The sequence below is a fragment of the Motacilla alba genome, chromosome 1A (genome assembly GCF_015832195.1).
Source record: "Motacilla alba alba isolate MOTALB_02 chromosome 1A, Motacilla_alba_V1.0_pri, whole genome shotgun sequence".
NCBI classification, from domain to species: domain Eukaryota; kingdom Metazoa; phylum Chordata; class Aves; order Passeriformes; family Motacillidae; genus Motacilla; species Motacilla alba.
In genome coordinates this window covers 11,246,494-11,318,582 of record NC_052031.1, presented here as the reverse complement: position 1 = coordinate 11,318,582, position 72,089 = coordinate 11,246,494, and positions in this window count along the sequence as shown.

Sequence of the window (72,089 nt, the reverse complement as noted above, 5' to 3'; positions counted from 1 at the left end):
TCACTGCCTATCTATCTGTATTAGATACAATGAAAACAGATACGAAACCTCTCTCTTGCACAAACTCTCTATACAATTCATCAGTGACCTATTACCACGGCAGCTGAAATTTCTAATAAGATTAAATTCACCATCATTGGCACTGAGAAAAGGTCATCTAAACCCTGAATATGGCTGATAAGTACTCTGACCTGTCCAGTGATATGCTTTATACTGTTGCCAGTTCCTACAACATCTGAACAAATTCCTGAGAAAATAGACTGACACTACCACAAAACCTGCAGTGGAAGTATTAAGATTCTGACTTTTTCCTTGCTGTACGTGATTAGAAAAATTAGTGCTGTTGGATTTGAGGCAATTCAAAAAGAAAAGGTAATTTCATTTTAAAGTAATTTTCCGGGGAAAAATATTGTAGAAAATTTATGAAGCATGGTCTTTTGGTTGTCAGATTCCATTTGTATCCAAGCTCTGTTAAGGTCTACTTCCCTAGCTGAAGAATGCTCCAGCATACTTCATAAGCTATTTTTCTTCAGAGACATAATGAAATAATTGTCTACTACTCAGCTCTTCATTACATAAAAATAAATTAGCAATTGGGCAACAAATGGAAAATATTAGATTTTGGAATTTTTTAGTATTTATTTTTTCAAAACACATGTGTTTAACTGAAAGCAAAACCAAGGTCTAAAGTATAAGTTTATACTGTGAAAAAGATAATAACTGGTAATTCTTTCAGTGTGACTAAAATCGAGTAGTATTTCTTCTGAATTACTTTATTTGCAAGTCAATTACAATCTTACAGGAGTCAGGGAAGATAATCTTGTTTCAAAACAGCAAAGGCTGGAGAAAAACCTGGCCCCAGAGGACCAGGTTTATAGAAACATTTCTAGATTGCAAAGAAACTTCCAATGTGTCACAGGTGGCATGGTCCTTAGCTCTCTAGTTAATCCTACTACTGAGCTGTTAAACCGTACACGAAGATGAAGTGGTAATACACTCTCAAATTTCCTTTTTCCCACTTAAATAAAACAATGCATTTGCTAGAAAAACCAGGCTGAAAAGTTTATCTCTGAACTTACAGAAGGAAGAAGATGATGGAAGGAATTTAAATAACATTTGAGGATTTACCCTGGCCATAGGCAGAAATATTGACCTTACAAAGAATAACCCCATAGAAGCTGATTATGAAAAAACCCAGCCCTGTCCAGGGGTCAGTACTCTGCTTGGCTGCATGTGCAATAAGCCAGGAATAGCAGTGAAGAATGAAACTCTCTCAGGGGGACTTAACAGCATGACACTGATAGGAGTATCTGCTTTGAAAGGTACTGAACTTTAAGCAGTGACAATATAAAGAGAAAGAAAACAACCAAAAGATATAATTAGGAGAAATGAGGGGCACTCAACCCTAGTACTTGACCTCCCTGAACAGCCAGGGCCTGTGATGGGGCTCAGCTTGAAGGAAACTCAGGACAAAGCTGAGGCTTGAGTGAAAACACAAATGCATAATGTTAAGCATATCAATAGCCCATTAAAGAAATAAGTAAAAACCTTGCAGGCTTGATTTAGTGGCACTGCTTATATATTGAAGTTACTCATGTGCTTAAATGGCTCTCCTGTACTGAGGTCTGAACCTGACAGGTCATAAGGGAGGGAAGTTTGTTAAAATCTCTTGGCAGTTTTCCGCAAGAACAAACCCTAACGGGCTCTGAGGAGACCACAGTAGTCAGGTACCCTTCGCAGAAAGTCACCAACACATTTATTCCCTTTTCACAGAGCCACAGAATGGCTGAAGTTTGAAGGGACCTCTGGAGGTCCCAATTGGAGCAGCAATCCCACTCGAGCGGGGCCATTTTATGGAAAGCCGCATCACACAAAAACCTGATCAGGAAGGTCTGTTAATGTAGAAAGGCATTTATGGGGCTATGCATGGAAAGCTGTTTATGGCTGTTTTCTTTTTTTTCAATGTAGAAAAATTTTCCTAATCTAACATTTACAATGGGCAATTCAATTAAAATAATAAAATCAGCTGCAAATAGTTAAGGCCAGTATTTATTTCCTAAATCCATTTTGTCTGTAATAAGAAGAATCATCCCTTTAGTCTTCACTACAGTTTTCCTAAGCATTTTATAAAGCAATCTGGGAAAACTCATAAGAATCCATCGTCAAACTCACATCCTCATGCATGTTTTTGCTAGTATATTTTCTATCTTGCAAGTGTTCAGAAATGTCAGTTTGCAATAAAATTTTCTTACTGGAAATTAAAATTCAGCTATGGCAGTACATTCCTAAGTCTAGAAGTGAACCAAACTGTTTTCATGGCATTGTCTCTCTGCTCAATCTTACAATTTTGGATTTTAGCACAAGAAAAAAAAAATGTATGTGACTAAGAGACCTTTGCCTGCCATTCATCTCCTACATTTTCTGAAATATTGAACTTCAAAATTGCTTTTGTTCCCTTCCCCTAGTACAATATTGTTTGAGATTCAGTCTTCTGAATACCTGATATGACCATGTTTTCTGTTTGACATTTTTTCTCTATGAATACTGGATACGACTTTTTTATTATAACGGTTTGAACTTTAGAACAACAGTGATATATAAACAAATCTTCTGATTATTTTCCAGTTTCCAGCAGCTTGAGACTTGAAATGTAGATGAATGCCTCTACCAGTTGAGAGAAGAGAATGTTTACTACTGTACATCTTAGAAGAGGCTTGAGGGAATTTGCCTCTAGGAATTAAAAAAGACAGTTCACAAATAGTAAAGCAGAACAAATGAGAGATACAAGAAAGACAAGGTTCAGGGAGATAAGAATAACAATCCAGCTAACAGTAGATAATTTGCATTTAAATATCAGTAGCTAGAGCGAGCAAATAAGAAAAATTTCTCATTCTTTCCTCCCCAAAATTGCTGTCAGGCAGTGTAAAAATAAATAATGAGATGTATTCTTAACATTGCATATAGACAAGAGAAAACACAGCAATACAAGTAAATATTTGAAAATTCCCCTAACTGCTATTGGATCATGCACTTTGACATATAGGTTATAAATGCCACTCTGGTAAAAAAAAAAAAAATCTGTTTATCTGAATTTAGCTGAGAGCCCATATTCCAATGAAATTGTATAGAGAAATAATGGACTAATGAATACACATGGAAAAACAAATACACTCCCTCAAAAATTCCCAGAGCCCAAGAAAGCTTGTTTGTGGAAGGATGAATCTTACCCTGTGTTGAAAAACTATATGGGTGAAAAACTCGCAGTGAGTCTTGTTAGACATATAATAAAACTGATAAAATTACTAGTTAAGGTATGTACATGCAACCTTTTGAATGTAATCTTCCTCTTCTTGGAATGGGATTTCCCATCCTGCTGACATGTTTACTTACACTATTTATCCTTCCATTCTTACATTTTCCATCCTTGCATCCATATGCAGAACACAGCTTTCAGTCTATGAGCTGAAATCAGTTGGGTCAGGATTTTCCACAGGTCATTTGCTCCTAAAGCACAAATTATGAGTAGCATCATTTTGCTGCTCTCTTAGAGCCTGATGCTTAAGATGGTAATACAGTTTATCTGTGGAAGTATCTATTTACCATGCTTAATCAGTCAAATAAAATATGTTAATCATTTTGCTTCTCACAGTGCAATTGGGCTGATCTCTTTGATCTCATAACAGTAACTAAGCAAGCAGCTGCTTTAAGGCTGTTTTGACTTAAAAAAAGATTTTATTTTGCCTTTTAATTCTAACCTTAAATAAGAGTTAGATTCAATGCATAATAAAATCTTTTACTGGACCTCTTATAACTGCAGCAATTATTTTTTATGCTATGCGTTAAACCAATTCCTGAATATGTATTCCACCTATGAGACTGATTACAGATGGAAACTTTTTCTGGCATATTTTAGAACAACAGACATCTTATTTTAAACAATACAATGGAATGTGGATCCTGGCCTGGATCCAACTGCACCTTTTCCTCTTTATTCACACCTATAACAAAGATTTTCCCCTTTCTTGAACATCCTTTATTTTGGTTAGTAAAAAGATTGGGGCATCCAGGCAACAAATTCCAGTACATATGGTATTAGGTGCATCCATTTATTGTGATGAACATTAGGATTTATTGGTGTTCTAGGAGAATATTGACCTTGGAGTCTTCTCAGTTAAATATTAACTCATGGGTCAACAGATCTGGATAGTCACTTATTCAGAAGGCATTATCAACTTAATTATTATTGGCAGTACATACTGTAAAAAACCTTTGGAGGCCGATAATTGTGCATTTGTTACTAGATGCTATGAAGAATATCACATTAAAAACCAGATACAGTGATGACAAAAATTATCTTTTGGTCATAAAATTTTTGTGTATAGCAACATGAGTAGTGTTTGAATGGAAAATACAAAAACCATGGACATCAGTTGTTAGTATGTGTTTGGTTCTTTCATTTCTTCTTTTTGTTTAGATCAGTAGTACCAGAAATTTTTTTTCAGTGACTAAGAATAAACCAAATTTCTAATTCTCATTAAAAATGATTACATGGTAATTAAATGAGCACATAGCCAGTATTTCAAGGGAGTACAAGCACTTCTTTGTCTGACTGCCTGGAAATCTGTTAAGCATAATCAAATTCTGAAACTTTTTGGTTTTTATCTTTGCGTGGTCCTCACATACCAAGCTCACTAAGGGCACTGATCCCCATCTGCAGATGACACAGTAAAGCATCTGATAGTGACAGTATTCACTTCTCCTTCTGGTGTAGCTTGATGCCATGGTCCCAGCCACAGAGAAAGCAGCAGGATCTCAGCTGCCAGCTCTCACTGTTCCCAGCACCAGGAGCTCCTGGCTGCTGAAGCCCCCTCCAGCTGTGCTGGATTTATGTGAGGTCTCTGTAGTGGGTCACCTGCCAGTCACACACCCAGCTGCCTTCAGCAGTGGAGGGGCACTGGGCTGTGGTACAGAGATAATTCTTCATACCCAGCATGTCATTTTCTCCCTCAAACCCAGTAATGTATTTTGTTCCTCCTCCTTGATACTGAGGTGGTTCATGAGAGTGACACAGACACCTTCATGAGTGTAAGGCCCGAGAATTCCTCATCAAGTCCCTTAGAGGGCCTTAACAGGCTTTTAATGTACTCTGAGTTAGACACAAAAGGAAACACCAACAAGATATTCTCAAGAAGGCCAAACAACAAAAACTTCACTAGCAAGCTTTAGAAAATCAGGTAACTTTGGCAAAAGTCTAAAGCAACCTTCAATCAACATGAAGCATTTCACAATGCATTAAATTAACAAAGGGAAGCCCCCTTAACTTAGCAAACTCCAACCCATCCACCTTTAAGTTACTCAAACTCTGAGAGGAAGAAATGAGAAGGAAAAAAATAAGAGATCTAGAAAAGAACAAATACATCTGCAACAGCTGCTTCCAGTGGTGCTCTAACTGACAAAAAAAAAGCCACAAGAAAGTAGGGTCAAAACATATAGTTGTGTTTCATTCTGGTTAAATCTGATTTGGCTTTCCTAGGCCTTCCCCCCAGGTGGGACTTCTGGTTTGGCGGCCACTCAGGAGCTGGGTTAGGGATGCCACAGGTGGGGTTTGGATCATGCTTACAGTCTGTCAGGGGTGTGCCACAGGTGGGATGTATTAAGCAGAGCACTACCTTGCAGGGGAAGACTTGACTTGCCCCTTTCCCCACACATGCACCTGAAATGTTTTGAGCCAGCAATCCTTCACAATGACTAATGACTTGAATAAAAGGATGTATTTTTTACTTTCCAATTTGTGGCTCATCAATAGGATTTCATTTTAAGCTCTGCTTCTTAGAAATGTCTTTCAGTCAGATTTTTTCTTAACATGCTGTAAAGACAGGCATGCCCTTGTGAGATTGCTGGAGGTTTGGGTACATTACTGTGTCCTGCAAGAACCCAGTGAGGTCTGCTTGGATCTTCTGAAGAGCCACTCTGTGCAGCAGTGACAGACTGATCTCTTTGGGAGCAGCAAGAACATATTTTGTCTTACACAGAAGCAGAGAAGGATGGCAACAAGTGCTTCTGTTTTCATTTGGGCACTCGTGTCTTGTGGCTTGACACTCCTAACTTCTTGTGTAGTCCTATGATAGACAGGAAATAAAAATGAAGAAAAAAGAATTTTTCTGGGGCTAGAATCACTCCCTTCCACTGGTCAGATACCTGCTATATTATCATATCTTAGTACCTCCTACACAGTAGAATAAATATCAATCCTGACATGGCTTTTGCATCAGCTTCATGATTAAATAGTACCCAGGATGAAGATACAAATGGTTAAACAGGTGGCAAGAGGCTTATTCAAGAAAAACAAAGATCTTTTTATATACATATATATGTATGTATATATATATATAAAAGTTAGTGTATATATATATGTGTATATATATATATATATATATATATATATATATATATATATATATATATATTAAGGCACATAAATGTCTTTATAAATAGAAATCAATTAGTGTTCCAAGATGCCTTCTGATATTTTATTCATTAGTATGATGGACTACATCATGCATATGAGTAATTATTTAAATATATTAATATGAATGCATTTAAATAATTTACTTTTGAGATTATATAACATTTCTGAATTCAAACTGGGTTGATGCCAAACCTATGACAATACTGGCCAAATCAAGCTCTGACAGCATTGGAGCCCTGATGATGGTAAATGCTGAAGTGATGTAAATGTAAGGTCTAAAAAATAAAATAGGGTATTTCAATGATCAAGCCAAAATACACAGGTAATTAAATTTCACAAACGAAAAGGTATCTAACACATCTGTGAAGATAAAGGAGCACGACCAAGAGACAAGTTTTCCTTCAGTTCTTTGTTTTAAATTTTATGGGGTTTTTTTTGGTTTTTTTTGTATTTCCATCCAGACAAGAAGGCTTAGAGTATAAAGGAAATAGTCTTTAGAATGTGTTTTTCTCCACTAAGCCTCAATTTTAAAGACATTTGATCACTCAAATCTTGCCTAAATATAGATTAAGAATCTCAAAAACTCAAAACCAATCTAGCCTATCTATTCTCCAAGAGTATTGCCCCTTAAGTGCTTATAATCATAGCATGCCCTTCTGTTCAGCCTAAATCTCTCTGGATGCCTAACTCTAGTTGTTCTGTTGCATGGAACAGTAGGAGTGAGATGGTGCTTTGTTACCATAAGGGCACCCATGTCTGGCACGATTCCTGGAGAAGCTGCCAGCATCAAAATGGGCAGTAGTGATGTTCTCCTGTTATTTTTTCAATTAGTGCTAAACAATTTAATGATGAAGAGTTGTCCAAAAAAACTTGGGGTTTGTGCCCATGCTTTATGGAACCTTGAACTTACAATACTGGCTCATTTATTTTTCATTTCTGTTGTGCAGAAAGACAGTATTCTTGTAATAACTCTGACAGCTTTCTGTGACTGCTGGGATTAACTTAATTAAAGAACGGGTGTTTACCTGGCTTTTTTTTAATAGTCAAGTAAAAGGCTCATGCAGCATGATAAAGAAAAGAAAGGTAGCTGCTTTGAAGTATGGGGAGGACAAATTTCCTTCATCAGCCTCTAAATAGTTTAACAGCTGTAGCATGTGAGGACCCAGCAGACATTTTAAGATGAGGTATAACGATTAGTGATGACTAAAATGGCATCAGGCAGCTGATGGGGTTAAAAAACCCACATAGTTATAGTTACCATGCGTGGTGACACGTGATGAAATTGCTCTTGCCCATCTGAAGCTGTGTTTCAGTGTGTTATGCAGGACACCTGTGCTGCTCTTCCTCCCTCTCCTCACACTCACCTGGCTCAGTAATGGTCCTGAGCAGAAGCCTCTCTGAGCTGGGCTGGCACAGTGTTCTTGCAGGTGGATGTAATTACATCTGCTCTTTTTGGACAGGGTTCCTAACAATGCTACAAGTATATTTGTTTAAATCTGACATTCTAACTTTACGAGAGGAAAGTGTTCTTGCACTCCAGCTGGCATTGTGATATGTCCAAGGAGTTTCTCCAGCTGGCTGACACAGGAGCTAGCACTGACAGCAGAGCAGGTCTGCCTGCAGCAGTGGAAGATCACAGTTACCTGGGAGCTGAGCAGCTCACACTGCATTAGATCTGCCAGACTTGTCATTCATGATATGAGACTTTCATACTTAGCGGGCTCAATTCTGATTTAGACTTTTATAAACAGACTTTGTAGCTTCAGAAAATGCAATCAAACAGGAAGAGTAGATACCCAGTTGCCTGGTCTCCTTCTAGACATTTAGGTTCTGGTTCTCAGCTTACAGTGGTTTGCCTTTAACAAGAGGAGAACAAAGCTTGCTGATGCACGAGACTGCCTGGAATAGTATTCAGGGTTGTGTTTTCAGGATTTCCACTTCTTGAGTATCTGCTGTAATTTCTGAACTAAAATATAAAATACACAGCACAGCAGCCCTGGCCCATTTTGTTTTCATCCTCATAAGAAGGCTGAGTAATCTGGATGACAAGTGAATGAACAACCTTGATATTTCCAAGTGATTTCTTCTACCCTGCATGGACACTTGACTGTAGGCCAGGTGACTTCCCCTCTGCAGGTTTTCAGTGGCACTGTGAGAGCACAGAAATCTCAAGCAGATATTTTAGGCATCATGGGCTGCTCCCAGAGCCAAATATTTACCTTTTTGGTGACATAATCTTGTGTTAGGAACTTCTGTGGGTGAGCGAGGTTCTGCTTGGAAGGGATGTGACCAGCAAGCATGTATGTATGTGCTTATATATGTATATGTACATCCCAGGAAACAAAGCTTTAGTCACATTTCACAGAGGACATCCCATTACAGGACCCTGGTGAGGAAACAAACCTGCAGCCACCTATTTGGATCTTGGCATTTCACTCCTCACAGCACAGAAAGCAGATGGAGCTCAGGAAATCTCCAATCCTCATAATCCCCTCCTCCTCTAAGGCCTGCAGGAGGCTTTGGGTACTGCTGGGATGTTTCTGTTTAAAACAGTGCCAATATTCTGTTCTGGTTTGTGTATGCTCACACCACTGCACTAATAAACCCTTGTGATACTGCTGTAGGCAACATGATCATCCAGAATCATGAGCAGTTCTTTTCTTTCCCCGAGGAGAAACGTTTCACGCGTCTTTGAAGATTATTTGGTAAATTATATGCATACTGTGAAATCCGTACTTGGTAAAAATGCTGAAGTGTGTTCAGATGGAAAAAAGAGTGGGGTTCCTGACAGTGCCAATGAATGGTTGTGCTGGGTCTGAGCCTGCCTCTAGATGTCCTGCCTTCCCCGGGAGCATGGGAGTGTTCCCAGCAGTAGGATGCAGTCCCTCTCAAGATTTGGGAAGTGCTAGGACTACAGAGCTCTTAGAATGCATAGATGAGTTTGCTATGCTGAGTACATTAAGAATTGCTTCAACAGGAGCAGAAAACTTTGAAGCTATTCCCAAACAAGTTTCTCTCTCTAATTTTAGGTATGGAAGATGCCCTCATTCTGGAAACAGCCTTTCACAGGGTGGTCTGTCAGGAGCTTCCTAGTGGAAGCTGAACTTTCCAGGAGCAAAAATGGTGAAATGGCAGGTTTAACTAGAGTAGAAGTGTTGCAATAACACTGCGCTTCAACACCTCTCTGTCACCACCCTGGGTACCTGGCTCGGGAAGATAACAGCTCTTACCAAGACATCTGTGAAGATCTTTGGTTGTAGTCTTCCCTATGCAGGAGTGAAAAGAGTGTGATAGTGACAGTTTTTAAATTTGTAGTGAAATATGCTCTTGTGAAAAGCACCTGATCAGCAGAGCAGAAGAAGCAGGTCTCTTTGAGGAAAACTGAACAGCTTTGTTGCTGAGGCAACAGTGGTACATGGGAAACAGACTCAATGTTTAAAACCAGGGCAGACTATCTGTGCATCCTTAGGATCCTTAGGCATTGACTCAGTAAAGCAACTTGGTTTTCCAATGATGTCGTTATAGTGCGTATTTAAAGACGTGGTCAGAAGAGGACTTTTTTTCTGTTCACATACTTTGAATATTTTATTTGTAAGATGTGTAAGATCCTTAGGACCACAACTATGTCTCACTGCATGTTTGTTCAAATTCCCAATTATCTGTGGTCAAGGTCCCCAGGTGCCAGCATAGCCCATGGTAAACACACAGAAAGCTCTTTTGAATTAATGGAAAAACCTCTTTATCATTTTATGTTTTTGTATTTTCCTTTAAAAAGCCAAATCTAATAATAAAAACTCCACTGTACATAAGTTCAAGCAAAATTTTTTGCCTAGAATGCCAGCAGATCCAATGGATCATATGCTCCTGCTGCCAGGGCTTTGCCTGTCATGGCTTGGAGTAGTCATGTGCTTGAGGGGGCTGGAAGTTGTGTTTCCATGGTTATGTAGCTCCCGACTTTCTTTTAATAACCCAGACAAGAGATTTGTTAATGTTCACTTATGATAATGGGAAATTATAGAAAAAAATCATTTCCAAGAGCTTTTTATTTTTGTTCTGCACTGTACAAAAGATGAGGTGAAAAAATAACAACAATTCTTCCATATAACTAGGGTCTATTTAAAACAAGCAAATGTGACTTTTATGCCATTGCTTGTGAGCACCTCAAAAATGAAGGCACAGTGGACCTGTTCCAACTGTAAAGGAGTCTGTCTCAGTTGAGAGTATTTGCCCTTGCTGACAAATCTCTGAAGAGCATCATGATACAGGAAAGGTTGCTCTTGCAGTCAGTGGTCCATCCTTTTCCTGTGATTGCATCACATTCCAGGAATCCTAATAGAAGTAGACACGACACTTACGAAAAATGTGTTGAGAGAGGCTTTTATTCATCTTCTGCATGAGGGTGTATCAAGACCTTTATTTGCTGTGGTCAATTGAACAGTAATTGATTCTAATGATAGAACATGAGGTTTCCAATAAGGCTCTCAGAGTTTTTAAAAGTAGTGCAGCGTGGTGAGTATTCAATGTTAATACCCATTATATTTTCTATGTTGAAAGGGCAGTTACACAAGAAATAGAATGGCTTTGTTCACACACTGAAGTTTGCAATTCGTTAGGGAAAGATGTAGTCTCAAGATTTGAATATCTATTTTAAAATAAGAAACAAAACCAAATTGATACAAATAAATTAGCAACTGTTATTGCTCAGTTCAGAAATGTTTTGATGAATATTGAAATATATTCTGAACAAAGTAACACTGAACAACTGAATACAATACCTGTCAAAATTCATGAGAACTGATGGCAAAAACAGAATTGGGAACTTCTGGATTGTACTATCAACACCATTACATACACTGGTGATCTTTGGGATGTCACTTTGGGAGTGACATCCCAAATGTTGACATTTTTCACCTTGATTTTTCAGAGGAATTGAAAAAAAGAGTAATTTTTGCTAAGGTTCTTCAGGAACTGGAGCTTCACAGGGAGCTAGAAATCATATTTGAAAATAATACTTCATGTATGTGATTTTAGATAGACACATATGATCTTATCAACTATATAGCATATTTTTTTAAAATAATAATGAACAGTGATGGAAAATAATGGATCATTTTCAAGTTTAACTTTTTTTCCCCTCTGGCTCACTTCAGGGTTTCTATACAAGGACCTACAGAATGGCAAAATAATATTTAATATTATAATTTTCAAGTTACTACCATAATATTAAAGGAATTTAAGAAATGCAGATGCAGCTATTCTTTTAGGTCTTGATTTGATTAGACACTTGAGGAAGAGCCTGATTTACAGCATATAAGCTGGATCATTAAAGTTAGTGGATTTAGTGAGAGCCTTAAGAGTTAGTGACCATCCATAGCAATTACAGGAGTCATGCAAATACTTGACTGCAGATGCACCGTATTAAATCCATATTTCAGCAGTGATATAAAAGGAACTTTATCAGAGCCTGGCTTGAAACTTGCTGAAACTGTTTTCAGTAGAAATAGAAATGTTTTCATAACCTTGAGCAGATTAAAAGAGGTAGATCTCCCAAAGTTATTTCACAGGTAGCTATTTGTGGCTCAGAACTGTGTCTGAAAACTTTTTAAAGTAAGATTATCCTTTTTCTGAAAGACAGTGATCACCTGTGATCATTGAAAATGTTTAGGAACTTTCTTAGAATAATCAGGTTTATTAGTCTTCAGCACAAAAAGAAAATTACTATTCCTATCTGTGTTGCACTGAGACCTTACACATCATGAGCAAATATTTATAATTTTAATACCTGCTACCTCCAGACCCCAATGCCATCTGATTTAGTGCAGAATTTAAATATGATGTCTCAGGTTAGAGCCTGTATTCCTTTACTGTGATCTGAGGATGTCAAATCAATAACTGTCTACTTAGGCTGTCACATTTTAATCCGTGTGTCAGCTCTGAGGTTATGAAACCTTAAATATATTATAACATTGTTTCTTCAAATTAAAAAAATGAGATTGAAAGAATTTTTAATTTTTAAAATTCAAGTTTTTCTTCATGTTTGCTGGACTTAAGAGTGCAAAAATGATCATTTAAAATGTAGAAATGGTTATGTGCCATATTACATGACAAAGATGCTACCAAGTGTCACAACATCTGAGGACAGGATGGGTCAAGAGCTAAGGAAAGGAATAAAAGCATCTCTAGGCTGCAGTTTAGGTAGATAAATAGATAAGTGTAAGGAAAAAATTTGCTTCTCAATCCAACCACTAATGTCTACTCCTTCTAGAAAACAGACAGAAATTATGTCTAGGGCAGATGCATAGCTAGATTATATATACAGAGATTCAAGAGTTATTCGAGTCTGACTCCCTGAAAAAAAGATTACCCTAAAAAGTAAAGATGGGGTTGAAGAGATGTGGGAGCTGCAGAGAAGGGTACTGCAGAGGTGATGCTTGGGCTGACCTGTGGGTCCCCCATCGAGCCTCATTAATCTGCTCATGATGAACGGAATTCCTTGATGTGATGGATTTCATCTTCGGAGAAAACTTCCTTTTCCTTGTGTCTGAAAAAGCCACATTAGAGTTGGTAAATCTCACAAATTAAAGGATATGATCTGTTAGAATTTCAACAGGTAGAGCAGGATTTGTTCCCTACCTCAGACTATTTGTTGTCTTGAATTATTTTTCTCAAAAGAGACAGAGCTTGTAGTTTTGGCTCCTCTCAGCGTGTGGGTGGATTTGTAAGTGATTCTTCTCCAATCATAAAACCCCATAACCAAAAGCCAATCTTTTTTTTCCTGTGTTCCCACTAGTTTCAGGACTCAGTGCATACATGAATGTTTTCCCAGGGCCAAGGTTTCAGGAGGAACATGTGTGTGGTGGGGGAGAAGAGTGCAACTGCCGCGTTCAGAAGGGCAAATCATGGGAGTTGCTTCCACCCTGGGTGATTTAGGAGAAGTAAGAGTTGATAGAATTGGCTGTATCAGTGCAGATCCAAGTGCCACATGGTCCAGTGCAGTATTTGCAGCAGTGGACAATTCTTAATTTCCTGGATGTGCATCAGAGCCAGGACAGTGTATGTTCACTCAAGTCCCTCCGTTTTTCATTCAGGTCTTTCACCAGCTCATGTTGACAAGGGACTGCTGGCACACGTCTGTTGGTACCACACAGAGAGTAGCTCTGGTTGGAGCTGAGTTAACTGTCCAAGTAGGGACATGAGGGTGCTCTGGGGTCATACAGGATTTAGGAGATAACCCTGTCTCCTGTGGGTCCTATAATGCTTAGGTGTCTCTTTGCTGGCACAATTCTCATTGTTGGCACCACTTTGAATTCCTTTGAGGACAAGGAGCCAAAGAACATAAACATTAGGACATTAAAGTGCTCAGCATTACGGTGTCTATTTGATTTTATTTTCCCTTGGAACAAGCTGTACCTCTAATGAAACAACTTAAACTTGGTAATAAATATCCCGTCTCCTGACACAGACATTAATTACTTCTTCAAATGAGCAGGTTTTGTCGTCCAAGTACTGAGATCTAGTTCCAAATTAAAAGATAGCACTCTTCTCTTTGAAGAGGACCAGAAGTAGACTAATCAGTGACAAGGACATAATTTACTGAGAGAAGTATATTGTTTAAGCTGCCCTGAGAGAAGAAACATTCTCCAAGGCCAGATTCACCCAAGCTTTTAAGTACTGATCAACACTGAAGAATTTTGTTTAATTAAACATTTCACATGCCTAACCTGAAAACTTTTTAATTAACTAGTTGAGCTGGAGTCAAGAACATGCTGCAATCAATAGCATAATGAAGAATTTAAAAGAAGCTTAAGAAGTATTTTCTACTGTTCAAGGAAAATCTTGAACAACAGATGCAGAAATGCATGTAAAGCCCTGAAATCCAAAGAAACAATGGTCTAAATTACAGTCAGGAAGGAATCATATGAACTTGACAAAGACATTTATTAATTTTTAATTGGGAAAAATTAATGGGTATTTCAGAACTAATAAACAGCAATTTGTAAAATAATGATTCACTCATCTCAGTCACAATAGACTTAATCAAGCTGTTCATTGAGCTCATGCAGTTCACAAAGCTTTGGTTTTTGCTCCTGAAAAAGCTGATTCTGGCATTTTTACTAAAGAAAAGATATTGAAAGAAATCAATAGTATTTAATGTGGAAAAATAATAGAAATATCCAATACAAAATTTCAAAATATACTTTTATATTGAAAAATTACAAACAAATTTCTCTAAATAATTGAAAAATTCTGATTGAATGAAAGTAAGGAAAAAATATTTAATTTAATTAATCTTTATTTTTCAAAAATATGTAAATTTAAAGTTTCTTTAAAAGCCCATGTTTTCTGTTGATGTTTTCCTGTGGAAAATGCTTTTCTTATAAAGGGAGGTTATTCAATATTAAAGCAATTTAAGCATCTTCCCCTTTCCAGATATGTAAATCTATTAATGACCTGTATATCTTTATATCATGTCCCTTTATCAGCTATACAACATTATTTATTTCACAGCACAACTATCTCTCCTTCCTACAGACCACAGGTATCCATAGCCCCCTTGGTGTTTGTTTCATAGGCAATGCAGTCAATTGAGAGCTGTCTTTAACACAGAAAAAATCTGGATAGAAATTTTAAATTAGCCATTTTTAGCTGTTTATTTGCTTAACCTTTGTGTGCTGATTTGAAAGATGTTTTTAGATGTCTCCATTATTTGTGCCTCCAGGTTTGATCTTTTTCTCTTGTTGTGTTACATATGCAAAATCTAATTGAATATTTTGGTTTGTATTATGGTTAGCCTCTCATTTAAAAAGAACAGAGATTCAAAAGGTATTATTTCACAAATAACAAAATTAAATTGCATACATCTTATCTTCAACCTTTTGCTGGAGCACTTGGAGACTGTAAGTCTTGTCACCTCTTTTCTGAAGCCAGAGCAGCCCCTTTGGCTGTTGTTCTTCTGCAATAGTGTTGATTTAAGCTATTCTGATGTCTTCTTGTTCTGTGTCTGCTCTGCCCTTTGTTATGGCAGCACAGCTTTTGTGGAGCGTGTGGTGGATGAGATCAGGAGCTGATAACCAGTAACAAAAAGACTGGTTTTGTTAGGAAGATTGCTGGATTTTCTTTCAGAGTTATTTTGACCATGGGTCCACTCCATCAGAAGGGCCACTGCCCTTTTCAAACAGCAGTTGCTGTTCCCAAACTATTAAACAAGTGCAGCTGAGGGGAAGGTGGTGTTTCAGTGTTGTTTATGGGCAAGGGGGAAGCACACTACATGTACATGAATCCAGTGCTTTAATGTCAGCATGCTGGAAATCTCAGCAGCCTGATTCAAGTATTATTATTACTCTGGACCTACTTCTGACCTTAAAAAGAAACTAATTATGCAATTAGAGTGCTTCTCTACAGAAAAGGTCTCAAAAATAGTGATGCAATTGAAATATTAGCACTCAGTTCTTGGTTTTCTATGCTTTTCTTGAAGAATGCTTACCCTTTCATTTCTCCTCTGAACTAACAGTCAGCAGATTTGTGCTGCTGGAAAGGGTAAGACCATAAGCCATCAGTCCCTGATCCTTCAGTGGGAAAGATACAGTCTTGTTCTTGCTGGTCTCTTCCCCTTACTTTGCCCATTTTTATACATTTTCTACCATACGCCTTTGCTTTTGTTCATGATTTTAAAATTCCATATTGCATCTACACTTACTCTCTCTCTCGCTTTGTGGAAGGTACTGCTGTTTTCTGCTCTTTGTTATCATCAAACTCAGCTCCTAGTCTGCAATCCTTTGCCTGCTGCTGGGTGGTTTATATCTCTGCACACCTCAGTGCCAGCCTGGGCCTACCTCTTATCATTCCAGATAGGCACTTTTCTATGCTGCATCCTGCCTCTCCACTTTCCAAGGTTTTTTGGTATTGTATTTCTCTACCTTACATTACTGTGTTAGAAGTGTAAGTGCCTCACTCTCCACAGAATGATGGCTTTTTAGAGCTATCTATATAAAACCACTGTTGTACCACATAAAGATAAGCAAAAGTAGAACAAATTAGTCATAGAGTTTCAGGCAAGTCAAGAAAAGTCGGGCAGAGCACCCTGGCAAGCCTCAGTCCCTATGGCTCTCATTTAGCAGTGGCAGTGTGGTGCTGCAGGACTTTGGGTTTGCAGTGCTGGGGAGACAATGAAAGGGCAAGTGCCTGGGTTAGGGACTGTTGAAGCCAGCTCTGTGCAAGAGAAGATTGTCATGACAGTTTGGTTTTAAATCTAAGACTATCTGTTTTAAAACCTAATAGATGGTCTGTAATAAGATATGTGCCTGTGATTTTGCATCAGCTCATACAGGCTGAATATGTTCTAATTTCTTACCAGGAAAGCATTTAACACACTTGTAAAAAGAGTGAATCCATTGGCTGATCGGACTGAAGAACTTCTTTCAAAACTCTCTCTCTCTGAGATGCACATTGCCACTCTCCCTTGTGACAGTGCCTGCGGCTGCCCAGCCAATAGATCCAGGCCCTTATCCAGCTGATCAAGGTAGGGACTAAACTGAATCAAGACCCTGGCCTTGCTTCTGCCTCAGTTACAAAAGCTCGGGTGATCACAGTCGTTTGAGTAATTCACCAGGGTCAGGGCAATGATAGGAATGCTTGTTCTAGCAGATTGTCAAAATGCTGTGGCATTCCCCCCAAAGCCTTACAGGAAGGTATTGAGGATGGCTTTTTGGGTACCACACTGTCTACCTGGAAGCTTATGGGCATTTTCAGCTGAGCTTCTTTATGCTGTATGTGTTGTAGATACTCAGCTATGTCTCCCTTGTACTGTTTCTCTACTGTTCTTTTCAGGACATGACATATTAAATTTGGCTTGAGCAACAGATCAAAATATAGTATCTAGATGAGGGAATAACTAATCTTGTCTAAAAATAGCATGTCAGTTCAAAAATGCTGAAAAAATATCTGTTGGATGCACTTTTCATTTACTAGGGATTCTCCATAGCACAAATCAAAGCCAAATGCAAATGTGGGCATTAAAAAATGCTCTGGGCTGTATTCTAAAAATAAATGATCATCTTAAGATATAGCTGTCTATGGATGCTATTTTGAACCGCACTGCAAGTGCTAGGGGAATATTACTTAAAATTCATGCTGCCATGTGGTGAATCAAATATTCTTTAAATGGCTCTAGTGGTCTAAGCAAAGGACTAACATGTGAGGAAGGCATGTCTCCAAGAAAGGTGATTCTGAGTCAGCAGCTCACTGAGTCTTCAACACTAAGAAAAATCCACTCCTGCTCTCCGTCTGTGATGACTGCTGGGTGTAATGTACAGCCTATAGGAGAGGCTGCATTTCAAAAAGAAGAATGACATTAAAACTGTCTATTATTTCTTTTAGAGACTGGAAATACTAAGTAGAGCTATTAGCAAATGAAATGTGGGTTTGTGGTTTACATGAAAACTGTTCTGTGGTAAAAGGCTTTCAGCTCTTACTCTTCATAAACAAACACACATTTCAAATCAACTGCATTAAAAAGATCTATTGTCTTAGAACCTTGGCAATGAAGGGTCAATGTACCAGTACTGTCCTGTTCTGCCAAGTATCCTGCTTTAGGAGACACATGAGATACAGTTTTTGGGGGCAAAGCTGGCTTTGAAAATTCCTGCTCCCCTCTGCCAAAGCCAGGTTTGACTATTTATCATGCTGTCCTGGCACAATCAGCTGTGTTTTCTCTTGTGCCAGTTTAACTATTTGCAGGGGTGTGCTGTACACAGGTGCATAGATACTTGGCTGTAAAAATCCAAGAAACCCTTTTTATTCCTGGAGTGCTGTCTTTGACCAGAACCCCATGTCTACTTCAGCTGGTGTTTGTGTGTGCTTATTTTATCAGTAAATTTGGAGTGGTGAAAGAGTTTTTAATATAATCAAAAGCAACAATGAAATCAAGCCAGTGGCAAAATACTTGTGGATTAAATAAGCTCAGGTTTCTACTCAGAATAGATGTCAGCTCTGTCTTATTATTATTATCATCATCATCACCATCATCTATTCTGCACTCTTGAATAATACATGCCATAAGGCTTGAATTAAATATTTTTTCATTAAAAAAAACTAAAAAAAACAAATCAACAAGCTAAAAATATACCTAACATTAATATTGTTAGGTTATCTTGGCGGTTGCTTATACCTCTTCTAAAAGTTCTCACCTTGTTTTATTTCTCAGTCTGAACTTTCCTTGCCTCAATTTTCAGTCCCTGGATCTTCTTTTATCTTTATTTATGAGGTTGATGAGCCAGCTACAATCAGATTGTTACCCAAATTAGAATTAACAACCCATAATCAAATCACTTTTTTTTTTTTTTAAGCATAATGGATTCAGGCCTCTCAAAATTTTGTTGCAGACAATGTTTTTCAGTCAGTCAATCATCCTGAATCCTCTCCATTCCTTAGTTCTTCTTCAATCCCTGTGGCAGCAATATAATATTCTAGTGTCAGTGGTTAACTGCTCCTAAACCTCTGATATAATGTCTCTCCACAAATTTGGTATTTTCTTATTATGTGTGAGAGAACCATATGAATCTTCAAGGGTTCATCCAATGCACCCTTGAAGGAGATCAGGTAGTTGGGTAACAGTGATTGCTCTCATCCAACTTGCTGTTACTTGTTGGGCCAGGAAACTGCAACATTTTCTGCCCATGCAACTGTGTCTTTAGCTTCTCTGTGAGCACGCTATCCCATCCATGAACCAGGTCTAAACTGGATAAGTCTTGAAGAGTCACCCTGCTCTACAAAAGTATTATTATCTCCAAAGCTTTCTTTCAAAGTATGACTTCTTGAAAAACAGAAAACAAGGAAGAGAAAACAGAAAAAGGGAAAAAAAAAAAAGGAAAGATTAAAGAAATAAATCAAAGCAGCTGAGCAAAACTTATTTATGAGGCACTTCATAAACCTACATGGGGAGTGTATAACTTCCCTGTACCTTCACTTTTATTCCTTTACAGACTGCAGACTGCAGCCTGACTAGTATATTCTGGGCATGATTATCTCTAGACTTCATTTCTACACTTCTTTCAACTTTTAGAAAAAACAGAACTGAACATAAATCCTTATCCTCTCATACTCTTCTCAAATGTTTCACATGGAGAAGTATTACGTGCTTGTGTTCCCCTCTACTCTTCCAGTCCAATGTGGAATAAACAGACATCAACACTGAAATGCAGACTAGAAGTAATATATTTTTAATTATCTGGAAACCCATTTCATTTCCATTCTCTACACCTAAAGCTGCTGTGTTGAAATGCTGGCAGATTGGATTGGTATGCCCTCCTGCTTTGCGGACAAGTCAGTTTTTAATGCCGTGGAGTATGACTGCGCAGCTGCTGGGATTACACAGCTTCAGCCACAGGGATAAGGCATGGGCTGTTTCATCCTGGTGCCTTCCACTGGCCCTGGGTTTGAAATAAAAGTGTCAGTCAGATATGACTGAAGAGACCATAGAAAGATTGAGTTTTTAATTGTTAAGATAGTTTTTCTTCTTTATTTGGCTATTCATGTTAGCATTATTTCATGCAGTTGTTCTGAGTTTCCAGCACAAGTTATTCCAGCCTGATCAAGGCTCTACTCATGTCAATTTCATATACTTGATATGGAACATTCACTGGAATAAAAATTAGACAAGGCCTATGAAGTCATAGTTTTCCACTTTTCCAGGTCTTGACAGAGCAGAGTATATCCTGACTCAGTGTAAGCAGCCTGGTAAGGCAAATAGAGCCTTAAAATTTGTTACAATTTTATTTCATCTACTAAAACATAAATTGTCAATGCTTATGGTAACCTGGGTGACTTGATCAGATTTCAGTGGTTTATGCAAAATATAACAGAACCATGCACCATTTCAACAGGTTGTTTTAACTTGAAGTTCAGCTCCTCCTCTCTGCCCAAATAAAGTCCAACATAGGATTTTTCTATACACAGTGTTGAAAGTTCTGATATAGGAAATGGCCATCTGCTATAGATTTCAAGAGTGTGCACCCATTAATTGAGATGCAGTGTGCTGTGATAACCTGGCATTTTTGTCTGTATGCTCTTAGAGAAAGTCATCTTCTCCCTGTTAGTATGGAGGTCACAAGCAGAGACCAGTAAGTGTGACCAATCTTTTGGTCCATCTGGTGTATTGGCATAAATTGGGCAGCAAAGAGGTCAAATTAGTCAAGACAGATATCATCCTGGAAATGAGCTGTGGCACAGCTTCATGTGCTTGGGAACTTAACAAATTAAAACCTGAAGTATTATGGAGCCTTGGCAATTGCAGAGTTAGGAGGCCTTTAAGTGCAGAAATCTCAAATCATAAATTGGAAACTGTGCTCTTAAATCATCTCTAAATATATTTTCAGCCCCTGCATCCTTTGTGGGGCCAAAACCTTGGCTGTTAAAGGCTCACAGAAAGTTACTGGATCTTTTGTATGAGTCAAATAGGATTTTAGTCCCAATGCCTAAAAGCATATATCATCACTAAACCCAGGATCTATTATTTTCTGTGACTGTTGTTTTAAAAGCAAATAATAAATTCATCACTGTATCTGTATGTGTAAATCAATATTATTTCAGAATTTCAATAACTTCCTCTAAAAAATATACAAGGAGATTAAATATCTGTCTGGCTCTTACAAAAATGAAAAATATATGCTATTAGGGCTGCAGAATTACATGCAAAATATTACTAGTGACATGCTGTATTACAATTAGGTATTAGAATTAGTACAATCCATGATCTTGTGTGCATAGAGAGGGAAGTAGTCATAAATCAGGCACAGCAGTGGATGGGAAAATTTCCACTTGCTTTAGTAGAATAAAATTTGTGCATGATTAACCCAGAAACTGGGAATTATAGAAGAAGTTAATACTAGGATTGCAGGGCTCAAGCAACAGTAAGCACTGCATAATCAGAATTCTTTTTATTGAAGAAAATTTCTTCCAAGATGTGAGGAGAGGTTTTAGAGGGGAGAATACTCTCGGTATTACACATGAACTGTGTTTTGTCAGGAAATCTTCCATAAGGTATATTTTAAGTGAGGGAAGTCAAAATATTTTGGAAGTGTTAAAAGAGATGACTGCATTAATGTATATTATAAATGAAGATGATGCAGAGCAAAGAAAGAACAAGGATAAATGAGAGAAAAAGCCCCCAGGTTGTGTTATCCTTGACAGGTGAGTACCATGTAGGATAGAGGCCTCCATCTTCTGGAGGGCTGCATGTCCCTGGCTGATCAGCCTGCAAGAAGCCATCAACATAGGCCTTGACAAACTGGATTTTATTGTACAAAAAGAAACCTGGTTATTGCTCAGTGTGGACTGAGTTCATGTCTGGAAGAGTTAGAGAACGGGCTGGTAGGAGAAGCATAGCCTTGAAGGGAGGGTTGACACCAGCATCTGTCATCTCCCCTGTAGTTTTAAGACAATGAGTGATGAATGTGCCTGTCCATTTTAGGTGGAAGGAAAGTTCTTAAGCTCAGTTGGAAGGGAAAGAATAATGTACATGGCATAGTACTGGAAAGAACTAGTACATTAAGTTTTAAAGTTGGCAGCAAGGCATTGTATTGAATCTGTCAAACTAGGGATGGTACAGCAGTGAGAACAGCATTATGGTAATGATATTTGAGAGAAGAAAAAAAATGTAATCTTGAAAACTAGATATATGTCAGTTTGACCTAAGTATAATGAAAACCTTTCGAAAAAATTTGGAAGAGAAGAATAATTAAGACATAGAGATAAATGGAAAATGGGATTAAATGCAATATCGGTTTATGAAATCAGATTAGTCCAAACTAATTTGCCATATTTCATCTAAGATGTGCCTAACTTTCTAGAAAGAGAAATATAGTGCATCTCATCTGTTAGGATTTCTGCAGAATGTTTGAAGTTTCTAGGTCAGCTAAGAAACATAATACATGCCCAGCCTCCTCTTTAAATACGTATTTCTGAGAAGAATGAAAAACAGATCAGACATGTACAGGACTATGCATAAAATTTTAAGAGTAGACCATAGGTAAAAGCCAATTTGAAATCCAATTTTGAACTGATTATTTGTTCATCTTGAACTTAGTGCTTATTTAATTACACTAAGGTACATCATGTTACATAAAGTCTGAAGCCTTTTAAAAAGAAAGCTACATAATATATTTTTCTTTTGTTCTTATCTAATAAGCTGTTTAATGACACTAGAGTGGTTTCATATTAATTTTCTTGACAAAATCATGTTGGTCGTTGTTTATCATTTAATTATCTTTTGGACATTCACAAAATGAACCTTTAATATGTTTTCCAGTGTATTTCAAGGTTTGGAACTAGGATGATTAGATCTGTATTTCATTGAGACCTCCTTTTTCCACATTAAATTGTAGATAGTGAATTTGGTAGTCCTCTTCCAGTCCTCAAGGTATTATCGGTCTCTCACAGCTTCTAAAAGATAGTGATCAGAGTTTATTTTGTCTATATCCTTAATCATCCAAGGAGGAATTACATCTGGCCATGTCTAACTGAATACATCTGTGTTAGCTAATTATTTTGTAAGTTGTTTTTCTTAATCTGCCTTGTAGTTTATTTCCTTGAAAAAATATTGTAGTTACGTTCAGTAGAAAATTACCTTTTTTTTTTTGTTAGGGTCAGAAAAGAGCAAGCATTAAAGGGTTACTCCTGTTTGAATCACCTGCATTCTTCCAATTTAATGTGTAATTCCAATGTGATGTGTGATTTTGCATGTAATTTGCCAAATATATATATATATATATATATATATATATATATATATATATATATATATATTCTCCATGATCTAGCTTTAAAAGCAACTGCTATTCTCTCCTGTGACTTTTCAGGTTTCAGTAGTCACAACAAATAATGTCCTCTGAATATTGAACTTTATATATGACTATGATTTTTTATATCCTCAAATTAGGCAGTTTGTTCTACAGTTATGCTACCTGACTGGTACTATGCAGGTATTTGCATTTTTTTGAATTTAGCAAGTATTTAATGAACATGTATTTTCCCTGTTGCAAATATGAAAAGACAGGGAGAAATTATTTGACTTATGTTAGTTTCTTTGTCAGTGCCGTACCTCCTCTGGATTGGCTTGGCAGGTAATGCAGCATTTTGAGCGCTTCAGTAGTCTCCCTCACTCTTGCATCCTCTGATGCAGCATGAACTGGCTGCTTTCTCTGTACAAATTTGAATTTCACTGTTGGAGCCAGATCCACAAGATTACTGATGCCGAGGTGAATTAGCTCAAAAGAGGTTTCCTCAATACAATTATTTCATACTAATGCCAGCTCCATTTTTTCCCCTGGGATCTATATAATGAGTTTTCCTTCTTTATTATGTGAATTTTCAAGGGCATTATTTCTGTGCATAATGCCTTTTAGAAATTAATCTTGGCTTTCAGCATCCTTGATGTTGTTTTAGCCTAGGTGACCATTGTGGACAGTTTGGAGGCACTCATGTAAAGGCCTCATGCAAAGCTTTCAGATTCTCCAGCTGGGTGGAGTTCAGTAGTTCACCATTTCCCACCATTTTACATCCTGTGGCTGTACTATGAAACTCCTTTTTTCACATGATTTGCAAATAATGATGGCAGAATAATTTGCACTGTCACTTGCAAATGTTCAAACATGCAGATGTTCTCACACCCGTGTGTCTCTCCTACCTTGATGCCTTAGCTACATCCATGACAGCTGGGGAAATTCTATTTGTACTCAGATTTCTTAAGAAAATCTTGTACCAGCAGACTAAGCAGGAAATGCTTGCAGTTTAAATTAATTGCAAATGTAAATATTCAACAGCTAACAATGGAAAAGGAATAGATTTCAACCTTTTCCAAACAAGATGTCACTGCTTGCATATAAAATCAGAGAGTATATGCAGAACGTGCACCAAGATGAGTGATTTATATCATAGTGACTTTAAGCACCATTTAAATCAACAAGGAATAATTTAAATAATGTTTATCTTTTTCTCAAAGATATTCTGCAAAATAGTCTGTTCTAATTAGCTGAAATATTTTGATAAATTTAATGAAGTTATTTGCTCAGTGAAAAATGCATGTCTGCTACATATTTGTCTGATTTGTAATAAAACTACATGCTTTTATTGTGCTACTTAGTACTTATCGTTTTATTATACTGGAAATCAATGAATGGTGAATTCATTAGTTAGTGGATAATTCGTCTTTTTAATTATTATTTCTGTGAGGGTGCATTTGAATGGAATTCAGTTTAGTTGATGCCAAATTAAAGATTAATGGTATTTTGATATTGTTTATTTGGGACTTAAAACTACAAAAAAGAATGCATTATAAAGCTCCTCAACACAAGCTTTAATGAAACTTAAGGTATTAAATGAAAATATTATTTATCACTAGTCAATGTTTGGGTTTTTTTTCCTTGCCATGTTCATCAAATTTTTAAATGGATAAATCTCACCATCTCACACCTCATCATTGATTTACAAACTGAAACTGGAAAATAAGCTTTCCTCCTTTTTCAACATGCTCTGGTTCTCTCAGCTTTGTTTCAGCTCAGCATTAAGCTAAAGTAGTGAATTAAGCTGAGGTGAAATATATTCCTGTGCATTTTCATGAAACACAAGTATTGTCGAAAATTAGCTCAACAGAACACGGTTTTAGTGTTTTAAGTGATAAATCCCAGCTCTTCATGCTCTGATTGTTTTTAAACTATGATGGAAAACCTGCTCTGCTTAATTATATATATAAGATGTTAAGGGGCTATTAAAGAGTCAGAATATAAACTGTATTTTCTTTTGAAGGTAAAAATATTAAATTTATACTGGATGATATACATCTTATAAAGCAAGTCTTTATCTCTTTACTGATCTGGTACAAAACAACAGGCATGTGCTGTGCACACATGTGTAAATACACCCTGGATATTTATGCTTCTAAGGAATAATTTGAAACTTATTCTCTTCAATAGCTACTATATTCCTTAAATAGCAGCTTCTTCTTCATTGGACTTGCCCAATCAGCTGAAAACAGTTTAGGAATTTTGCCAGAATGCCAATGATCAAAGAAAACCTGTGATGTTCATCTTACATCATTTAGCCTGCCTTTTATCACAGAAAGCACTAGTAAGGGAATGCGGGAATGCTTTAAAGAAGATGTGACTTGACTGATGGCACATGAAGGTACAGGAGCAGCCCCTAATCTGGACACGGAGAGCAAGGGAGGAGATCAGTTGTAGAAAAGGGAGGGGAAGAGAGTCACTTATCTGTGGCGACGTTGTGTCCTGGTCGCGGGAGGAGACTGGGACATGTGCCAGGAGGGGCCGTGCCCTGCCTTGGCCGCCGGCAGGCAGGGTCGTGGTTCGGCCACTGGCTGGGGTCCGAAACGGCCAGAAGTGGCCGATAAACGTGGACACAACGCCGAAGGATCGAGGCAAAGGGAAAAAGGAAGTATTCTCTGCTTGCTTCTCCGAGCTGCGTTATTTCTTCCCGTGCAGCGGTGGCAGTCTCTCCCGCTGCGGTGAGGGCCGCACAAGCGATCTCTCTCTCTCTCTCAGAGGGGGTGATGGCAGAGAGCGGGAAAAAGAATAAAACAGCGGCTTTTATGCAGAAGGGGGGTGGCCAGCTAACTGTAAACATAAACTGAAGCGGGGAAAGACACAGGCCAATGACAGAAAGGAAAAATCACAACTGACAGGGAACTCTCTAGACAAAGGGGCAGGATTTTTAGGGACTGACAGAGAAAAATCTGGAATTGTTCTTACTGCCACAGCAAGACATGGAACAAACGACCCCAGACATAGACCAAACATCTTAAAACGGCCACAAGCAGGGAGAGACCAAATATCTGCAAATCTCCACTGCCACACTGTGGGAACGTGGACAGTCATGGGGGATAGAGCTGGAGTTAGGAAAAGCACACACACAACCAAAGGGATGCAGATGATAGCAATGGGAAGGGGTAGCAATGGAACATGTATTTTGGGGGTTAGAAGAGGTGATCCTGCAGTAGGCAGTGGGCTTCATCTATCAAGTCAGTTGAGTATGGGACAGTCTTGCAAAATTATTGATATGTTTGGGTAAGAAAAATAGTTCTCCTGTTCAACATATGGATATCTCTGATATTTCACTTAAATTTGAGATGACTGGAGTGCAGCTTTCTGTATCTGAGATAATTATCTAGGCTTCTTTTATGGTCAGAGGGAGCAAACAGGAATTTTGGTTACAACTCTTTTTGTGCATGTCTAAAATGATCATCTGTTTTGCATGCTGAAAATATTTTTCTGTTGAGCACAAAAGAAGTCCAGTCAAATAACTCAGGTACAGACACAATGTAGACATCTAAAGTTAAACAAAATTAATCTCATGTCCTGTTGGTAAGACTTCCAACTAGGCAGGGATGGATTCCAAAATCTATTTGGTCAAACTGTCCAGTTCCTTATATCATTGCTTTGTTATTGATGTTGAGCATGGATGAAGACTGATTATTTTTCACTGATTGAATTATTGTTTAGCAGTCCATCCCTGTCCTTACTCTCTGTGATCAATGTGGTTTTGAAGACCTGTGTCACACCTCTCACTCGTATGTTTTTCTAACTGAAGAATGTGACATGGGTGAGTTGTGAATTTATACAGCAGGATAAAGGTATATACAGGTATATACAGGCTTTCTTTGTTAGCTATTTCTTGTCCAACATGTTCCTATCATGTGTTCAATTTAAATTTTTTTTTTAAACTGACTAGCCTAGAGCTGGTATTTTTTTAGAACCAACCATCATACCCCGGGTTCTTGCTCCCAAGCAGTAAAAGCCAGAATGAAACACTTTTTCTGAAGGTACAATTGGCTTCTCACAGGGGCATCACTTTACATTTGTCTACACTAAATTTCATCTGACATTTTATTGCCCAATCCATCTTGTCAGTTCTTCTGCAACACTCCACAGCTGGATCTCATCTTACTACCTTTAATAACTTGGAACCATCAGCAAACCTTATCATCGATTACCATCTTTTCTAGGTCATTTATGAATATATTAACCAGCAGAGGTCTCAGAACAGATCCTTATAGAAACAACTGCTGACATTCTTGATATGTAAGAACTATTTATTTGCTCCTTTTCTAGGTTTTCTATATTTCATCAAATATTTTTTACATGACAGAACCTTCTTTCTTAAGTCATTGCTCAGTTTCCTTTAAAATGTCTTTGGAAGCCAGGTTAGATTAAACCAGTCAAATAATTATTATTCCATTATTTTTTACTCTTTTAGAACCCTCCAAGACACTTATAAAGCAGAACTTTCCCTTAACGAAGCAATGTTGAATTTTTACCCTAACAGTATTTATCCACAGGTCCACTAATATATCTTTTCTGTGTAGATATACCACAGTCTTTTCCACAATTATTTTGGTTTCAAACAGATTCTCTGCAGACACCCTTGACCCTTTTCTCCTTGCTCTCAAGGAAAGATTTTCCTGTAAGAATGCCCAAATTTTTTACTGAAGTTAAGGCCTTTTGAAGAATTAATCTGCCTTCTTCAGTGGACTTGTCTGTCCTGAGTTCTCCTTTACACTTAGGGCTCTTCAGGTTTCTTTTTTAAAATATCACTGCAAATGCTGGCACTCCTCCACAATTTATTTTTAAAAAATCATCAAGCTCTCTTGATTTTAGATGCCAGGTAACCTTTTTTCCCTTAGGGTTTGCCTCTCCTCTTCAAATCACCTTTATTCACAATGAACATGGAGTATTTTTTTTTTTTTTCCAGTACAGGATCACAAAATTGTCCAAGTTGGAAAAAACCTCCAAGACCATTGAGTTGAACAGTTAAGCCAGCTCTGCCAAGTCCTCACTAAACCATGTCCCTAAGTGCAAATCCACACACCTTTTGAACACTTCTAGTGATGGTGATTTAACCACCTCCCAGGGCAGCCTATTCCAATGTCAGACCACTCTTTCAGCTAAGAAAATTTTCCCAATATCCAACCTAAACCTCTTCTTGAGCAGCTTGAGGCCATTTCCTCTCATCCTGCCACTTGACACCTGAGAGAAGAGCCCAACTTCCACCTGGCTACAACCTGTAGTAGTATTGGAGAGCAATAAGGTCCCCCCCGAGCCTCCTTTTCTCCAGGCTGAACTCCCCCAGCTCTCTCAGCCGCTTCTCATCAGACTTGTGCCCCACACCCTTCACCATCTTCGTTGCCCTTCTTTAGGCATGCAAAAAAATGTCTCAACAAGTATTTTTCTCCCCTTTTCTTTGTCTGTTATGGTTGCAATCCCTTATGATGCCTACCACATTTGTGATGAGCAAAATTCTTTATATAATCATCTTGAAGAAGCAAACATTTATCTTTTTTGCCGATGATTATGTCTTCTATCCTTACCAACATTCTCCCCTCTTCCAGTTTGAATTCCTAATTTCAGAGGAGCATCCTTAGTGCTGGAAGATACACTGATATTATCTAATGAGGAAAATGCATCACTTGTAATTTTTTTATCTCTCCCATCTTCTGTGATATTTCTGAATTTCTTAATGACCAGCTCCATCTCATTAGGTAGGACTCGTACCCCTTTCAAGATTAGATGGTTCTAGCATGTCCATGAAAGTGCTGCTGATTAATTTTTCTGTCTCTCTCAGTTGCTGTTATTCAGCCTTCCAAGTCTTATGGGCTTGAATTCTCTCTCTGAAGATTTCAGGTTGCTGATACAATTGTTCTGTGACATTTCCCCACAGAGCAGGTACTGAGCATTTGGCATGTCAGAGGGTAAACTCAGAAACTGTTTCCCTTTTGGCTGAGTTTTCCCTGTATTTCTTCTCCACCTAATGCAAAGGTGATTTCCAAAGCAGTTCTCTATGTCCACATGAGTTAACTCACCTCACCTCCCATTGTACCTCCTTAATATGAAAGCCACAAAGCATGAACAAACAATGCAACAGTAAATGATGTAGTAAATATATGAGTAAATACATGTTTATAAAGTAGCAAGAGGGAAAATAATTTCTTTATGTTTATGTACTTATATTTATTCACAGAATCCTATAAGCCCCTCTAGGAATGGAAAAAAATATAATCTTGCTTTTAGCTGAATTTTTAAATACATCTTCAAAGTCAATTTCTGGGAAAAAAAATAAAAGGGCACTTTCTCATCTCACAGAAGTTCTTAAAATTCCAAGAAAATTCAAGATCACATAAGAGGTTTCCATATGTATTCCCCAAAAAGAAAGATTAAAAAAATTCCAGTCAATCTCTGTGCAGAAAATAGAATGAGGCTGTTTTGTACGTCATTCTCTGAGACTGACATTTAACACAAATTCCTTCAGTGGTTCTTTCTTCTTGTAACAACTAACAGAATACCAAAGGAAGATCAGACTATCCTGAAAACTGCATCATCAGACTGCTATTCCTAAGACAGTGCATGGGAATATTAAAAAAATTTTACTAAAAGTACAAGATAGTGTTGTTCAATACTGAAACTGCAGCGCCTCTAGAAGGTACAAACCCAAATAATCTGTGTAAGATGGTATGAGCAGTTCTACAGCAGGGTTCTAGGACTGGAGGCTTCTATGGACTGTACGCTTGTCCTAAGGCAAGCACTAAATCCCAGAAGTGTTATTTTCTGTCTGGAAACTCAGTATTTCATGTGAGACAGAGAATCACAAGTGAGACTCAGTGCTTCTGTTTACAAAATAACTGAAATTTCAAAAGCAGAGTTGTTCAGCAAGATTTTTTTATTGGCATTCAGATCTTGTTTTTTATGTGACAGAACTTGATTTTGAAGTCTAAGCCAATCTGAAATAAGGCCAAATATCAAAAACATGGCGAAGCATATAATTTTTTAATGCTTCATATGAAGAGAGTCAATTTATTTTGTATGTATACTAGTTGGGAAGACAAAAATTCTCTTCCTTAGTGCAGTGTCAGACCTTGAAAATACTGCCCTGCTGTGTGTTGGCATTGGATGGATTTTGTTATTGAACATAATTTTTCCCTAGACTGGTTAATTTAAAAAAAAAATTGTATGATTTTCTACAAATGTATATAAGCAGACTAAAGCAGGAGTAACTCTGAAATCTACTATGTAAGAATAATCTTAAAATCAATAAAAATGAGAGCTGCTGTTATGAAGTCTGGATAGATATGTTATATTTGAAACTGTACAGTAGAAACTAGAATTTTGCTGTGAAATAGCTGCTGAAGGGAGCCATGAATAGAAAGGCTTATAGGACATTCCAATTACTTCCAATGGCAGAGATTAAATCTACAACTCAGGGTTTACCTGGATACTTGAACAAGAATCTCAAACAGCAGCAGCAGCAATATCCTTCCTTACTGCATATTTAAAGGTTGCTCCACACATTGGTTTTGCAGGGACAGGGACAAATGCATTAGTTCAATTTTCTCCTGACCAGCCTCCCAAGCAGGCTCTTTGTGGGAGTTTTCACAGAGTCACAGACTGGCTGAGGTTGGAAAGGTCCAAACCCCTGTTCACTAGGGCAGCCTAGACCCAGCTAACCAAGACCTTGTCCAGACATTTTTTCATTTTTTATCTCCACAACCACCTGTTCTACCTGAAGATTCTACCTGGGGTTTTCTACCCAGAGTTTTTGGGTTTTCTTTTTGTTTTTGTTGTGTTTTTTTTTTTTTTTTTTTTGATCATCTGAGCTTAATTTTTTTTTGTTTGTCTGTTTATTTGTAAAAAATATAATCCTTGAGATGTTAGCATGTATCCTGGGCTGCAACAGAAGCAGATCAGGAGAGGTGATTCTTTGCTTCTGCCCTGCTCTTAGGAGATCCCACCTGGAGTACTTCACCCTGCCCTTGAGTCCCCGGCACAGGAAGGACATGGACCTGTTGCAATGAGTCCATAGGAGGGCACCCAGTTAACTTGAGTACCTCCTCTATGAGAAAAGGCTAAAAAAAAATTGGATTTGTTCAGTCTGGAAAAGAGAAGGCTTCAGGACAATCTATTTTTGGTCTTCCAGTGCCTAAAGGCAGCCTCCAAGAAAAATGGAGAGGGGCTTTTTACCAGAGCATGTAGTGATAGGACAAGGGGGAATGACTTCAAACTGGAAGACAGTAGGTTTAGATCAGATATTAGAAAAAAAATCTTTATTCTGAGGATGTGGATACTCCATTCCTAGGAGTCTTCAAGGCCAGGTTAGATGGGGCTCTGAGCAACCTGGCCTAGTGGAAGGTGTCCCTGCCTGTGGGAGGTGGGTTAGAGCTAGATGATCTTTAAGGTCTATTCAAACGCAAACCACTCTATGATTTTATGATTCTGTGTCACTGCTATGATGGGAATGAACATCAAACAGAGAAGGGATCCTGGTCATTACCCTTTGGTCCTACATTGATTACATCGTTGCAGACCCTTGTACCAGATTGGCTTGAAGCAGGTGTACGACTCTGGGCATCTGCACTACTGTGCCTTTAGCTCATCATGTATGGTTTGGTACATGCAGTGGCAACTGGAAGAGAAGAGCAAGAGGTGAGCTGAGGACATCACTTAAGTGCATGGGAATTAGGCCCTGCATGACAACAGGTCCCACAGAGGCATCCATTGTAGGCTTTCTGGAATAACCTGGCATCTGCAGCAAGTGTCTGATTTTCAAACTATTCATGAACACTGTTTTACTCTCCCTTTCTTTATTAAAATGCTTTACTATAGGCCAGGCCACAGAGGACTAATAAGCAATCAGGAGGCAGCTATACAATTTTGGTCTGCTGTCCTTTGGTAACTGGCAAAGTGTTTGTCTAAGAGGTACTCTGACACAGTGACACAGACTTCCCTGCATGTGTGCTGGCAGGGGAGGTTTATACAGGAAGACCTATTTTCTAAGTGCATGCTAGTTGCCAAAGGCTCTGCTAAAAGGATGCTTCACTGAACAAATTTGGTTTAAAATGTGTGCAATTTATCAAAATTATAAACTGTGGGGGTGACTCAGCCGACTGACTCTGTGTGGGCTCTATTTGATCTAGTCACTCCTGGCTCCCTTTGCAGTCAATAAAGAGAAACAGGCACTTTTAGATCATAACTCATCTACACTTAAAGTAGATTCCATTTATGCCCTGTTACAGAAAAGACCTGTAATTAGCTGTAGGAAGAGTTGAGTCTGACTGCTCTAAGTGTAGACATGGAAAGCCAGGTGAGATGATTCCCACCCTGAGGCAACTGCTGTGCCAGCATAGCTCTTCCCACAATTCAGTCACAAACATGAGATGCACAATTCAACAGAGAAAATGTGTGATTGATACTCTTTCTATTAGTGGTGCAAAACTATAGATGTGAAGTGTGTCATTTGTTGAAGGAGATCACTCAATGACTAACCAGCAACAACTGTCAAGGACAGATCTGTAAGAGCAGAGTGAATATATAATTTGACAGAAACCATGCTGGGCAATGTGCATTATTTTTACATGACTGTCCAGTTTCACATCACTACTATAAAGCTGAATTTCCCTTACTTTGAGCTTTATTCTACTCTCACAGCTCTCTTTCACGTGTGTAGCTGCATGGTTTGCAATGAAGTTACCCCTGGTTTAGTCAGCGTACATGGCAGTGTCATTAATCTTCTATTGTAATTTGCTTCTGTTCAATCTATTTGTTCTTAGTAAAAAAAAGATTTCCTGTCAGTTCCTACAGTGCAATTTTGTGCTGTGCTTTGCACAATGATTTCAGCATTATTATCTCCAACAGAACATTGTCACTCAGACTTCATTTCATTACAGAAAATTTACATTACTCTTTTGACCTCCTAAATTTCTTCTAATAATTAAAAAGCCTATGCTTTTGCTCTTGAATCTTTATCTTCATCTATTTTCCTTCTTTGCTGTTCTCCAGGCTGTGTTCTGCAGTGACATGACTGACTCAGATGCCTTGGTGCTATGGAGACTCGGATATTATGGTAATGAGCATGATAGGTACATTAGACTCCAAGAAGGACTTCAGGGTCATCACAGATAATTACCTTAACATGAGATGCCTGCAGTGCTGTGACTAAAAGGGATAATGTGAGCTTCAGAATTACATTAAGGGGAAGCTACACCATGCAGAGGTAGGAAAATAATCTGAAGTTTGTGTGTGTGTGCGTCTTTGCCTGGAGCACTGCTTAGGGGGCACAGCTGGAAGCAGATCATCAGCACAGCTCTGTCAGTGCTCTAGTGATTTGCAGGGAATCCATGTCCTTAGATGTGCTGCAAGTGTAAAGCAATCACACTTTCATGATCAAGGTGTTTATCAGAGTTTGTAAGAACATTTTTCCTTGGCTTGGACGGGTTAGTCCCAACCTAACTAACCTGTTGTTAGGATGGTAGGTTCGATTTTTTTTTTTTTTTTTTTAATTTGGCTTTTGCAGTATGGGATAAGGAATATATGAGAAAAGTTGTATTCCACCTTCTCAGTGTCTGGACTCTAACCAGCTCTCAGACTGATGGTACGTCGCTCTTTTCTCCTCCCCTTGTTCACACTGACAAGTCTGAGGGGGACCTTAAAGGCCTAGGTGGCCTCAATGTTTCTTATCTTTTTCATTGATATGTCCATGCTGGAGGCAGGTGTCCTCTGCATCATGCCCCATAGCCTTAATCCCCACGTGGTGGTTACCAGCACTCATACTTCCTTCAGTTTTCTCTGGAAGCAAACCCTTTGGGAAGGCAGAAAGGCATCCTGTGCAGCTTGAAAGATTGCCTATACAAGCAGCCTGGGGAGAAGGGTGGTGCAGCAGGGACTCAGTTTCTAGGGAATATTTACATTTAGCTTGCTGCCCGTAGTGTGTAAACCACTTGAGCAATTCCTAGGAGAGAATCTCCAAGAGCCTGACCTTCTGTTTCTGTAAGAGTGTTACAAGAAAAATGATGTCCCCAAAAGAAAAAAATTCTTTACTCTTTGCCAGTAATGTATGTGCTCACCAAAAGGCCTAATATCATGCCTGTAATTGGGAATACAGGCAGCACCAGAAGAAGCCTTGGAGTTTAGGAAAGCATGTTTGAATTTATGGTGCAGTGTTGGACGATTCATATTCACCCAACAATATTCTAGCTAAACTTTTGTCTGAAAATAGTTTTGCACTATCGCTGTCTTTAATTAAATGCTCAGTATTTGCCCCTTTTGTACAGAGAGGATGAATAGAATGTTTTTTGCAGACCCATGTAATCAGTCAAAAACTTCCCCCCAAGTTTCCTGAGATTTCCAATCACACAGAGAAACAGAAAGAGTGCCTCTAGCCTCTGGAGTAAAAGCTTTTGGAAATTGTATGATATTTCTTTGAACCTATGTCTGAACTTCCTTAAAACTAATTTAATGACAGAGGAAAGTTTTTTATATTCAGCTTGCAAGTAAAGGCTGGAGAGAGAACCTGCCTAATGTGTGACCTCAAAGATTAACACTGTAACATTATCATGGGATCACAGGCTAGGAAAAAAACAGATAAATGTTCTAAATGGCATGTCAGACTAACACTAAGGACTTTAACAAATGAAACTTTCTTGTTAACAAACTGACATTATTGTATTTAAAGGTCAGCTGACAAAAGGCTATGACTCCCAGGCAATCTCTCTCAGGCTGTGAGCAGGACCTCCTTGGGGAGACACTGACCTTTTCCAGGGGAGGAGCAATCAAGGCTGATAAAAGTCAGTCATTTCCAAAAGAAATATAACAATAATTATGCACTGAACTAGGAGTGGACTTCTAATAGCTGCATGGTTATTCTAGGGCAGAAGAGGCACTACAGAATTCACTGGTTCCTCTCTTCTGCATATTTTCCAGGGTGACTGCATGCAGTAGGCTGATGGGTGCACTGATTTTATAAAATCAACTTGCTGCAGCTCAGATGAGAAATGGTCTTGCCATGGAAGCTGATTGAAAAGTTCTTTCCAGGTATTTTTGGAATATTTTGGATTTCTTCCATTTCAAGAGTTTTGATGACATTATCCCCATTGGTGACAATTGATTTTCTTAAAGTGTTCTTGACTTCAGTAAATTGAATTATTTCTGCATCAGCTGAGAAATGAGTCTTGTTGCTTGAAGGAATCTTAAGATGAAATTTACTATTGCAGTCTCCATTTGGGCAGGTCTGTTAATGAATGTTAGCAGAATGATTGCAGGCTCCTTGCACCAAACAAATGGTGCCACATGAAGCTGACACAGCTAAAGGCAGGATTACTGAACACCCACAGGACACTGCCTTAGATCCACCTTGCATGTTCCAACCTTCCTGTACCCAGATGCACAGTGACCACAAATTCAGAGTAACTACATCTCATAAAAGGGTAATACAGAGCAGAATGCAGAAAGAGGTTGGTCATCTACACTGTTAATTAATATAAACTTTCAGTGCAGAAGTGCATCCATGGTGCCAGTTATGTCTTGGGTCTTGTGTTTGTCAGAGTTGATATTTACACAAATTGTCAGTGCATATGTCAAGTAGCAAAGCTCAGTAACCAGGTTCAGTCTAATTAATTAAAAATAAGATATAGAAGAATGCTGAAAAATGTTTTAAAACAACGTTTTTAAAGTTTGAGGATATTTGTATTTCCTCATTGCCTTTCTAGTAAGGCAGCTGATGTAGAACATTACAGAGCATACTGCATCATCATTATGGAAAACTTCCAATCATTCTCAGGGTATGTACTCTAATTCAACTGTAAACTACTGGATTTGACACTAGAATCACTTGTGGGAAATTCTGTAACCTGAGCAATGCAGGAATGAATAAATGTTCATAATAATCTTTTGCCTTCAAATTGGTGAATCTATGTTCATTGCAGACTGTTTTTTCTCTGTCAGGGATACGTCTTTGAGTCTGTAATTCTGCAGGGGAAAGCAGCACTGCAGTGAAATTTTATGGTTTTTTCTACCTACTGAAGACCTGCTGTTAAATGAAAATAGAGCTGAAATCCACTGAGCTACCTATGAGAAAAAATAATTCCAGTGGTAGAAAAATGAGGGCTTCGTGTTTAAAAGAGCTTGTAATTTTTGACCACTTAAATTATTAATTATGATGTATACTGAGACAGAATATCTTGAGAGGAGTTCTTAATGTACAGCAACCAGAAACTTATCACCCATGTCCTTTATGCTGCACAGACTGGAAATCTTCAGTTTCCTGCATGGAACTCACAACGGGTGAGGTTCTGTTCTGTCTGATAAATGACACTGCCCATGTTTAGCGACTCTGGTTGAGATTGTTTTGGCATTTAGACTCATGGAACAACTTTGGTGATAAATGTGTGGCTGGAGGTCGCTGGATTAATCTGGAGTCTCTGAGCAGCATTAACAGTCACAGGGAAGGCAGCTGCACCCTGGTGTCCTTAACTGAGCAAGACCTATCTCTTTGTTGGGATAAGACTTCTGAAAATTTTATTCCTGTGTTATCAGCTACATGTTTAAACCCATTTCCTGCCTGAGTCTGTGGTTGTCCTGTTAGGAACACCATGGCATTATCCATGAGTGCAGTTTCCTGACACCCCCTCTGCTCATCCACCACAGAATTCATCTCATCGAGGCTCTCCTTGCTGACTCAAGCACATTCACTTCTTGATGCTCTCATGCTATGTTAGAAATAGAGGCTATATCATCTGCCTCAGAGTCATTGGCAGGGACTTTATACTTAGTTTAGGAGTCTGGTGCAAATTACTCAAAGCTCTGACCTAGCTATCAGTAAAGCCACCAAAGTCCTACCAAATTCAAGGGAACTGAAAGTGCCCAGCAGCTACTAAAAATTACAGCTCTTGATTTTTGAAGAAGGCTTACTTCCTACTTCTCTTTCTCCCCTATCTTTCCCTTTTTACTGTAATTAACTATCTCTTCTGCCCAATCCCATTTCCCTAATTGTTGAACAAGACCCTTCCTCTGTGGCATACCTACTGTATGAGATACCTCCTTGTTCTTTAATTTTATAGTCTTTTTACTTTAAGATGGCTTTTCTATTAGAGTTTGTTGCTCTTTTGTGCAGCCTCTAGAACCTTCAGGGGCTCCTGTTTGTGTCAATAGCAATATTCATCTGAAGATTATGTTGAACAGGGGGCCTACGTTTCAAGAAAAAAGATCTACTTATAAAAGCTGTCATAAGAGATTTGCTGGCTACACAGGATGCAGACATATATTGATTCACTTGCACACCTCATTCCTGGGCTCTGTGGGGTTAGGTGAGCTCTCAGCCTCTCTCTGCTAAAGAATAGAATGCTGCCTCCAGCGAGGCTGCATCTATTGTCATCATGGTTAAGCACAGAGGGTTTTATACAAAGGTATCTGCAACACCATTATTTGGTTTGCTTGCTGCATAACATTGGTTGCATGACAATTCCCAATATCCAGATGGAGTTCTCACATTCACAAGAATTCCCACCTTTCTGGTGAGCATAGAAAATCAATTTACTGTCATTCTTCCTCTTCTTGTATTCACGTAATTAGAAATAAACCCCCCTAAGATATGTTCCTGCTGCAGGTGTACCACTTCTCCGTTTCTGCAGAATATCAGTGAATCATGATTCCCTTACAAAGCTGCATGACTTCAGGTGAGGCAGACTGAGGAGAGAACTTCAGGCAAAAATAAGTGCATAGGTCTGTGCGACTAAATTGAATGCAAGATTTATGATTGGTTTCAGTAAATACAGAAAATCACTCCTAGATTCTTTTTTGAATTTTTTAGGAGAACTGACTCAGGTCTCTCCTTTTATACATTGCAGCTGTATCAGTGCTGCTTCAAATGTCACAATTAATTTAAAACAAATAATACATGTATGTTGGTCAAAAAATCTGAGTGCTTCATTTATGGTAACTGGGAGTTACTACTAATGTTGATGTCCTCATAAGCCATGGCAACCCCCTAATGTGTATATATCCTTTCCTAAGCTTACAACAGCAAAATAATTCCATCATTCATGTGCTTAAAAATTCATAACATTTGAAGTTGTTGCTATCCTTTCCCCATATATCTCTCTAAAAGTGACAGAAACCAAGAATTAAAGTTTATGCTTTTTTTGTTCTTGCTGTGGAGACAATTCTACTAAATTTCATCAGCAAGCTGTTTCTACATATTCAAAATGTTTACAGTAAGCTCAACCAATTTCCCTTAAGGGTCTAAAACTACTTCTCTTTTTGAGAAAAAATTGGGGCACAATTCCAGAAAAGGATTTTTTTGACTTATAATTGTGAGCACTTAAAAATACACATGATTCACTAAACAAGAGACCTTTCATGCTTAGCTATAATCATTGCTGTTATTTTCTTTAGAGATGTCTATTTGTTTTCTCTAGCTGTTGAAAACATAAAGATATATGTCTAGAAAAGATTTCCTTTGCATGGAAAAAGAGATCTTGTCAGCTGAGTTCCTAATTGGCTTCATTTGTGCAACCAGAATATTTTGACAAGGGCATGTGTTCTTTCTGCTCTATTCTACTCTGCCCTTTTCTCCTATAATCTACTTCCACCATCATAATTCATGAATTCCTTAATTTGGAAATGCTTAAATGCTGAAATAAGAAAGGAGTCTTTTTTTTTTTTCCCAAGTATTTCCTCTGCTAATCTGTTGAACTTGGTTAGAGAATTGAACAGATAGCTCCAAAATAACTGGGAATAGTTCAGTGGCCACAATTTAAACATTTAAAATTTAAATATAATTTCAGATATTTTGAGAATCTGGAGATCTCCCACACTGAAAACATGATTCCATCAATGTTATTGATATCAGAATGCAAATAAGTATCTTTATTGTCCATTTGTGCTGTTAGATTTGAGTGAATCTATGTGCTGAAGAATGAATCCATGTGGATGAGAATCCTGGTCTGATTCAAGTTATGTTCTTATCAGGTTCTTTGAAGTAAGGAGTTGTATCAATAACCCTCCTTCCTCTTTCTGATTAGCCACTACTACAGAGTGATAGATCTTGTCATGTTCAGTGAAAATGCCTTAGCTGTTCCCAAGCGTGAGACAGAAGTTGTCCATGAAGGTAGGGCTCATGCTCTCATCCCAAATTTGATTAAGTTGCCACAGAGCTCTTTTTTTAATAACTAAGTCTTTAATTACTTCAGTTATGAAGCTGCAGTTGAATGATTTTGCTTATTATAGCATGCAGTGGTTCCCTGCAAGGTTGTATTGGTTTTACAATTTGAGCAAGGGCAGGTGCGGGATTGCTTTAGATTACTTGAGGTTAGGAAGACACTGATTTGCATAGCTTCAGGGCTGTTGGAATCCTTTGGGAAGTGAAAGCAATTTTCTTTTATTTACTCTCATTTCTACAGTTCCTTCTGTCACTTATTCTCACTGGGTCAGCCTTTCCCTTTTCTGATGTTTATGTCAGGCTGCTGCACCAGAACTACAGAGATAGATTTCACCTGAGATTGTGGAAGGATAGCATCAATAGCTTGTGAATTCGAAATTTTGCCTCTTTTTCTGTCAGAAAACAGCCAACAAATCTTCTGTTTTGTCAGAAGAAGAAAAATTAAATTTTATTTTTATTGTATGAATTTTTTGTATTTTCTAGTGCTATTTGTACCTTCCCCTACTTACTTTTCCCTCACTGCTGCCACTGTTTTTGCATCTGTACCCATATTTAGTATTTCTGATACATTCTCAGGTAACAAGGCTGCAAAATTACATAGCATTACTATTTTTCTTAGGCAGTGTTGGTCTTATAAATCTGGGCTCCTTAAAGGTCCCCTTTATTCTGTTACCAATTATCTGAGAAGTCTTTCTGTTTCTCACATAACTTTTAAAAATCTAGCTATTCCTCATGATACTGTTACTTTTCTCAGCTTCTTGCCTTGTTATTTGTTAAACCTAATATTTTTCTCATGTCCAGCCATTTCTCATCCCCAGTTCAGTTATCTTGACCTAACCAGCCTCCCAGTCACCCACCTGTGACCCTATCACTGCCCGGCTGTCAGTGGAGATGCCCCCCTTTTATCTCCGGGCCACAAAACCCAGGCAAGTCTCCCACAGCAACCCAACATGGGCTGCACACCTCGAGGCAGGGGCCTGACTCCAAGGGGTTTGCCCTGTGCAAGGTGTGCTGGGCTGCAGGGTGGCTTTTCACCACTGCCAGCCCCAACACAACCCTTTAGAGGCCAAACAGCATGAACAGAGTGGGGCCTTTCCACTCCTCAACGCATCTGTGAGAACACCTGCCTGCTCCTCTGCTGTGGTCCTGTGGGTGGAACACACACCAGTTGGGTATTGCTCACCTTGCTTGAAAATATTCTTATTTATAGGCCCTAAACGTGGTAAATGAGGGTGATGAGATAGAAAAGGGCACTCCTGACCTGAACTAAATGCTAATGCACACACACTGGCATTGTATTAACAAATCAGCTTAATAACCATCTCTGCACCTGGTCTTTCTTGAATGGGGCAACAAGAACTACATAGAGAATTTCACTTAATGCCTTACACCATCAGGGTTTATTATTATTTTCCCCCAAGACAGTATGTATATCCCATGGGACCACTCTAGTAGTTGAAGAACAGTGTTCCCAAGACTGCTTGGACTGGCCAGACCTTCTTCAGAAATGGCCCTAATTATACAGAACTCAGCACCCACAGAAATATTCATATTAAACATGGAGAGGGGAGGTGGCACAGATGTTTGTGTTGTTCTACAAAAGGGGGCTGTACTAATAGTGATAAAATTAGCATAGCTGAGTAAGCACCAAGAGGAACTAGGAGCAACCTTACCAGTGATTAAACTGGGATGTTTAGGCTAAAGCTTATCACAACTACTGTGTAGTAATCAGAACAGATACATGTCATAAACCTTGGCTGGTGGCTAGGGCATGGGAGGGCTCTGTGTCCAAGTTGCTGCTGTGTAATATTGTGCCATATCAGGTCTCCTACATTCAGCAGGAGCCAGTAGCCCATTGGTGACTGGCTGCAGCTGGGTGTAACTCCATTCCCCACCCTCTGGACATGGCCATCTAGCCAGTTTTTCACCCATTAAAGAGTACACCCATCTAAGCCTTGATCAACCAGTTTCTCCAGGAAAATGCTGTGGGACTTGGTGTCCAAGACGATCTGCTCCATGCCCTTCCCCTCTATTCTCCTTCTGGCTGTTCTTGTAGGTGGCATTATGTTTGTTAATTTTCACTTAGCTGGGATGTCTATGGTTAACCAGGACTGCTGGAAAATGATTAAAAATGGCTTGGTGAGCTCTTTTATCAGCTGCCTTGTTACTGTCAGGTGCATCCCGTCTGGGCCCATGGACTTGTGGATGTCTAATTAGCATAGCATGTCACTAACTATTTCCTCCTGGATTGTGGGGGCTTTACTCACCTCCCCATCACTAACTTCCAGCTCTGGTAGCTGGTTACCCCCTCTGAGGAAGAGGGGGATGGGGAGACCCAGTTTTTGTCACCCACAAGGCCGGTGCTCTTTGTCCCGTTCTCTACTATTTCACACTCCAAATTTATTTTTAGTGTCTCCATGTATATTGTGCTGTATGTTGTATTTCATCCTTTTTCTGCTGTGAACAAACCATGGCTGCCTTGCTCTTTCTGGTGCTATCCCAGTCCCTCTATGCCCTGACCGTGCCCTATTTAGCAGCATAACACTACCCTTAGTGCTTAGGCCGTCAAAAACATTTTAAAAGATCAATGGTAGAGAATGGTAAACTCTATCCAGATTGGTATTTTTCCCTCCAGCATGGCCAGGTGTCATTTTCCATAAGTCATTTCCTTTTCCCATCAGGATTCCCTTACTAATTCCCACTCAGCTAGGCTTTACCAACTGTTTTCCACAAGGCACCATATTTGAAAATCAGATAGGAAAAATCCTACTATATTTAAATTTTCCTCTGAAAATAGTTTCTTATTGAGGAATCAGGCAAGCCTTTGGCAAACTGTTGTTTGGATAATGGAGATAATCCTATTTATGATTTATCTGTGTGTTTCCAATATTATTTTTTATTCCAAAATTTTTTTCTCAAGTCTTACATAATTTAGAGTATGACAAAAGTGGTTTTGTAGCTATTAATGTCTCTTTTTCTATATTTTTTTTATTTTCAATATTTTAAAAGACACATTTATAGAATTTATATTTTCTCAAAAATATTTTATGCTTTATCATGGATGTTGCCCTATTATTTTTTTTTTTTTATTGTGCAGTAGAAATTGCCCTGTCCTCCTAAAACTCTAAATAAACCTTACTGCTTTACCTCAGATGATAAATTCACCATCCTGTACTTACTTGGATTTTCAATTACTTTTTCAGTATTTATCTGACACATCTGTCCTAGTTCAATATTATTTAAAAACTCTTTCTTATGCTGTACCTTATTTCTCTTTTCTTCTGTGTCTTTATATGGATAAAAACCATTCAGGTTTTTTTATTTGTTCTTATTTCCCGGAATCCTTTCCAAGATTTCTCTCAGCATTTCCTTTGGCAAGTCTCACGTTATTGCAGTCTCACTTTATTTATAATACCTTAAATATAGACTCAAAAGGCTTAAAGGGCCCTGAGAGGGCATGCAGCTCATTTTCCTGTCCCAAACCAGGACCACTACAGCATGGTTGTCAAATGTCAAACCTGCTCTTAGACATGCCCAGGTACACAGGTTATCCTACCTACTAAAGTTCAGTATTTCACCATCATTTCTAAGAAAAAAATTCCTGCTGTTTAATTTTAATGTTTCTTACTCGAATTTAAGCTGATTACTGTTTGTCTTTTTCACTAATAACATGAATAACAGATTGTTTCCTTCCTCTCTGCAGCAACCTTCTCCAATTTTGAGTAATTATGGAGCTGCCACTCAGCTGCCTCTTCCTCTGGCCAGCCAGTCCCACTTTTTTCCTCACTGGGAGGAAAACTTGTGTTCATGACTAAGATTTGTCTCATTAATCCTCTCCAAACTCTCATTCTTGTCATGCTTGAGCCCAAGAATGTCCATCAGCTGAGTCTTCTAGGATGCTGATTCAATTACTTTGGAAATGTGTTCCTGCATGGATGACTTGGATGGTATCTGTATTTTGTTTTGCATCAGGAAAGTTTGATTGATCCAGGTTCAGTTTGTAAACCTCTCTAAGGGTTTTATACCACTGCAGAACTACTCTCTAATCTGTTGTGCCCTTCCTATGTTTTGTAGCTGATTTCTCCTGCCCTATAACCAGTATCTTGCTCTGGTTCCTGTTTCACAGACAGCCTTACGCTTCTTCAGGTGCTCTCATGAATTATCAAGATTGTTTGAATTCCAGGTGAATGTACTTGCAGTTTCATCCAGGATGATGTCACTAGCAAATGTGAGAAACATTCTGAATTCCATCACTCAAGTCATTCTTGAAAATATCAATTAGTTTCCACAGCAGACTTTTTCAGAACCCCATGCAGTAAATCCTTTCATTTTCACAATGAACCTTTGATAACTACTCTGTCAATCTTTGTTTCAATAAAAAAAAAATTCTATTTTTGTAGGTTCTATTAGATATGGAATTCTTTCCTACAGAATTCACTTAGATAGTCTTTGCACGATTGACTTCAGGCATTCCAGGCTGAATGATTAGAACACCTGGTGTCTAACATTTTTTTGTTTGTTTTGTTTTGTTTTGAAATTTATTTGAATTTGACATCAAACCCTTTTTATTTTTTTTATGGAACTACAATTTTTTATGCTGCTGCTCTGTGTTCCACTGCAGAATTAGCCAAGAGTAGTCTTTTGCACACCATCACAGAATCCATTAATTCTAATAGAGAGAAAAGTCACTCCTGGGTAACCCCAGAGACAGGGTAAACACCAGTTTAAAGACAAGAGCACACAGCAATAGAAGCAAAGCATATATACCATTCATTGCCTTACAAACTTTTTGATGTAAATTGATTATTCATATGTGTGCAAACCCATATTTGCAAAAATTTTTTGCTGTCATGTGTATCCTGTAAAATTTATTTTTTGCATTTTTAATGGTATCCAACATGATTTCTAGCAAATGTCATGATGAATGGAAAATATAATTTCTTTTACCATCAATTCTTTGAAGACCATGGTCAACTATTTATAGCCTCCTTCCTTTTGTCTTGCCTGACATATTTTGGGTGAGTGTCTTTCAGCTATAGGCTCATTAGTGTAGCAGTTTTCTTAGAGGGAAATTTAGTGACATTAAAGCACACCATGGTAGCAGAACTATCAAGGTCTCAGGTGAGCTCAAGCCAGGCCAAGTTTAGGCATTGCACTAATGTCCTTGGCTGGACTTTTGCGCTCTCTTTGTGAATCTGAGGTCTGGGTTTCACCCAGTCTTTTAAGAAGAATTTTTTCTGAAGCACTTTCCTGAATCAAGCCCCTTCATATATTAAAGGAAATTTCTGTTTGCAGCCATTCTACCAGATGCAATAAGCTTTATAGCTTTGCTTCAGTAAACAACTGCACTCCATAGAAGGGTGTTTTGATTCTTAAGGTGAATGCACTTTTTTCTCCCATTTTTTCAATTTCTTTTTACAGTGCAGAACATTTTCAGTTAATTCAGGTAATGTAAAAACTTAATATGAATTAACTCTTCTCCTCTATTACTACAGCAGGATTTGTACAGTTTCTCAAGGTTGGCCATATGACCAGTTCTGAATCAGTTTGCAGTAACACTGTATTATAATTTTACATGATACCTAATTGGAAGTATTTTTGCATGCGTATTTAGAATGGATTCTACTGCATTTCTCTTATGACACAAAAATTTATGATCTTAAGATTTATTGGTTCTTCTCTCCTCTGTCATTAATTGTCTTTTCGAACTCAGATGTATTCACAGACTGACAGTTAAATACTATATGATTTCAAACTTACCAGATTTGCCTGCTGAATTCTACCATTTATACAGTTCCAGAATATTTTCTTCACATTTTTCTCAGTATTTGAATAATTTTGTTGGTATTTTTCCAGCTGAAGTGAAAACAGAAATCAGTGCTTCTTGACTCATTTATCTTTTATGTTATTGTCATTTTTATAATAATTTTTTTTGTCAGTAATCACACTGCCATTTTGTTACGAGGGTCCTTTTGAGTCTTCCTCCATCATATATTTTCAATTTTTTCACTTTTTTCATCAAATGCTGAAAATATTGGTGTTTAACCAGTGAAGGTTAAGAGGGTTATTTATTTTTAGCCAAACACAAATAATTGTTTCTGAAGAATGAAGGAAGTAACGTTTTCCAGAAAAAAACCCCAAACATGAAAAATAGTCACTTTATGAATTTTTGCCTTTCTTTAGTCCACGTTTATTTTAATTTCTCATAGCATATTTTTGCGCTCATAGACATGTAAATTTTGAGTACAGATTACACTATAGTGACCATGTAGCCTGATTTCTTCCATAACACATGAGGCATGAAATTCCTTGTAGAAATTCTTACCAGAGGCCCAGCAGCTTGTGCTCAAAAAGCACTATTCATCCATCTGTCAAACAATTGCTTTGATCAGTACAATAGATTTTCTTCAGGGGACAAAGTGTTTAAAGGCAATTTGACCCCAATACACATCTCAGCCTTTGAAAAGATCATCCTTCTACCCTCCCAATGTATGAGATGACAGGTAACATTTCTTCAGGCTCAGTCGTAGGGAAGATGCTGGCATATGAAAGCATATATTAAAGGCATACAAAGTTTTCCCTGGAGGCTGTATATTGTTTTGTCCTTAAAGTTTGTTGGGATTTTGAATGCCATCATATAGAATGAAAAGAGTGAATTACCCTACCTGATTAAAGTAATAGATGGTGCTGGCTCAAAATAGTCAATTACACCAAATGGTAGTATAAACCCTGAAGGAAAAGTCTTTCTTTCTTTAGGATCTAATGGATTTCACTTCTATGATATCTATTAAATACAAAAATCCAGCAGAGAGTCACAAATATAATTTTAAAAATGCATCTAATTAACTTTTCTTCTCCTGTTTTAAATTTAGAATGATAGAACCACCCCCCCACCCCCCCCCCCCAAAAAAAAAATTGTTAAATAGAATTATGTCCTGTGTGGGCAGGATAAACTGACTTTTCTCTGGGCAATAGAACTGCCTTTCTTTGTCTAGGTGGATGGTATGTTTCTCCACTTGCATACTTGAGCACAAGTCCAAGCCCCAACAATGATTAATATACTTGCTGCAGCATCTTTTTCTTCCCTGGACTCTGGCTGCCTTGTAAGAGTTACTTTTGTGGAAGAAAATATCTCTGACCTGAGAGTCCTTTGCATTCAGTTTATGTCCACCTCAGAAGCTCTTTAATGCTGAATTGACTATAATATTTTAATGCACTGGTAACAGAACAGTTTTTCTGCTTTACTCTTAACTTGAATCTCTCATATTTTTCTTAATAGAGGATCCTGTGTATAATAACAGTAAATTATTATACATTATCTCTCCATTGGCCTCTCTGTTGGAAAGTGAGGGAAACTATTCCTTTGCCACAAGGAAGCCCCTGGAGGTTATTCTGGACAGAACTAATTCTGTCTAATAATGAAAATACTCCTGTCCTCTTACCCTTAATTCCGTTATTAATAAAAGCAAGTAATATTATTTTTAGGATCCAACTCTGTAAATTCAAAGAGCCTCTCTCTTCAGAATCATTTAGGAGTTTCCATTCACAGTGGAAATCCAAAGGAGCAGTGATGTACAAATCAGCTGTTTGCCAAAGCCTTCAGCTCCTGAGTGATATTACCCACAGCAACTTTGTGGTTATATTACTGCTCACCAACAGGCTGACTTTTCTAACCCACTCTGAATTTAAATATCTCCTATTTGCTTTAAGACATTAATGAGATATGGAGCAATAGACAATCATGCACAAACATGCTGGCAAGATGCAGGTACCATATTTGTAAGAAAGGGTCAGGGCTGGCCCCTGCTGTAGAGGGTAGGTTGACATGCTTGTTAAAACAATATAAGCAGTTACAGGCAAAGCTTTTAATTTGATTTCTTTCTTTTTCTTTTTTATTTTTTCTCATCACCTTGCAGGATGTGTGTGCAAGAGGCTTTTCCAGGTTTTTATTTGAGTGATGCCATGTGTTAAAGGATGAGGTAGTTCAAGCTGTGTGTGTGTCCTGGAAAGACTTGTCCTTGGCACTAGAATAAACAATGTCTAGATGTCAGATATGTAACAAATATTACGAAAGTTGCAATTATTACAATATTACATGTTACACTACTACAAAGAGTTACAAAAATTATGAGAAATCTGCATTATTGGTGATGAGGATACTGATAGACCCTTTATCTTCCATGCCAGAAGAGAAACAAAATCTTTTCTACACATGCCACTCTAATATGTCACCTGTTTTGCAGGTCAGCTGTACACCAAAACATTTTCAGATGATAAGGCCAGAAAAGGCCATGTCGAGAGAAATCTTACAAACACATGACATGAAGTTATTTTTGTAATTTAGCAGTTTTATTCTGACCATCTGGAAACACTCTACTTTTTTCCATATTTTGACATCAGATAAAATTTCATTTTCCAAGCATTATTAAAGGAAATGTGAGACAAAAATCAGTCTCACTATTACTAATGATAGCATTTGCTAAGGATAGACATTGTTATCCTAAACTATCAAACCAAACTCACAGAGGAATTAGTTCTGTTTGCTCTAAGAGAGATACAAAGGGAAAATCATAGTAATGGTATTGTGACTTGTCAAAGGTTATACTAGAAGAGAATAAGCTATTTTTTACATGGCTAAAGTAAATAGGAAAGTGAATTAACTTTTGGCATTGAATAATTTAAATGGAATATTAGGAAACACTTTCTAATCACTGTGAAAATTATCTATTTAAGCTAGATAAGATCTGTTTAAGAGAAGAAAGCTCAAAATCTATTTACAGGATCTTATAAACATATCAAAAAAGGACTCATTCATGAGCACCACAAGGTACTGGATGAGATCATCTCTAGTGGCTCCTTTTATATTTTTGGCTTAAACCTTCAGTTCAAGATTATTCCTTAGAAGATTATTTTCTTCATCTTGAGTGTAACAGTTGTGGATGGTGAGCACATTGTATGCCAGTGAATTGTTTAGGAAGTTTCCTTTCTTCTGTGTTGGCTATTAAAATTTGTATGCGCCCAGAATGCTCCCAGCTGCCAAACATGAGGGAACTGGTTGTATTATTTCTATTTTACTTTCTGTTTGAACAATTTGAAGGCCAAAAGCCTTCAGGCTGTTGCTGACAGCACATTTTTAATGAGAAGTGAGTACTACACTGTATTGTGGAGAACACTATTTGAGGGCACAGAACTCGCTGTTCACAAGCCATCAGTAAAATCTGCTATTTTAAAATCTTCCTTTCACCTTGCTTATTTGTACTCCTCTTTTTGATTCATGTAAGAATGACAGTATTTGCATACAGAAATAATTTTCTACCAACCTCTCTCTCTCACCTCTGCTTTCAAATATATGAGTTCCACAATTTCATTTTTGTTTTGATGTTTTGAGACTGAAAACTCAGGAGAATTTCAATACTAGATTTTTTTTTCTCTTCATGAAAATATGCATATATAGTTCAAAATTTGTGAGCAAGATATCCAGCAAAAGGCAAAATGAAATTGTAATCTCTCTTGATCATTCTAGCATAGTCAAGAGTTAATTAATACTGATGGAAAAAATGTCTGAAAATAGATCTATTTTTTTGTATTACTGTATGCTAATAAGCCATAATGAAAGCATGAGAATCTGAAGTATTCTTCAAAAATCAACATGATAGGAAGCATTTGCCAGGAGAGGTTTTACAAAAAGATCCAAATGATACGTAGTGATGCCTCCTAAAAGTGGTTCATATTTTAGTGTAGCAATGTACTGCACCATCACTGACAGAAAATGTCTCCCTCTAAATTCCAAAACATTAGACCATTGAATCAAGAACTATTTTATTATTTGAATACAGTTTACTGCATATGCAAGCTGCAATGAAGATAGCAGGAGGTTTTGTTGCAATTTATTTTTACAGAATTTATGTGGATTTACATTATATGGAGAGCTTAAAGACACAGATTTTCTGGGGTTTGTTTGTTTGTTTGTTTTTCCTTCTGACATTGGTTTTCTAAGATCTTAGGTTCAATTCTGGAAATTCCTGCAGTACAATTATAGATAATTCCAATCAATTATAGATAATTCCAAGAAAAAATGTATGAATGTGTATCACCTGCATGTAAGTTTTGATACTTAGGCTATAATAATTTATAATTATTTTGTGATTACATCAACTAACATGTCAATCCCCCATATTATTTTACCCAAAACTTCAGAAATAGCTGAAGTTTTACGAAGCTTTTCTGTGTGCAAAGTTGGAGGCACAGAGGAGTATTCACACTGTTGAAATGAAGACAGCCATCTAAATGCATATATACATTTATTTATTTAGAGAAATAAACCTTTTAGCAGTAAGCCCTTGAGGCTACCATGCAGTGACTGTGGAGTCATTGCACAGCATGTCAGGCTCTTGTACATTGTGGCTTGTAGCAGAGGATTAGTGAGCTAGATGTTTTCCAAAAACCACCTTTTGTTAGTAACACTACACATGAGCCCTGGACATAGGTGGATTTCCAGATACATGGTCATCCTTGATAAAATATCTGACCCCTGAACACCTCAGCCCCCGCTGATATTTATTCAGAAATGTCCTAACATTTACCAAGAATAAAGGAGGCCTGTGGCTGAAAACATGAGCCTCTAAATCCACTTGGAACTAGGAAAAGTCTGCTTAGTATCTAGGTAACTATTAGTTCTGTAATTTCTGTAATCCCATGGGATCATAGTAACTGCTGTGGTACTGAGTTAATGTTGCCTCACTACAGCCAAATTATCTGTTGAACAGCACCATCAGGGAGAGTGGGGAATGCTCCCACCCCCTTACTGCAGACCCTGGTACCCCAGTTTGAAAACAGCAGTCGAGAAGCAAATGCCTCCTGCAGGTCTATCTCGAAGGGATGCAGCTGGAGCTAAAATTTTAGAGAAATAAAATCTCTGTGGGGCCCTTGGGCTTCCAGTCCTGCTCCCAGCTGAGCTGGTGTACAGGTTTTGGCACTGATGTGACCCCGGATGTGCATAAAAGCAGAAATTTGGGTGTCTGGGGATCTTCGGGACAAGATGTCCATGTACATGTTGACTTTAGTGCTCCTATGATGGGTGGTCAATACCAATGATTTCCTTCAATCAGAGCATTTGATTTATTCATTTGCATCCTGCCCAGCTTTGAGTAATTTTTCTCATTGAGGAACTCAAGATATTGCATGATCTCTTATGTACACAGTGTGAAAATGCATATATGTTGTCAGACTGGCCTGCACAAGCAAATGCTACAATCATCTTTGCTGGTTCTGTGTAGCAATGTCCCTCACTGAGGGAGTGATTTTTTAAAGAAAAAACTTTCTGCTCATATTGTCACTTTAGAAACTGAATCCCAGGAGAACTTAATGTCAGATAAAAAGCAGAGGATTATCTCAAAAAATCCTGTACTGAAAAAAACACCCAATCTTATATTCACCTCAAATCTTCCTGTCAACTCTCTAATTTAACTTCATGTTCACTCTTGACTTTTCATTTATTTCATGTTCTGAATGACACAGTGAATATTGTCATTGTTTCTCTTCCTCTATTTTCCTTTCTCTTAGAAGTATTTTCAGCTGTTACTTATTTAGGCTATTAGAAATGTCCTGTTAGAGATTTAAAACAACCAGCTGCCAGATCAATAGTTGAGCTGTGTTCTGTGATACCAGTTTTTTTTTCCCTCTCCAGATAACTTGCCTTCTCATAAGGTATGCATCTTATGGCTAATTCAATGGGAAAAGGGTTCCAAAGCCCGAGTTGCTGAATAGTGAACCAATTAGCAGAACTTCTGCTGTTAAAATTAGAAATTAGCCAAGCTGGTGTGCAAATATGTTCAACAAATTTCTGCTGAACATTGAGCTCTAGCATTTAGCTGTGATAGTTTAGATTTAGATATATATACTCCAATGATTAGCTCTGTGCCTGATGTTATGCACATCAAGGTCATCTAAACCCCCTTTCCCAGTTGCTCCAGACAGAGATCTGCCTGGAGCTAGTGAATTTTTAGAGCAAAAGATTAACCTATGCTGTTTGTACATGGCCAGTCACTTGTTATGGAATGCACTACTGTAACCTCTTTGGGAGCAAGGGGATACAGCATGAAGGAGATGATATCTGAATGGCTTGAGTTCTCCTTCCCATTTGGAAAGCAGCAGTCTTGAGCAGTATTCACTAATGGGCACTTTCTGAAACTCTAGTTATATAAACTCTACTGACCTGTCAAATTTGGAGTTTGATTAATTTTGCCAATTTAAAAGGCATGTCACAGCTCCACCTGCTATGCTTCATTTCCTGTAATAAAATACTATTTAAATTTGATTCATCCTGTGGTTAAAAAAAAAAAAAAAAAGAAAAGAAAAAAAAAGAGTTGTATTTCATTCCAGAGCCATTTTGTTTTTAAAGGGAAAGTAAATCTTTTAGTGTTTTTGGCTGGTGGTAACTTGAAGTAATTTTGAAGCTTTAACATTAGGAGCTCAGGGCCAGATCCAAATCCTGAGGTACAAGAGGAGCACTTGATATAGATAGTGTTAAAAGTGGTAAGAAGTTGCTCTGCCCAGCTCTGAGACACAGCAGAGTCCAAAGGGTTACCAGACCCTACTGATGGCTTGCTGAACCTGAGGAACTGTTTAAATTTATTGCTTACATGGGTATACCTTCCTGTAGAAACAAACTGTTCCAGTAAAAGTGATGAATCTCAGTTTTCTATGGCTTTGTAGCCTACATTTTATATCTGCGAAAGGTCTCTAGATCCTTCCTGCCTTAATTCTTCTGCTTCCTCCAGGCCTTCTCAATAAGGACAGCTTCCTCCTCAGTTCATTACCCACAGCTTTCCTGAAATGCACCTGAGGTAAGGCTATGGCATCATGACTTACATCTGCTGGGCTAGAATAGGAAAAGAGTTTTTTGTGTGTCTTAAAATTTAGGGGGTATAACTGGCTTGCAGGTTAATAATAAGAGTTGTAAAATGCAAACAATCAAATTTAAAATTAAAATTACCATGACTAAAGGATTTCATTTGCAGAACAGGATTTTAGCTGTAATTTGGCATTTGACTCACAGTGAAGATGACAGGTTACAGACTCAAGAATAATAAAAAACTGCCTCTGGAATTAATTTTCTTTTACATCTTGTTGCAACACATTAGACACATACATTATTTATCATCACATGCATCTCATCTTAAAAAACTCCAGAGCCTTGACCCAGTCACATTCTCTACTCTGATTAGACTGCAGCAGGAGATAATTATTCCAGGAATATCTCTGTGTTGGGGTTTCACAGCTGTTGCAAATGTACAACAATTGAGATAACATAAACATTGACAATAAATAAAACCAAGGATCTTCATGTTTTACAATTTCTTGCAGGAGATACTCCACATAGCTAAGAAAAGGCATAGTCTACCTTTTTTCTGAGATTGCTTTGGTATCTTCACATAAATACAACTAAGCTGACTCTAGCGGGGAATGAGAGGAAGACTTCTCAGATCCCCTTGAGAAGAAATGCCCCCTGCTTCCAGAATTTGTCTGTGCCAGGAACAATACTGGATTCTGCTTAAGCTCATTTTACATGATTTGACCACAGCCTAGTGGGAGCAGAGCTGTTACAGGTCCTGACATAAAGTGGGCTGAATGGCCCTAAAAGGATAACACAACCAGAGTTTGCAAAAATGGCTCTGGACTGAATCCACTAATGTTGGGAGACAGTCGTGATTCTGGCACCCCTTCCCAGCTAAGCATAAAAGATAAAAAGTAAAGGTGACTTCTGCAGTTGAGACATAACTGTTCAATATTCAATTTCAGCTTCACTTGGGTTAGGGAAAGAACAAAAAGAGGAAAGAAAAATACTGCAGTCATTTTATAAACCCGAATTCTCAGTCTCAGCAGATACAAATTTCTCACAGGAAGAGAGAAGAAATGTATACCTTTTGTCAGTATGTGGATGATGAGAGGGGGTTTTCTCTTCACTTTGTTCCAACAATCTTGCTCTGTAACTCCATGGGTTCAGTGGCATCAAGCTGATGGACCAAGCCAAGAATCAGGCTTTGTGTTAATGAGTTCTCATGAGCTTGCCTGATGAGTGAATTTTTTTGGGACAAGAACATGAGGTATTTGAATTAATATAATATTCTCTCTATTCTGCTGTTCCCCTTGGAGCTGGTTCTAATGTACACAAGGGGAGAGCTAGAAAAGCTTTGTAAAGAGGCTTCAGATCATATCTGCCAGGAAAGTCAAAGGACTTATCTGGCTAAAAACTGATGATAGAATCAGAGAATAATTTGTTTTCATCTACTCAACTACTGTTACCTCTATTCCTGATAGTGCTCAAAGAATAAGCCATATTCTAAAAAAAAAAAAAAAAAAAAAAAAAAAAAAGAGGAAATAGTATGAGAATTAAGTTTTTATTTTATGTTAAAAGTAAATTTGTTGAATTACTGACAGAAACCAAGACACTATTTCTACCAAATTTCCAGGATCTTAAAGATGGAGATTTGGGTTGCTTCTAACAACTTAATCTCTTTCACAAATTCTAGGGAATCACATGTAAACAGGAATACATTACACACTAAGAAATAGGTGAGAATTGATATTTTTGTGAGAGGCAAACAACTTAGTAAAGAATGTCCTCCTCCCTTTATCCTCCTGGATCATTCAGCATGCTGTGATTGTAAGGAAGGAAAAAGACATTTAAAACTGAAGACTCTGTGAGAATAGAATAGAACAGAATGGAATAGAATAGAATAGAATATTTCAGATGGAAAGGACTTAAAATTACCATCTAATCCAACTGCCCAGCTACTTCAGGGATGACAAAAAGTTAAAGCGTAACGTTAAGGGCATTGTCCAAATGCCTCTTAAACACTGACAAGCTTGGGGCATCCACCATCTCTCTGGGATGCCTGACCCAGTTCATGACCACCCTCTCTGTAAAGAAATGCTTCCTAATGTCCAGCTGAACCTCTCCAGGGGTAGCCTGGAACCACTCCCACAAGTCCTTTCACTGAATGCCAGGATGAAGAGCTCAACACCTCCCACTCCACCTCTCAAGAAGCTGTGGAGAGCAGTGAAGCAATGATGTGCCTTGTTTCCCTGGCAGTGGCCCTCCTGGTGTGGACCATGCAGTTCTTTGCTCTGTTTCCATCACTGTGAATGCACCAGGAAAAGCATTCTGCTGCCATCCTGCTCTTGCTTCATCAGGACTCAGCCCTGCTCCTTTCAAACCAATGGCAAAAATGCACATCTCATTTCCCCTCAAAGGCTTCAGGCATGACTTTTACATTCCCAGGACTTGGATGCCCCTGACATTTGTGTACAAACATCCTCTGCAGTCACCAGCTCTGTGTTTGTATCTCAATAAAATTTCTAAGAGTCCCTCATGAAGCAGTGTATTGGTAGACAATATTTTGACACATATCTTAATTAAAGATAAGTAAATTCCCACAGATGGAAAAAAAATAAAATACTGCGCCAATAATTTAATCTAACAAGAATTTCACTGGGCTTAAGCACACAATATTTGTGGGAAAATAAGTTTCCTTTTGCAGTCTGAGTGCAAAGAAGTTTCTTTGCTATCCCAAATAGATTACAAGACAGTGGCTTGCAAAAACCCCTATTAATTGCTTTTAAAATGTTCCCTTTTACCAACTTTAATCTGGCTCTAACAAACGATTTTAATGCTTAGCTTTGTAAAATAGCCTAAAGAAACTGCTATTTTTGCTATTTTAAATAGGAGAAAAACTTGTGGTATGAAATCATTAGCTATCACAAAATTTGCTATGGGTTGTAAATATTTGGTTTTCTGGACAGGATACAAAACTGCAATGTTGATAAGCATTTTCCTACTGATTTCAACAGCTTCTGTATCTTGACATTTGTACACTCCAAGTGTCTATCTGCTGTTGCTAGTCGTGAAAATTATTTTCTGGCTCTTTTATTTCAGCGAATGCTTCTGCTCAGTGCTGAATTTTTAAAGGAGAAATAAATGAGAAACTGAATGCAACCCCAGAAAATCTTGTCTCAAATATCTGATGTACTGTGGAATGGCATCATACACAGTCCAAAGCCTAAATTTACAGTATCTTAACTTAAGCTGTGGAGTTAAATGTGGAACACTGAAAACTGTGTGTGAGCAATTATTTCAGTCCAATAATGTGTTTATTTTTGTTTGGCGTCTATTGATTCAGAATATTTAAACTAAAGTCATTTAATCCAAAACAATAATGTTCACACACAAAGGGCTCACACTCATTTAATTAAACTGATTTAACAGATCAGATTTTCTTAACAATATTATTTAACCAAAAATAATAGTAAGGATGAAAATTTCCTTAAGACTCATGGGTGATAGAAACACTGTTGTTTATGCAAGGCAGGTTGGGGTCAGACCCCAAGGGCTATCAGCACTGTCTCCAACTCAGGAAATCTTGAAATGATTGATGGTACTTTTTGCATTCCAGGAGATTAAAGATATTTTGAAAGCAATATGCATACCCCTTCTAGTCCAAGTCAGTTTTTTGAAGGCAGAGTCACTGCCCCTGGCAGGCTGTGTTCTGCTGGGAAAGGGCTGTGAACCTTTGCTGCCCTGAACATCGTCCCCTGCTAAAAACGTGTGAATGTTGACACAGAAGCATGAAACACATCCAAATGCTGTACTGCCAAGCACAAAGATGTTAATCCCCAGTCTCCAAACTTGTTCGTTTCTCTGTTCTTTTGCTAGAATCAACAGGGCCATGTAGGTGAGATTTGTGCTAGCAATATCACATCAATTACCAGGAGGAAAAATACAAAAGGATATTTTGCACCCACAATACTGCTCATCTGTAGATTGTTTTTACCTTCTTTTTTAAAATGATTTTTATTTTTATTTTCATCTTTCTTTTTCACTTTTTTCTTTATTTTAAGCAGAGCATGGAGGTGGTGGAAGGCTGGCACATGTGCTGATTTATCTCCTTCATTCTCTTAAATATAAAAGTATCACATTTATTCCAGGATACCTCTGGATTTCAAATAACAGAAAGGTTGCAAGATATTCTGGAAAAATCATTATGTGCTTACCTCTTTCCCATATGCCCAGGATATTTATTTTGACTATTGTCAGTCACAGAATGCCAGGCTGTGTGGAATTCTGTTCTTATCTTAAACCATATATGTCATTTTTTAGGACATATCCACTTGCAATTGAGTTTTTACCAAGATGTTTTGGTAAAATTTCTGCTGAAGGAAGCTAACAGGCTTTTAAAAGTTGGTTTGTGTTGCAAAAATACAATCAATCCAAATATTTCATGGATTGGAGCATCTGTGTACATTTGTAATTCATTCTCAGACTTCACTGTGATCTTCAGAGTGAAGAAAAAGTAAAGCTTGCAGTCAGGTCAAATGTATTTATGAATATTTCAGTTTTACAATGTTTAAGGGCTGTCTTCATTAAAAATCATGCACACATACACAATAGAAAAAGTATGGTTTTTTGAATTATGAAGAGTTTTTCTGAACAGTTTGACTAAATAGTAATTGAATGACTTGGAAACTTAATTTTATGAACTTCTTCCTCTGCAGCTTTCAAGCAAGTACCATGATCAAGACTTTTAAATGGTTTTCACAGAAAAGATTAGAGTAACACAAAAGAAAATTATGTTCATTGTAATTTCTTTTACTCCTTGTCATTTCATCTCAGGTATCCAGGTTCAAATGGATTTAAAGTTTTATTTTGTGTAAAACTTTCTAATGAATTTTTTGGGCTATATAACCCCCCTCTCTTTGCAATCTTAAATTCATAAATTCTGGAGTTTAAGCATATTCTGAGCTTGATCAAATGAACAGCTTTGCTGTACCATACAGGTAACTGAAGGACTTAGACAAGCAAGTGTCAGATCTGAATTCTCATTAATGAGGTGACAGCATAATATTTTAATTCAGTCCTTCATTCCAAGAATAAGGTATTGATCTAAAGTAAGAAACAAAAGGAGAAGGTTTTGTATTTTGTATGGTTTTGTTTGTTTGTTGTTTGTTTTATAAATTACAAGAATACCAGACACCAACCCTTACAAGAGTTGAATAAAATACAAGAAATACATCAGGAACAAGAAGCATAAATACATTCAGAACAAATATATATACAAGCTGAGAAAAAAAACCAAATCTGTCCATACTATATGCATGAATACAATTTTCTTCTTCTTTATAAATAGTTAAAAGCAGAAACCAAAAAATATCAAACAAAAACTCGTTCTTATGCTTTTGTCAATTTGCTGTTTCTACAGTAAACTAATTTGCTAATTTCAATCCCAGCTGGAAACTCCCACTTAGTGCCTGGAGGAGTACATGGGTTTTTGAAATGACTGAGATACATACTGGTGACAGCAAAAGACTCCCAGGACTTTGTTACTCCCCCATTTCATGAAAGTTAGAGTTGAGCTTGCTGTCATTATCACTTTCCAACAGAGAATTAAAAAACTAGGTGGTTTTCTGAAACACCAGCCACCTTGAAAATGAAGTATTTTATTGATTGTTGCAAGAACTCTCCAGGTGGGAATTTTAGACAGCCCTAAAGATTCCACTGGGCTGCTCCTGCTGTGTCAAGTCCAATTTATTTGCTTACACCTATTGATTAATGCTGTGGGTGGAGTGTCACAGAGATTCTTGCTGCAGGATCAGTCAAATCACACGTGGGCAAAAGGTGTAAGCAGCCAATAGAAAATATTCCTACAGGTGAGGAAACGGTCACGTAGGACAGCTCTTTGCTTTGCTGTTTCAAAGCTGTTTTGGATCTAGTGGAGACAATCAATAACACTTTATCACACATGAACTGAAGTGGTCATGTACACCCACAGGCAGGTAGATTGTATGAAATGAGCACAAGAGCATCTCAGGGAGTCTCACTCAATCCAGCTGAACATGCTGCTCTGAGAACCCTTGAAAATGGGACTCCTGGGTGGTCCATAAGACAGTCCAATCGTGCCCTGATCCTATGACACAATCCAAATAATTAATTTCTACACAAAGACTTCTGAGAGTCTGTGCAACACCAGCAGCCAGGTGATGTAACCTGATGACAAGAAACTATATGGATTTTCTGTAGGTGAGCATTAGAGAAAAGTTACACTCCATTAGAGCACTCTTGAGGATGTTGAGACTGAGGTTCACAAAAACAGCCCAGCACAAGATGGGGCTTTCAGAGAAGTTGCACATTGTCCTTCCATGAAGGTTTTTAGGCTGTTAAGCAGCTGCATAAAGCCCTGAGAAGCCTGATCTGACTCCAGAGCTGACCCTGATTCGAGCAGCAGATTGGACTAGAGAATGCCTGTTGTCCTCCCATCCAAAATTTCATGTGATCTTTTGATAAGAATATGACAGAAACACAAGAGGAGATTTACATCTCCATCAGAGGTGAGAGCTGCCCACAGGACTAGAATGGAGAATCCTCAGAATAAAGGTGCCCTGAATGCTGTTGCTCCGTGATAGTGCGGCAGGGAAAGAGCAGCAGATGATGTCTGAACCCTCTGGGACACATGCAGCCACCTGAATGCCCACCACAAGGCCCACCACAAGGCCACATTCTGAAAGTTGATAGCAAGAAACAGTTCAAAAATTTGAGTAGGTAAGACAATCCTTAAAAAGGAGTGGCTGAGATTGAATATTTGATTTTTAGAAAACCATTATGAAACAATTTGTCATGAGCTTGTTTATTAGAGAGCCATGGGCAGGGGTCTTTGAGGATGATTTCTTACTGCAGGAAGAAACACCATGGCTGTAAATGATGTGTGTGAATATTTGGAAATGAAAAGGAAGTAAGGGGAGTAAGTTTTTAGAGAGTCCAGAATGTTTAAGAGGCTCAGGTCACTTGGAAAGGAAGATTCTGTGTAGAAGGAAAGGAGTAAGAGAGGGGTAAAATGATGAAATGGGGGAAGAAGGAAGACAATTAGGACACATTCTAGAATACCCCTCATGAGCTTCTAGCCATCTAGTCAAGGTTAGTTCAAGGGAAGAGAGGTCTAATAGCTTTGTAGAACCTTGTAAAGGTCCTTTGACTTCATACAGAATTCTCATTCACATTAAGAAAACTTATTATATTTAGGTATTGACTTAAAATACAAAAGAGTTCTCAACAGTGCCTGGGAAAAGTTTTGGGCCTGTTTTATAGCCTTAGCTGTACTAAAGCCAAAAGAGGATATTAGAAAAGAGCTAATTATAATTATTACTCAGAGAGAAAATGATCATATCAAAGGCAGTTCAATGTTCTGCCATTTCAGAAGACCTCATAAAGTTCAGGAAAAAGTCTGATTCAGTTCATAATGGGAAATCTTTTCAAAAGTACCACAGTCTTTATGGAACCTGAGTCCCCTGTATAGCCAGAAGGAGGAGTGACTGAAAGGATGCAGTCATCTTTATAGAGCATGGATGAGTGCATTAGGAACTTGGGAATAAACATCTATTACTGTTTTGCAGAGTATTAATATTTTTTAAGCCATTCACGTGCTTCTATGAACAATATTTTATACACTCACAGAATTGATTTGTGTTTGTAATTTATTCTTGCAAAGAATACCATGGAACCCTCAACAAAAGAGTGGCTGTGGCACAATCGGTCTGCAAGCAGGAAAAACATTGGACTTCTGGTTCAGGAGGCTTAGGGTGCCAGGCCTAGTCCCTGAACAGCATAACACAAGATACACTGATTTTCAAAGTCTTTTCCTGTGGTCTCTTTTCTCCTCCTGTGCTTTCCCAATGCACTCATTCCATGAGGGAAGAAGAAGAGCAGTAGAGATAGTGGCAGCAGATTGCTGGGACCATGCAAAATATGCTTGCTCCTTCTGCCAAATCCTCTGCTTTCTTCCCAGTCAAGCCTTTCCCCTGCACTTTTAAGAGCTGCTGAATTGAAGACATTATCTCAGAGAGCACATCCTTGAGTCACCAAGCAATGTGCATTCCACTTAGGTGTATCTAGACTGACATGGGAAAGAGAATTTTGTCTGCTCAGGGTCACCTGGGCAATGAAGTTCTAGATACTGTTATGTGCTCTAAACAAATGTAAAAGCTGTCAGTAATTTTTTTTAAATGTTTTTTTTTCAGAAGATATGCTCATAACATTGGCTTTGCCTAGAATTCCTCTGAGCTGCCCTGGGCACGTGGAGAAAGAAGCAATAGTTATCTAGATAGGAGAATAATGATTTGTCCTATGTCCTCTTTAGTGTGAATTCAATGGAGACAGGAACTACATTAAATCATCACAAGCTGAAGTCAGACAAAGAGGTAACACGCAGGGAGCCTTGAACTGAATCTTATTGGCTTTCTTTTTTTTTAAAGGGAGTTATTTTCAGATTCAGTGGATTCTTGTTCTGATTTTAAAAAATGAAAATTTTAAGAAGTGATCATTGGTCATTTCTAATGCATTCCTAATTCTGAATTGGTTTCAGAAATTCAATCAAACACAACAGTGAATTTTGTGGATCAAAAGTCACAAATTCTTTAAGTATCTATTCATCTGTATAACACATTTTAAACTGTTCTCCCCAAGCTATTTTCCACCTTGAAGTAGCACTGATCAAAGTAATGGAATTGGCACCAAAGCAAGCATTACTGTGACTTGTTCTATCAACTGGTTTACATATGTTACCTGTGTAGAAATTAGTTGTGATTTTTTTAAAACACTGAGAAATGAAAAATCTGTATCTGTAAGTAGCCTTTACCATGTAGGAAAAGTCTTTGATGCTTCCTGATACAAAGAAAAATATTTTTTCTTTTAACAGCCACATAGTCACCAGCAAGGCAGTATGTGGGATATAGGATATCTTCAGAATATATTACAGCAAGTCTGACAGAAGACAGACTTAGGCTGATGGTTCTTGTCAGTCTAATTTTGGACATCTTTTAATGAAGATGATGATTATGACTAGATTTCCAGAGGCATTACCAAACCAGTAAACTTACTGAAATTGTATGTTGAGTTCTCATGAGAGATCTTGAACAGTTTTACTGGCAGTGGGTGTTTCAGTCATCCAAGTCTGTTAGAATAGCGAGTCAGATATTCATCTTTCTGCTTTGCATTTGAATTTTCCAAGTTGGCTACATCTAAAGTAGGATGTGGAATTTTAGAAAGTCCATATGCAGTACGTTATTCCAAAGCACTGCAACGGATTGGTGGCATGTATAGGTGCATGTGGACACACACATGCTTGCACATGTGGCTGGGTGGCATCAAAAGCCCTTTGTATCAAAGGTGAAATAATCATTTTCCTCTGGCATAAAAAGAAAAAGGCTGACATTAGAAATTCTCCTGTTATGAAGCATCTATGTAACATATATAAGTGGCATCTGTGCCAGCGGGTTTAAAGGCTCTGGAAGATATTTGAGACAGAAAAGTTCTACTGTGAGTTGTTGAGGAAATTTGTGAAGCAATACCTTATTTACAAGTTTCAAGTAGGTGAACTCAATCCACTTTCTCTGTAAAAATTTTGATGCAAACCAGACTCTGCAAGGCTAGTGCAGTCTTGCATAAAATAGTTCCCTTTTCTTGTCCTAAAATAAACTGTTCCTTTCCACACATACAACAGCATTACCTGCTTGACGGACAAGATACTCATCTCTGAATCTGCATATCTCTGGGGAGTTTAACAAGATGCAACCATGTATAAAAGCTGCAAATCTGTTCTGTGAACTGCAGTCTGGCAGAAATCTGTATTTGTATCTTCATATCTTCTTAGCTCAGCCTGAATGAGGAAAATTAAAAAACTTGTGAAACGAGTCTTATACTTCATGGTGACCAGATTGGCTGGAAACACTGTTGAGTTTTATGGGTTTTTATAGACCATTTAAGCCATATCAATTCAGCTGGATGGAGCTGCCATTCACACCCAGCATACAACACAAATTCTGAACAGCCTATCTTCCTTCAATTAATTTTAGTTTTAAATAAATTGAAAAAAATCCTAAGAAGGAACTTCAGACTTATCCTTCACTGTCTTGAGAGGTGATCCCATTATGTCTGCAGTGTCATGAGTGAATCAAAAGAGCTTCTTTGTACCACTCTCTTGGGCTGTTGCTGGTTGAAAGCATGCTTTTGATTTATCATTTAGGGTGAAGAACATTGTTCTTTTTATGTGTATCTGTTCAGTTCTGTGATAAATGGCCCTTAAGATTCTACTGGTTACTGGTTACTGACCTGATGTGTGTTTATTTTTGAGTCCTTTAAGCTACATGACCATTATTTTTTATTTAGACACATTTTCTTTTGTGTCTTTGTTTCACCTGCCTTTAATAAGACTGCTATCATTATCTTTAAATAGATGTCAGATGAGCTCCTCTCTACAGGAAAAGTGCTTTTAATCTTCATTGCACACTGCAACCTCTAGCTCTTTCTTATCCACCCTGCAAAGACAACAATATTGGAAGACTGCTAGGCTCATGTCTCTTTTAAGGGCACTGATGGACTCTGTACTCTGTTAGGATGCTTTTTCATTTTTCTGTCATCCTTTCCCACTGAAAAATTGACATGACAAGAATTTATAAAGACTGGGGTGTTTTAACAGGCTCTTTATCTCTTATGTTTTTTGATCCCTGTGGAGTTTCAGAAATGGTTGGGCTGTGATGAAACACGCCCAGGCAGAAGCTGAATAACCAAATGTTCTGAGCTACATTCTAACATCCACTAAGTAAAACTGTGCGTCTTTTCATCTATATAAAATAAAAAAATAAAAAAAAGAAAGACTGAAATATGATTGATATTCTCTTGATCTGGACACTTGCACAAATACCATGAAATTCGAAGGATTCTGACCTTTGAGTCCTTCACAAGCTCTTAGTAAGCTAGGAGGTGAAAATGAGTCCTGAAATCCATTGTTAAAGGATGTGACCCATAAAACCACTGTGTTCCTTTTCAGTGTGACATTAATTTATACATTCAGGCAGAGCAATGGGATTAAATACAGGATTATTACATAATGAATCCCTTGTTGTGGTTTAAACCCAACAGGCAGCTCACTGGTCACTCCCCTCATGGTAGGATGAGGGAGAGAATCAAAGGGCAAAAGTTAGAAACCTTGTGGGTCTGACAGGTAGAGCAGAAGCAGTGTGTGCAAGCAAGGTACAAGAAGGACTTAATTCACAACGTCTCAAGGACAGGCCATCTCCAGGAAAACAGGGCTCCACCTTGCTTGATGGTTAGTTGGGAACACAAACCCTGTAATTATGAATGTCCCCTGCTTTGTCCTTCTTGTGTGGTGTAGAATATCCCGTGGTCAGTTGGGGTCAGCTGTCCTGGCTCTGTCCCCTCCCAACTCCTTGTGCCGCCCCAGCCTCCTCGCTGGTGACGTGGGGTGAGCAGCTGAAAAGGCCTTGGCTCTGTGTAAGCTCTGCTCAGCAAAAGTTACAGTGTCATCCCTACTGTTTTCATGACAGCCCCATGCAGGCTCCTATGAAGGAAATTAACTATATCCAGCCAAAACCTGTGCATCCCTGATCACTCAGAGATCCTCTGATACTGCATGCACTGGCACCATCAAGGACTTCCAAATGTACTGGCCAGGTGTCTGCTGGAGCTGTGTTGGCTGGTCAGCAGTGCCAAACAGCTTGTGCAGCTCTGCTTGTGTGGGAATGGCAGGAATTTCCAGCCCTCTTGCTGCTGGAAAAAGACAAGGGGTGCAGAGGGGCTGCCGTGTGTCAGGCCACCTCTCTAACTCTGCCTTCAGAACTGAGATGGGGATGTGGGCTCTGTCTTTGGAAGAACCTGTCTGTAGTCCTTCCTTGGTCATTAATTCTTTCTACCTGACACTTTTATGTGAGGCTATGTTGTGTGAATTCTCTGGTTTTGTAGAGATTGTTAAAATTCACTCATACCTTCACCCTTCCTCTGTGCTTTGGTCTCAATTATCTTGTCATGTGAGAAGGCTGGAGCAGAAAACACGCATGCAGAGCCCATTTGCATTCTCAGAGATCCTTGCTGGGGTGGGCAGGGCTTGGAATGGGAGCACATGGCTGTGGGATGCACAGTGGTGGAGCTCAGGTCTTCATGCAGGTGTAGGACCTCATGCTAGGTCACCCAGAATATGCAACCACCAGGGAAACAGCCCTAGGATCACCCCTACAGCCTGGTGCGTGCCAACATTTCCTCATAACCATGGCACTTTTAGATGACAAAGGACTTTGTCCTGAAAACTGTGACACGCGTTGTTGTTTTCACACTATCAAGAAGTTAGGAAGACCATAAAGTACAGGAAATATCCACTGCAGAGCAACAAACAGACAACGAAATGAAAGCATGATCCAACCTCATACAGCTCAGTATCACATTTATCCTGGTGATCACCATCAAAACTATGCTGAAGACTTCAAATTACAGAAAGAAGCAATTCTCCTGCATTCTTTACTCTGATTTCATCATGTTTCTGGACACTTCACTAATTCTCTGTGATTTCTACATTTCCCTACTGCTTATAAACTCTGATCTTTCCTTTGCAGAAATATTTTTTCAAAATTCAATACCTGGTCTAACAATTGTAGTAAATGAACTTTTCAGCTTATTTTTACTTTAAAAGTGCAATCTGCCCTGGCAAGAGATGACTTAGTAGTTTTAACCCAGATTCCCAAAGGCATAAATTCAAGTGGAAAAACATAAATTCCATAATTCTTGAAGTCTGGAAACTTGCTCAGTGTAGGTTTTTCCAACTGTTTTTCCCTGGCTGTTGAATTGATTAGATGATTATATTACAATTTCATGAATAATGTGATGTAATTTAGATCAAAAATCAGAGGAGAGCTTCTTGGAGAACAGTTGTATTGAAAGCCTGAGAGGAAAAACCTGTCTTCTGAAAGAGGTTTTTCTGTTCAAATAAACAGTAGTTTAGATCTGTCATTCCTGGAGATGTAAAAGAGCACAGGACTGCTGAGATGTGCCCTGCAATTTTCCTCTCACTCTGTCTGTGACTTAGTTTATAAGAATGCTTTGTACTCACAAACATAATTCTTGGTTCTCTCTCCACAAACCTTTTAAGCATCTATTTTTTCACATATCATTTGCATCTGTGTCCTTAATAATAAAGGTGAGGTTTCTTTTGGGCCTGGGAATTAACTTCAGTATCAGATGTTTTCTGTGCTGCCCGGTAAGCAGTGAGATGGTCGCAAGTCTTTACTGCTTTGCTGCATGTCCTCCAAAATAGTACTGTGGTTGCTCTTATTTTTTAAATATTATATTGAAGGGGAGGGAAGGCAGTTAAAGGCTGGTTTTGCTTGTTTTCTCCATGACTGAGGGCAATGATCCTTCCTGGTGTTTCCCATGTAATGCCACCAGCAATGTCTGCATGCAGCCCTTGGAAGAGGTTCATGTAAGCTGAGATTATTACATGATACAAAGAGCTGAGGCATATGGTAATGCAAAACACTTCTGACTTGAAATTTTAGCCAGCAGCAACATTGTTTGAGGCCTAATTTCATGGTTTAAAAAGCCACAAAATCTCTCATGTGAGTACAGGCAGGTATTATACAATTGTTAATTTTAATTTATATTTACTTAACCAAAAAAAGGACGGTCTTGTTAGTTTACATGAAAAACAGCATATGAACACACTGGGGATACATGGCTGCAAGACTTAAAAGATATAATCTGAATTTTTTCTTCCTTGAAATGTCTGGCTTTGGGAGACACTTCAATCAATAATTGTCCCACAACCTCAAAGAGAAAAACATTTGTTTTCATGAGGAATATTTAAACACGTTCATCCTTGCATTTCTTCAGAGGTCTTAAAACCTGAAAGCAAAAAATGGAATGTTAAAGTTTATTGTTAAAGAAAGTGTTGCTCTTTAAATTAATGATTTAAGGAAAATCTAAAATGACACTCTTTTTATTTTTCCTAGGGCCAGGATGAAAAAATATAAGCCAATGTAAAAACTAAGCTAGACAATCTGTGTGTAATGAATATAACTTTTATCCTAAACCAGCAAAATCAAATTCAATATTATAACATTTAGCACTTCTGCAAAGATATATGCTATCAAATTTACAGTGCAATGTAAATGTTCATAGAGAAGATTATTCATCCAATTTTGAAACCCAGAAATAAAAATTAAAATTAAATGAGCCTAAAATGAACATTGATTACAGTGTTTTTTCTGCTCCACTTAATTCATTCTGCTGAACCTAAGGTCCTTAGGACTCTTATTTCAGGGAGAAAAGTTGCTTCTTCTGTGCTACTTTTTAAATTCTATGAAAGCCATGGTTCTGGAGGGCAAAGCAGGGTTTTTTCAGGGTTAAAACCCAAGGTAAAGGGAACTTCAGAGACCTTTTTGTACACCTTAAAGTACTGGATACTGTGGTGTTGGGGGGTTCAATGCATTGGGTCCCTCTGGAACCTCTTCTAATGGGGCTTCGTGTTCTACCAGTACATTCACCCTGCACTTCAAAGTGCCACAGCAGGTCGTGTAGAGCTCCAGGAATTAGCTTTATTCAGCTTTGCTGTTCAAGGCAGCATAGCTCCAGAGCTCAGAGAGCTAACGTGGTCAGTAATGACACAGCAGCAGCACTGGGCACATGCCCTGAGCCTATTCCATTGCTACGTTATTCACCTGATCTCACTCTATGAAACACAGCTTGGGTGTGCACAAAATCGAGACTCTGAGAGTTAAGGGTGCTTACGTGCACACACAAAAAAAAGAGCAGATTTGATCCACATCTCATATATCTTGGATTAATGTATCATTTATGGCTTCTTTTATTAAAAGAAAAAAAAAAACCCTCTAGAAAACCACATGCCAAAGCCCTCATTACCAGTTACCAATGTTCAGGCAGTGAATTGTTCCCCAGGCACCAATGCTTCCTTTAAAATTTTCAATTTATAATGAAGAGATGAGCTTTTCCACTTGTTGAAAAAACCCCTTCTCTTGACATTAAACTTGACCTGGTATTCTAAAGTTAACTCAGGAAAAGAGGCTGAATCTGAAGCAATTTTAATTCTTTTTAGGTAATAAATACAAACAGGGCATCATTGCAATGTTTATGCCAAAAACATGAGAGAAGCTGGGGATCCTCTGATACTGCTTCATGTCACAATGGAAGGGACAATTGCCAAATGAAGAGAAAGCTCTTACTGAGACACACAAATCTGTACCTTTCAGACAAATTTTCAGAACTGGGAAGACAGTGGCAAATTCCATGTGAGCATAATGTGGTAGCAAGAACTGCTGCCACATGTTTAATGTCAGTTCAGATGTCCCTTTTGAGATGCAGCATGTAGTCTCATGATTGAAATAAAAATGTTTCCCTGTTTCATTGAGCTTTTGTTTTATCAGTTACATGATCAGAAATTACTACCATTTTCACTTGACTACCTTATTTCCATTTTGTATGTCTTGCAAATCACTAAAAAGAAATTGGAGTATTGCAGCATTAGACCCAGGGATTTTTTTTTTTTCACTGCACCACTTTTGTGATAATTATTTGGCTAAATTAAAGCAGAGTTTTCCCATAGACAATGAAATGCTCAATGTGGCTGCCTGACAAGGTCATGCATAAAGTAATAATTTGCATGGAGCTGGCAGAAGTACATGCCTTTCTAGGGCATAAACAAGCTTCGAGAATGCCAAAAATTATACAAGAAAAATAATTATAACTTGAATCAAACCAGCTTGTTTCTTTTAACCTTTCCCCAGACTCAGCTAATTTATTGAACTCTGGGCATTGCAGTTAGAGCTCCAAAGAGCTTTTCTGTTCCATTTTGCTGCACTCCACTGCATGAATGATCAGGGAATGTAGCAGTGCCCTTGATTCAGATGTTGACAAATCACAGACCTGTGGTATTTGACTATCTTATCAGCACACATGATGCAGATAGGAACCTGTTCAGAGTCGTGGCAGCACAAAGAGATACTGCCTGAATTACATTACTTCACAAATGGCAGGGTTGTCTTTCAAAAGTCATAAGGTATTGCTTCTTTTTTCTTTTAAAAGAATATCCACTAGTGGCTAACATAAAATTTCTAATACTTCTGATCATAAAGTTACATTATTATTCTTTCCATGAGAAAGCAAATATAAATCAAATTTTTAGCTAACACTTAAAAACACCAAAAATGTTTCATCTGACCCTGGTAAGATACTGCAGCAAATATTGTGTGTGGGTGGCAAAGACTTCTTGTTTAATTTTCTGTAGAATGGATTAATAAATTATAATAAATCTATTATAAATAGATGCCAGAGTGGTATTTTGATAACCATGAACCTATGATTGGCTCTGTCCTATGACTATTTCACTGAATTGTTTGGTGTTGTTTTATTTGTGTGAATGTGTTACTGGGTTTTTTTGTCTTTTTTTTTTTTTCTTTAATATACTTAGGCATCCTTGAGTCTGAAAAAACCCCAAATTTTATGGTATGTTTGTAAAATCCATGCCATATATAGCATATTGATAATATTATAGGTATAGCCTTCATAGATAGTCCTGTCTGATTTGACTTACACATCAGCCTGGTGAAATTTTGGCCAAGTCTGTAATGAAGGTCTTGTCCTGGAAGTGGCATGATGCAGGAGACACTGGAACACATTTCTGTGCCAGCAAAATTATCCATGCCTTGGATAATTTTGCTGCTGTTTGGGCTGGGATGGTAGTGAACTATGGCACAACTCAACTTTACCCTGCCTGCTGTGAGGGCCTGATGTGTGGCAGAAAGATTAGCTTCAGGCCCCTGTGAGATTCTCAATGCCTGATGTGATACACATACAGCTGCTGACAATGGCCTGGATCAGATTGTCAGAATAATGTCTCTAACCTGTGTCATGTAAATAAAACTAATGGAATCTCTAACAAGGTCTTGAACCAAGAAAAGATACCATAGATTAGGTCTGACAAACAGGCAAGGTATTAAAACTGTGTTCTGGCATTGTAGAAAGTATGTGATGGTCCTGGATGGATGAAGAATTCCAGGCCTGAGCATCAACTTTGCAGAGCTTTCTGCTTATTATTAGCACATGCATTTTCTTCTAAAATGTAAAGTTTTTCCACTAAGCTTATGGAGAAAATGTTCTGTATACATCTGCAGGCAGGGAAGAGAAATTATGGAAGAGAAAGCCTGATTACCTCCACTACCCAGCGGAGACAAAGGCTGAAGCATTCAACCATTAAAATACTTCTGTGGTATAAAGGAGATTAGCATGAAATCTCCATGAAATCTCTTGTCAATAGACATATACGTACAGGAAAGCAAATTAATGTGTCCTCATTTGCTAGCATATTGAATTAGACAGGGAATTTTGGCATTCACTGAGAGCAAGTAAATGCTTTCCATGGGCTGATGAGAGTGTATTATTGATCAATTGGACATGTTTGTCTATAAAACAATGGTCTCAATCCTTTTGCAGAAACAGATGAATTTAATGTGAACATGCAGAATCAAGTCAGAAATGTGACAATCTGTCAATGTGATGATGAGTTCTTTTCAGTTCAGGCTTTGACTGGCAAAGCATGATGTGTAGGGTGGTCAAAGAAAGAAAAAAAATACCAAGCAAGTGCTTATGAAAGGTCATTGAGGGCAGGTTTGCAAATGTTCAGCTGGGGAGCATGGAGAGATCTGTGAAACACCATGGTAATGCTCTGTTGCAGAGCTGGTTGGGCAACAGTTATTAAAATACCTTCTAATAAAGAAATCCCTGTCATGAATGATTTTTTGTGACTTAGAAATATTTCATACATTAATTGAAAATGAATGTACATGTAACCAAAGTGGGTTTTTTTCTAGGAGTGTTTGTGGCTCTGAAAACATCAAGAATTTTACCTAAAATAAAAATATTTGAAATTCCACATCTGAAAAATATTACTACTAATTTAATATTATTTTAATTACATTATTTTAAATGTTCTTTTTCCAGAGGGAGAGGTTGACATTAAGTAAAAATGACTTTTCACTTTTGGCTTTCTTGCCTAAATATTGATTGATAACCTTTCTGATGGATTATTTTAAATCTTCACAAAGAAATATTTCCCTCTGCATAGCTCAAATATTAAATAAACATGCATAGATCTGAATTTTCTTTGCTAAAGCTCCTGCTATATTCCAGGCAGCATTGGTGTGAGCAATTACCAAGACTGAACTGCATGCTTAAAAGAAAATCTGACTTCTCATACAGATATTCCATGGAGATTTTTGTCCTATCTATGTGTATATTTATATCTATATAATTTCAAGGATCCATTTCTATATATATCTGTATATATTCCTGAGAGCCAGCATGAATATGGAGGCTTGTGTGCATACATCACTTTGATGAGCTGAACATATTGTATGGAGAACATAAGTCTCCAAGCAGAGACACAGTAATTGTAATAGAGGGTAGAGCAGGTCAGTGCAAGATTTAACATTTTGTATGAGTCAGCTTCAGCTGCTGCTCTCCAAATAAAGAAGAGCTGGTAACTGCTTTGTCCTGTTAGCAATCCAAGAGAATCCCTGCTACCCTTTTACTCGACAAGTTATTGAATCTCCTGCAGGGCTGTGATTTACTCCTCTGCTGCCAGCTCTGATTTACTCTGCGGGTGGCTGCCTGCATCATTCCCATCCCCTCTGTTCAGTGGGACAGGGATGAGGGCAGGAGCTCTGGACAGGAGCAGAGCTGGTGGGGGATTCCTGGGCAGCCCCGGGGATGGGTGGGAAGTGGGCTGGGGGTGGGACTTTGCCTGTGGATGGAATGGATGGGGCTCTGGTGGGGCTGGAGATGTGTCCTGTCACCTTGCTGGGGCTGGGACTGATGGTCCTGGGGCTGGAATGGGGTCCTGGGCTCTGGGCAGGAACAGTAGGGCCCATGTGTGCACTCTGGCACTGACAGAAAACATGGACGATATTTTGGGCCAGTATCTGCCCATGTTCCATGGAAATCCTGGTCTGCATAGCAGTGCAAAGGAAGTTTCTCAGGTTTTTACATGACCTGAAGTAAGAAGCTTTTTCTGAGCAAAAACATCTGTGGGGTAGGAGGTAAACAAGTGGGAAATAAATACAGTGATATCTCACTTAAATAGCTGATTGAAAAACAACCATGCTCCTCAAACAACCTATCCTTCCTCTGTTGCCTGATCAAGCTCTCCCTGAATTTTCCCCCCTTCTCAACTGAAAGAGATTCTCCTAACAAATGCATTAAAATTTATTGATTTGATCTCATGGTTCTTTGGCACAAAAAGATCCTGATTTGTTCAGCTACTACTACTTTTTTATTTTCTACGTCTGTATGCATATGACAAATTCTTTGGAGGCTTTATACACCACCTTTAAAAAAAAATCTGTCTATATCTGTCCATTTTATCACAGCTTTAGACTTTGGAATAAACCTGAATTTAGAGTGAGTCAAACAGACTCAGAATTTCTTTGTGTGAGGACTCTCAGGGCTATTATTTCAAATAAGAAGCATGATTTTAAATAACATGAAAGCTGTGAATCCATGTTTGATCATCTTTATTCAGAATTCAAGTGTTTGCAATTTTTTCACTATATTTGGTTTGAAATTGAATTAAACTACTTGCCCAGGTTTAGTGCCTTTTAACTAACAAATGTTCAACCCAAACTCATATTAATTTTTAGAGTGTCCATGTCTCAAACAAATAAAATAAAGGCAATAATTTTTATAGATATAAGTTGATTTTACCATATACAGTGGGAAAAGTCCTTCTTAGTC